General features: G+C 46.5%; 2 protein-coding genes, 4 long non-coding RNA genes and 2 other non-coding genes across 9 annotated transcripts; 5 read left to right on the top strand and 3 right to left on the bottom strand.

Moving 5' to 3' along the window:
- Positions 1-17,659: 17,659 nt before the first annotated feature.
- On the bottom strand, positions 17,660-18,158 carry LOC109777353 (16.6 kDa heat shock protein-like). The gene has a single exon (XM_020335995.2). The coding sequence runs from the start codon at positions 18,129-18,131 to the stop codon at positions 17,664-17,666; it is 468 nt and encodes a 155-aa protein (XP_020191584.1). The 5' UTR covers positions 18,132-18,158; the 3' UTR covers positions 17,660-17,663.
- A 2,563-nt stretch (positions 18,159-20,721) lies between these two features.
- LOC120975278 (uncharacterized) lies at positions 20,722-21,252 on the top strand. The gene is made up of 2 exons (XR_005771061.1): positions 20,722-20,798; positions 20,934-21,252. It is a non-coding gene; the product is annotated as an uncharacterized lncRNA (long non-coding RNA).
- Positions 21,253-34,800: 13,548 nt separating this feature from the next.
- Positions 34,801-39,655, bottom strand: LOC109756869 (uncharacterized). Of its 2 annotated transcripts, none has more exons than XR_005771687.3 (3): positions 39,314-39,655; positions 39,025-39,201; positions 34,801-35,117 (listed from the first exon to the last, which is right to left on the bottom strand). It is a non-coding gene; the product is annotated as an uncharacterized lncRNA (long non-coding RNA). The 2 variants fall into 2 exon arrangements; XR_005771688.3 differs by having other exon boundaries at positions 39,025-39,194; positions 39,314-39,654.
- Positions 39,656-40,098: 443 nt separating this feature from the next.
- On the top strand, positions 40,099-42,520 carry LOC109756867 (uncharacterized). Its single transcript, XR_005771685.2, has 2 exons — positions 40,099-40,353; positions 40,454-42,520. It is a non-coding gene; the product is annotated as an uncharacterized lncRNA (long non-coding RNA).
- A 2,988-nt stretch (positions 42,521-45,508) lies between these two features.
- LOC120976365 (uncharacterized) lies at positions 45,509-46,334 on the top strand. The gene is made up of 2 exons (XR_005771684.2): positions 45,509-45,913; positions 46,050-46,334. It is a non-coding gene; the product is annotated as an uncharacterized lncRNA (long non-coding RNA).
- A 945-nt stretch (positions 46,335-47,279) lies between these two features.
- LOC109756868 (uncharacterized) lies at positions 47,280-48,475 on the bottom strand. The gene has a single exon (XM_020315708.4). The coding sequence runs from the start codon at positions 48,166-48,168 to the stop codon at positions 47,407-47,409; it is 762 nt and encodes a 253-aa protein (XP_020171297.1). The 5' UTR covers positions 48,169-48,475; the 3' UTR covers positions 47,280-47,406.
- Positions 48,476-52,885: 4,410 nt separating this feature from the next.
- On the top strand, positions 52,886-52,959 carry TRNAT-AGU (transfer RNA threonine (anticodon AGU)). The gene has a single exon. It is a non-coding gene; the product is annotated as a tRNA-Thr (tRNA).
- Positions 52,960-56,115: 3,156 nt separating this feature from the next.
- TRNAT-AGU (transfer RNA threonine (anticodon AGU)) lies at positions 56,116-56,189 on the top strand. Its single transcript has one exon. It is a non-coding gene; the product is annotated as a tRNA-Thr (tRNA).
- Positions 56,190-71,920: the final 15,731 nt, after the last annotated feature.

Raw genomic sequence — 71,920 nt, 5'->3', positions numbered from 1 at the left:
AAGGCCTTTCTCAAGTTGCTCCTTCAACTTAGCATTTTCCTCAACAAGATGCACATGCTCACAACAAGGATTAGTAGCACTTGCATTATCAACTAACACCATATGAGGAAAGGTGGCTTTCTCCTTAGTTAGCTTCACTTGGAGTTGATCATGAGACTCCTTGAGGCTAGCATGAACACCCTTCAAGACTTTGTGAGCCTTGTCAAGAATGTCAAACTCCTCTTTGAGTCTAGCAAGATCAACCCCAAGCTTTGCCTTCTCGGAGTTTAGCACACGAGACACAACAAGAGCATGATCGAGATCTTTCTTTAACTTAGCATGATCATCGTTGTATGACTCCTCAAGAGCCAAACGAAGACCACGCTCTTCGTCAAGAGCCTTGGAAAGATCCGAAATCTCATCGGCATAGTCACGACTATGCCCCTCCATCTTAGAGATGGTGTCTTCATGAGCCTCGATCATGTCATTGGCTTCACCAAGTTGTTCCAAGAGAGCAACGAAGTGCTTCTTGGATTTATCATTGAGTTTACCCATAAAGGTCTCAAACTCATTTTCCTCCACATTTGTCCCCTCATGTTCATCAATGCTACCCGTCGAACAAGGATGATTAATGATGGTAGTTTTGATGTTGGGGGTTACCTTGTTGGTGGCTTTAGCCATGAGGCACTTGGCGGCGATGTTATCATTGGGTGAGTTGAAGAGAGACATCCGTGGAGTCATCGCAATGGCCACAGAGGCCATGGCAATCGACTCACCATCTTCATCATCGTCATCATCCTCGTTGTACTCTTCTTGTATGACTAATGCCTTGGGAGGAGTCTTCTTGGTGAAGTTGCTCTTGTTGGGGAACGACTTGGCCTTGTCCTTTCGGATGAGCTTGCCACCATTGTCTTCCCTCTTCTCGTAAGGGCACTCCGCAACAAAGTGGCTCACATTGCCACAATTGAAGCAAGTCCTCACCCGTTGCTTGCCCTTTGCGCCACTTGAATTGTTCTTGTTGAAGTTTGGCCTCGAGTTCTTCTTGCTCCAAAATTGCCTTGAAGCAAGAGCCATTTGTTCATGATAGGCATACTTCGTATCTTCGAGGTTGCCCTCCTCTTCTTCCTCTTCATCCTCTTCCTCCATACTAACCTTGGCCTTTAGAGCAAGGTTGGACTTCTTTACTCTTTTAGAGCGAAGAACCGCATTGTCGGCGGTCTTGTCCAAGATGCTCATAGCAACGAACTCATCCAACACTTCACTTGAGGACAAGGTGTCGAAGTCCGGCCTTTGACAAATGACGGAGGACATGGCTTTGTGGTAGGGCATCATTGCCTTGAGGAATTTGCGCTTGATCCAATTGTCATCCGTGTCTTTACTTCCATGATCTCGGAGAGAGACCGCGAGTTTGGTTACTCTCCGAAAAAGCTCACGAGGTTCTTCATCTTATTTCATTGCAAAATCATCGGCTTCATCTTGCACCACTTCATAGTTGGAGCGTTGAATGCTTGCGCTTCCCCGATAGAGGGAAACAACTTGGAGCCAAGCATCTTTGGCCATGGTGTAGGGCCGGAGATGAGGAAGATCTTCGGGTGGGATTGCTTCTTGGATGATGAAGAGAGCATTCTCATTGAATTGATGATCCACAACTTCTCTAGGAGTGAAGTTACTTCGGTCATGCAGATAAAAACCTTATTCAATGATTCTCCAAAGGTTAGTGTTCACATGATTTAAATGACGCTCAAAACGATAGACCCAAGAATCAAAATATACATTCTTCTCAATCTTAGGGGCCGGGCCGGCATGATTCAAATGAGTGGAAGGGAGCGGTCCACCATAGACAGGTGGAGGTTCCACATGGGCAAAGATGCCGGTCCCATTTTTACCACTAGAAGGAGCTTTCTCGCTAGTAGCTTCCCCCTTGTCGGAGGTAGCATCCGTCACCTTGTTAGCGGGATCACACACTTTCAACGGTGCGGTGGAAAGTTTAAGCCCTTCTAAGAATTTATTAAACATGCTTTCGACCACGGTCGTCACGGAGGTTTTCAATGTGTCCAACGCCACATTGAATTCCTCACGAGAGACCGCGGTACCCCCATCTCCCGTAGACGAGACCGGATTCACACCGGAGTGCTCCTCCACACCGTCTACGACGTCAACCATATTCTTAGGACGGTAAAGTCCTTAATAAAGAGACGAGGCTCTGATACCAATTGAAAGGATTGATATAGTTGACTAGAGGGGGGGTGAATAGGCAACTAACAATTTTTAGCTTTTCTTTACCAATTTAAACTTTACATCAAAGTAGGTTGTCTAGATATGCAACTAGGTGAGCAACCTATATGATGCAACAACAACAAGCGCACAAGCAAGAAAGGGATACAACACAATATAAGCGTGCACAAGTAAAGGTAAGAAATAACCAAGAGTGGAGCCGGTGGAGACAAGGATGTGTTACCGAAGTTCCTTCCTTTTGAGGGGAAGTACGTCTCCGTTAGAGCTGTGCAGAGGCACAATGCTCCCCAAGAAGCCACTAGGGCCACCGTATTCTCCTCACGCCCTCACACAATGCGAGATGCCGTGATTCCACTATTGGTGCCCTTGAAGGCGGCGACCGAACCTTTACAAACAAGGTTGGGGCAATCTCCACAACTTAATTGGAGGCTCCCAACAACACCATGAAGCTTCACCACAATGGACTATGGCTCCGCGGTGACCTCAACCGTCTAGGGTGCTCACACACCCAAGAGTAACAAGATCCGCTAGGGATTAGTGGGGGGGAATCAAATTTCTCTTGGTGGAAGTGTAGATCGGGGCCTTCTCAACCAATTCCGAGCAAATCAACAAGTTTGATTGGCTAGGGAGAGAGATCGGGCGAAAATGGAGCTTGGAGCAACAATGGAGCTTTTTGGGGGAAGAGGTAGGTCAACTTTGGGGAAGAAGACCCCCTTTTATAGTGGGGGGAGCAATCCAACCGTTACCCCCCACTTCAGCCCTGCAGAGAGTGGTACTACCGCTTGGCCAGCGGTACTACCGCTCCCCCTCGCGGTACTGCTGCTGGGCCCAGAGCGGTACTACCGCGGTGGTCAGGGCGGTACTACCACACACGAGTGGTACTACCGCCCCCACTGCCGCGGCTAGTACTGTAAAACCCGACACGGAAAAAGACCCCTTAAATCGAGGCGGTACTAGCACGAAGCCACAGCGGTACTACGGCTGGGGGCTACAGCGGTACTACCGCTGTGGAGCGGTACTGCCGCTTGTAGCACCCAAGCGGTACTACCGCTCCGGCCCGCGGTACTACCGCTGGGACCAGAGAGGGCACACTGAGAGAGGGGAACGAGCTCATCAACGAAGCGGAAAGGCTTGGAGGGTGTGCAAAGGAAGTGTACGTGATGATTCCACCCTAGCCTTTCCAAAGCGGACCTCCTCTTGATAGTACAGTGATCCCTACGAAACTAGTCCACCAAACTAATTCGAAAGTACTACACCGTCTTCGCTTCAAACTCTGAGGGGAGGGAATCGTCTCGTGCCAAAGGATGAATCTCTGAAAAACTCAATGCACACGATTAGTCCGCAAAAGCATTGTCATCAATCACCAAAACATCTAAGGGATACAAATGCCCTTACAGCAGTGCCCGAAGGTGGATCCCCAACCATCCGGGATTCTGGGCCCAATAATAAAGGCCTCAGACTGTCTGGTTTGCCGCCGCCGACGATTCCGGAGACGGGTGAACGAATTCCTTCAAAGGATGACTGTGCTCCTAGAGCGGCTTCCGGAGACCCAGCGGCTCCGGACATATTACGGGACATGTTGCGAAACGCATCTGTCTCGGGGGAACATCGTACCTTGATGGGTACAATGGTTGAGAAGATTTTGTCCGCGAAGAGCGGATTAAATGAAGCCTTCATGAGCCTGCTAAAAGGCTTCGAGGTTTGTGATATAATGTTTTCAACTATGTTTTATTTGCAAAGATGCACCTGCGTATAGGTAGTAGCCCCTGAGACTCGGGTTGGCTTCCAATGGGAAGCGAACGGAGGATCGAAAAGAATTACTCAAGGACTGATATGATGAATTTGAACGCAGGCTGTTTCCCCCTTAGCTACTTCCCAGACTATGGATATTGCCGAGCTGCAGCGGAAGCTTGATGTAGCAGGGGATGACCTTGCGTTAATCAATATGCATCTTGACGAGTCGCAAGGTATGTATTCGGGGCAATCCCCATACATTTTTGTGGTATAAGCATGATGCTAAAATCTATATGCTGTAATATGCATGGCTGTAGATGGTGCTGCCGCTGTTGAAGTTCTCCGAGAGGAGCTGGCCCGGGCCAAGGAGCAGGCCCGGTGTAGCAATGTGGCTGCCGAAAAGGCATCGGCTAAGTTAAAAGCTGAACAAGCTGCACGGCGCCAAGACGAGGAGAAGATATCCATGATGGCGCTTGAACTGAAAAATGCTACTGGCCGCTGTGAATTTCTGGAGAAGGAGAATGAAGCCAAAACGGCTGAACTTGACAAGGCATTACAAGAGGCGAGAGAAGCGCGGTCGGAATCCAGAGCCCTTTCTCCTACAGACTAAGTTCGGCGATCCGAACTATGCTCAGCTTGACCGAGTGTGGAGTTCTTCGGATGAGTTTTTAGACTTGTCAAAGAGTTCTTCCGATGCGGCGCAGTATTATCAAGCGCGAGAGGGGTACGCAACGGAGAAGCTTTTCTGGTCACAGTTTGGCGCTTCAAAGCGCCCTCTGTTGCTGAATGAACAAATGTCCCAATGGGCCGAGCTTCATAGGATATCCGGCGCTGCCATGAAGAACGGCATAATCCGGTTGTGGCCAACCGAGCCTGTTCCGAATAGCTACTTCGGTTTGGTGCAAAGGCTTGTTGACGCGGTGCCGCGTATCAACGCTGTGAAGCGGTCGACGTGCATTGAGGGTGCACGGATGGCCTTTGCCCGAGTCAAGACATTCTGGGAGAAGATGAAGGCCATCGATGTTGCAGCGAAGAGTCCACCCAAGGGCAAGGACTGTCCTGAACCGGAGCATTATTTTGAAGATGTCCTAGAGGCTGCCCGCTTGATAGAGGGTTAGTGCTCGAAAGACATAATGTTCGAGTGAGGTGTATGAGAATTGTAAAAGACAATATTATAGTTAATCTATTTTTATGTTTTGCTCGAAAGCTTGTATTCCTCCTGTGCGGCCGTTTTAGTATAATCTGAAAGTTTTCCAGTCGTCGGCTTCAGCCCCCTCGTAGGAAGTACGGGGGTGTTCGGAAAAACATTTAATCACTCTTTATCCAACGTCTTGGTCCATGAAGGAGGTGATAATGCGGCGAACCAGACAATAGGACTATAGGGTGTTAACACTTTCACTTAGCCTTAGGAGTTTTATGGTGGGGCTACGACATAGCCCCTGGTATATATGCGGCGTATTATAATATGATGCCTTACATATTTGATCTAAAAAAGATCCCTCGTGTGACACGGAGAATTGCTAAAGATTCCAATAAGTGGTCAAGTGGTTGACCAGCTCTCGCCGCATCATGACAGTCAGTTTTCGGCTTTCTCTACTGAGGTACTTGACCAGATGAACCGGAAGCACAATCGTAGTAGTTCTCCCTTTACTACCCTAGCCGATGGAGCGGAACGTAGGGTAGCAAGCATAGGAGCCGGGCAACCCAACTATTGACCCAAGACAATGATTCGGAGCTGATGCATATAAGGCCAAACTTGCGACGCCGAAGTACGCTATAGAGTTGTTCGGGCTTTTTGCTGGCAACTCATTTGTTCCCATACCGAGCCCCTGGCCAAGGTATATCTGTGAAACAACCATAGGGGCCATATTCATTGGCGAAACAACACGAATGATTAATTCGGATACTGTTTACTGGGAACTAAGCGATATGCCAGTGATTACTTTATATATATAAAGGCCACAATCCCGGCTATTTGACATGCTCGGGGTCGCACGCGGAGGAAGAGGCATATTACAGGCTCGAAATAACGAGTGCGGTCTACAAAAGTTACTTTGGACCTCCTTTCGCACGTCTGCGCCGCCTGTCCTCGGCGAGGGGAATCCTTGATGGAAGTAGCCCCTTAGGTGAGTGTACGGATCCGAACTCCGATAGAGTCAGTTTTAGATATTTTGCCCTGTTCGTCACCTATTTTTAAGAGATGGTGAAGGAAGAAATAAAAAGAAAATAGATAAAAAGTGTTACGGGAATGCTTGCAGGCTTGTCCGTAGTGTGCTTCCACCAATGCCCATGGTATCTTGAGTGCGTAGTGATGTATGCGTGGTACAAATTTTGCAGGTGTACGAGGTGGGCGGCGGAAGCCGGACTGCTATTTTCGCTCTGGCAGTAATCGATCCTCGGGTGGAGATTGCTTCTGACTCCCGGTATTTCGTTGGTGAACCTCTCCGTCGTCCCTGTCGCCTGGCGGCGTCCTCCCCTTGTGTTCGGCGTTGAGCTTGCCGGGCTGCTTAAAGACCCAGCAGTTTCTGTTAGTATGATTAGCTGGTTTATCAGGGTGGCCGTGAATCTGGCAGGATCGGTCCAATATCCTGTCTAGGTTGGATGGTTCGTCTCGGTTCGCTTTGAATGGCTTCTTCCGTTGACCGGGCTTGGGATTGCTGAATCCGGCGTTGACCGCTGTGTCGCGTGATCTTTCATTATCATTGCGACTGTTGTGTTTGCTTCGTCGTGGCTTGCCGTTGCCGTCTCGGATTTCGGAAGTGCCCGGGTCGCTGGCGCTGTTGCTTCTACGAGCGAGCCAGCTGTATTCTCCCGCGCAAAAGCGGGTCATTAGAGCAGTGAGGGCTGTCATGGATTTAGGTCCTTCTTGGCCGAGGTGGCGTGCAAGCCATTCGTCCCGGACGCTGTGTCTGAAGGCTGCGAGGGCTTCCGCGTCCGGATAGTCGACGATTTGGTTCTTTTTCACTAAGAACCGAGTCCAGAGCTTCCTGGCTGACTCTCCGGGCTGCTGGACAATGTGACTTAAGTCATCGGCATCCGGTGGCCGGACATATGTTCCTTGGAAGTTGTCAAGGAAGGCTTCTTCCAAGTCTTCCCAGCTGCTTATGAAATTTTCAGGCAGGCTGTTTAACCAGTGCCGAGCTGGCCCTTTTAGGTTTAGTGGGAGGTATTTAATGGCGTGGAGGTCATCTCCACGGGCCATGTGGATGTGGAGGATAAAATCCTCTATCCATACCACGGGATCGGTTGTGTCGTCGTATGATTCAATATTGACGGGTTTGAATCCTTCGGGGAACTCATGATCCATTACTTCATTAGTGAAGCAAAGAGGGTGTGCGGCGCCTCTATGTAGGGCCACACTGCTACGGCCTTAGCGGCCCAGCCAAAAGCTACCCGAAGCGTAGATTGCTACCTCAGTTTGATGACGAGGCGTTGGAGCCCGTACCATCATCACACAATGTGGCAAGTCGTCGACAACCCTGTCCGGATAGAGAGGCAACTCAAGCCGAACACCAGACCGCCCCACCTCGCCGTAAAGGCAAGAATAACACAACTCATGGTTGTACAGACGACCTTCGACGGGACTTGGATAGTAGGGCAGGACATGCAAGATCGATCTAGCCTCGACACGCGACGATGGCTACCTATTCAGACGTGACAAACCTAGCCACGCCCGAGCCGAAAACCGCAAATGGACTCCTTCGGAGTTACGTCTTCTTCGGCGGCCAGGACTTCGGTCCATCTATCGTTAAGTAGGTCTTGGTCAGCTTGAAGCTGCTGCTGCTTCTTTTTCAGGCTCCTTGCAGTGGCTATTAGCCTGCGCTTGAAGCGCTCCTGCTCGAGGGGTTCTTCGGGTACGATGAAGTCTTCGTCGCCAAGGCTTACCTCATCTTCGGAGAGCGGAAGGTAGTTGTCGTCCTCCAAATTGTCGCTGGGCAGGGCCTGTTCATCGGGGCTGGCTTGCCCGTTTTCTTGTTCATTCTGTTCGGATCTTGCTCCAACAGGGTCTTCATTGTTTTCGGCGTCGTCCGGAGTACTATTTTCTCTGGTGCCAGCGTTGCTGCGATGTGACTTAGAGCGGCGTTTAGGGCGCCGGTACTTAAACTGTGTCTCAGGAGGTTTATTCTCAACTGGATCTTCTTTGTCATCATCGCTAGCTTTTTTAGGTGTATCAACCATGTACACGTCATACGAAGAGGTGGCCGTCCCACGTCCCGTGAATGGCGGGTCTTGGCCTTGCTCCTTGTCGGCATCGTCGTCTATACCGTCGATGTCTTCGAAGCCATAATCAAGCGTGTCGGTTGAGTCCTCGATAGTGGCTATGAAGTGGGTGGCGGGTGGGAAGCGAAATTCTCCATTATCAGCCCCTAGCTCGAACCGGACATAGTTCGGCTGTGAGTCCCCCGCCAAGGACATGCCTTTAATGAATTTAGCACATTGCCCAGGGGCGGGTGTTGGAAGATGTCTGCGGCACCGAATTCGAAAATCGATAACCGATCCAGCTCGGTGTCTGCAGACGTACGTGGCTCGGCACTTATAGCCGGAGACTAGTCCGGAGTTCCGTTGACGCGAATATTGCAAAGTGTCGAGTCTGTGGCCTCAGATGGCGCAATCCAACCGATCAAGTACCGAACGCACGACACCTCCGCGATCTGCACACGTTCAGCTCAGTGATGTCCCTCGAACTCTAGATCCAGCTGAGGCCGAGGGAGAGTTCCGTCAGCACGATGGCGTCGTGACGGTGATGATGAAGTTACCGGCGCAGGGCTTCACATAAGCACTACGACGTATGGCCGAGGTGTTAACTGTGGAGGGGGGCACCGCACACGGCTAGGAACAATTGATGTGTGTTCTAGGGGTGCCCTCCCCACGTATATATAAAGGAGGGAGAGGGAGGGAGGCAGCCTAGGGCGCGCCCAAGTAGGAGGAATCCTACTTGGGCCCCTAGTCCAATCCCCCCCCCCCCCTTACCATATTTGGACAAGGGGGAAAGGAAGGAGGGGGGAGGGGAAGGAAGTAGGAGTCCTACTTCATACTTTCCTTTTCCTCCTCTCCTTTCCCTTTCTCCCCACGTGGCTGGCCCTATAGGGGGTGCACCAGCCCCTTGTGGGCTGGTGTGGTCCCTTACTTGGCCCATAAAGCCCATATCTTTGCTGGGGGTTGCCTGGAACCCCTTCCGGTGACCCGGTATCACCCGGAACACTTCCGGTGTCCGAATATAGCCTTCCAATATATGAATCTTTACCTCTCAACCATTTCGAGACTCCTCGTCATGTCCGTGATCTCATCCGAGACTCCGAACAAACTTCGGTCATCAAATCACATAACTCATAATACAAATCGTCATCGAACGTTAAGCGTGTGGACCCTACGGGTTCGAGAACTATGTAGACATGACCGAGACACATCTCTGGTCAATAACCAATAGCAGAACCTAGATGCTCATATTGGCTCCTACATATTTTACAAAGATCTTTATCGGTCAAACCGCACAACAACATACGTTGTTCCCATTGTCATTGGTATGTTACTTGCCCGAGATTCGATCGTCGGTATCCTCATACCTAGTTCAATCTCGTTACTGGCAAGTCTCTTTATTCGTTCCGTAATGCATCATCCCGTAACTAACTCATTAGTCACATTGCTTGCAAGGCTTATAGTGATGTGCATTACTGAGAGGGCCCAGAGATACCTCTCCGATACACAGAGTGACAAATCCTAATCTCGATCTATGCCAACCCAACAAACACCTTCTGAGACACCTGTAGAACATCTTTATAATCACCCAGTTACGTTGTGATGTTTGATAGCACACAAGGTGTTCCTCCGATATTCGGGAGTTGCATAATCTCATAGTCAGAGGAACATGTATAAGTCATGAAGAAAGCAATAGCAATAAAACTTAACGATCATAACGCTAAGCTAACAGATGGGTATTGTCCTAATGATGTGACCCCGTTCATCAAATGACAACACATGTCTATGGTTAGGAAACATAACCATCTTTGATAAACGAGCTAGTCAAGTAGAGGCATACTAGGGACACTTATGTTTTGTCTATGTATTCACACATGTACTAAGTTTCCGGTTAATACAATTCTAGCATGAATAATAAACATTTATCATGAAATAAGGAAATAAATAATAACTTTATTATTGCCTCTAGGGCATATTTCCTTCACAGGGGAGGGAAGACAGAGGTAGTGCGAGTCTCCGCTGCTACAGCGGACCGGCCAACGGTAGCGGCAAGGGAGGAGATCGGAGGAGGTGGTTGAGTTGGCGGCATAGGTCGCCCCGTGAGCCGTAGGAGCAACGCACAAGACATGTTTTTCATCCCACTGCCACGTATTTAGTCAACTGCAACATGCACAAGACTTTCTGTCCGACATGATCACAATCGAGCCAACCAGGATTATAATCAACTCATGGGTGGGTTCAGAGTTGAAGAGTTCATCATATTTTTTGAACTCATCGTAAAACAAATCCTTCGTACACCAGAAACTCAATAAGTCTATGAAACTACTCCCTGTGCCACTCCTTCCTAGAAAGCCTAGCGAGCCGCCGCGTCTCACTTTCCACTCTTCCCGGTCATGGCTTCCAAAGGCGTCCCCTGGCAAGCCACACAGTGTCAATCAGAGGACGCCGAAAATCCGGGCGGCAGCCCAGGGTAGAGATGGCGGCGCCAGCTCTAAGCTGCTTAGAACAGTGGCGAGTGGCGTGATAGCGCGACAACAAGCCCTAATCTGCTCCCACCGACGCCACTTGGGAAAACAACGAAAGTAGGTGAGTCACGTTGGGATCCAGATGGTGAGTCATCGACTCATCATGGGTTAGTAGCATGCTCTTAGGCAGTTTCAATGCCAATTTGCATATTTTGGGTGAAAATCCATGATCTCGACTCTCTAGATTGATCAAGCAATGTCCACATGCATGTGTCGTGCCTTTGTTAAAGGTATAGACTGATCTAAGAGCATCTCCAACCACGGTTGGCTAATTGGCCCCCTGTATGTCTACAGACGCCTCTGCGGACAGCATGGGTCATCCCTCATTTGGCCTTGTCTGCAGCCGTCCCCTCATTTCTCAACCCTAAAATCCATGCAACGTCGATCACATACAAACGGAAATCATACACAAATTTAGAGGAGTTTGTCATACATTGCGTCGGACAACCAAAAGGGACGACCATTTAATCACATAGTTCACCACTAGATTCATCTACTACAAACATATACTACAAATTTTACTAGGAAAGGAGAAGACTCACTGCTTTACCTTGCCCTTCCCCATGTCGTCTCCGGTCGGTGGTAGACCATGGCGAAGATCTCGTAGGGGTCATCGTCCAGGGGGGGGGGGGTCGTCGGAGGAGCTGGTGACAGACAAGGATGAGAAGGAGCAAGTGAGCTAGGCGAGGCGGCGGGCGGTGTAGGCCTACTCTACGGTCAGGTGATGAGCAATGGTGGCGGCTTGTTGTCCCCGGCCTTTTGCTTGGCGCTCTGAGCAGCCCGCTCCTCGAACCCTGGGAGCCTCCACGGGCTTGGAGGACACGGCACAAGCACCCAGCACCGCCCAGGAGTGCGGGCTTGCAGTGAGACACCGAAGTTGCACAAGGGTCGTCAGGGGCGGAGGGCAAGACAAAGGGAAAGCTCCTTATCTGATGGTGCACAGCTCGAACCTCTGCCGCGAGAGCATCCCAATCAATGGGGTCGGGTTCAGATCCTGATCCACTGCAGGAGCCATCCATGGTGGTGCGGGACAGCGGGGACTAGACATGACTGGAGCGAAGGAGATGGGACTGCACTGGAAGGGAGCGTAGCAGTTTAGATTGAGGGCTAGGGTTTGCTCCGGGTAGGGATGATGTGGGGTTGGGGTTAAGTGGGCCATCCTTGGTCGGTCCAACGTGCCGGACGCATCCGGGTGTGCCCGAACTGCACCAAATCCGCTCCGTGTATTGGCTGCGTTTGTGGGGTGTCGGGCAGCTCGAACATTTGGGCTCGGTTTGACGGTCTGATTGGGTGTGGTTTTTCGGATCGGGCACTGCCCGGACTGTCCGCCTAGACGAATGGGGGACAATAGTGGGGGTTGGTTGGTTAGAGATGCTCTTAATCCCCTATCATCTCCTTCCAGCCATCAAACTTATGAATTGTAGGTTTGGCGGCTTCAACTTTTGAACAAGTTTACTCCGGAATGTTCATGTTTAGAGAAATAAAACTCCCTCCATCCATATATATATGGCGTAATGTGTTTTTTGCGGCTAACTTTGAATACATGTTAGAGGAATAATATATGACATGCAAGTTACAGAAAGCACACTGTCAAAGGAGCTTCTAATGATATATTTTCACATTATACATCTCATATATTATTAATCTTATGAACAGTTAAAGCCAACCTCGAAAAATGTATAGGCCATATATATATATATATGGAGGGAGGGAGTATAAAAAGTGTAAATAAATAAAAAGAGTGAACATAAGAAAGAACCATGAAAACGGAAACAAGAAAGGTAAAGAAAAGAGGAAGGAGAAAATACACACATCAACGAATTAAAACCAGCAGACACTTGAAGAAAGACGACGAAATCCACTCATACCTTTACAGACTGCCCTAATAGGCCAGCCCATCACCGTGCGCACGGGGTCCTATTTCGTGAGATCTATATCTCGCTTATAGCAAGGCTACCTTGGACCTCCTAACGATCGCTTTTAGCGCACCCTAACCTTCATAGCGCCCGCGTCTGTCACTTGTGGGCTGCGGGCTAGCAGTCGTGCACCGTTGCCAGGCTGGCTCACTCGCTAGCTCGCGCGTCTATTTTTTTTCCAGATTTCTCTTCAACTGTGTTGTTCATTGAAAAACCGGTGGCCTTTTTTTTTTTGAATAAAAATCTTTCAAAGACTTTTGAAAACGTTCATGGATTTGAAAAACAGCATTGATTTCAAAAAATATATATTTAAGAAAAGTTCAACAATTTTGAGAAGAAGTTCACAAATTTTGAGAAATACATCAAGGATTTGAATAAAGTTCATCAAATTATGATAACACAAGTTCATGAATTCAAAAATGGTTTGCCGGATTTTAAAAAAACAAGGCTTACGAATTCGAAAAAAATTCATCAATCTTATATCTTATATTTACTAATTGGAGGCACCATACGAGCCTCCACGTTAATCCTCAAAAACAACTTATAACTAACCATTAGATCTTAATCCTGTGTCTAGAATTAAATGAGATATAGAAACTATTGTCATCTTTAGCAATCTGTACATTTAAAAGTAAGATGCGACCAGCCAAGAGTCCATACGTACTACAGTTGGAAGGAAACGTGCCATATATATACCCTGCCTTATTATTAAAAAGTAAATCAGGTAAAAAAAAGGAGTCCTCATGCCATAAAAATCACCATGTTCACCTATGTATGTAAAGATTTAAACCTATATGTACAAAAAGGATAGATCTTGCCTTATTATAAAAAGTTAAATCAGGTAAAAAAAAAAGGAGTCCTCGCGTTATTAAAATCACGCCAAGTTCAACTACGTCGAAGTTCCAATAAACCAGGTGCCTTCACCATTTTTTAAAGAAAGGAACAAAAGGTACGTACGAATCATGTGCCTTTTCCTCACTCTAAAAAAAATGAGCGCACACCCCAGTTTCCAACTATATGGAACCCACATGCATGCCTGCTTGAAGAAAGAAAAAAAATATACGAAGTCCAGATGCCTCACGTCAGAACCAAAAGCCTATGTCTGATTGAATTTTTTTCAATCCTCACGTACAAAAAAAAGACCCGTTTTTTCCTTTAGCGGAAACAAATAAGACGGGTGTGCATAAGTCTCTCCATATTGACTCCTACATGTCATCATCGCCAAGGTTATTGGTTAAATGTATAAAATCACCTATTTGTGACGCAAGAAATAAAATATGAATAGTTGTCACGCATCAAAAAGTGTCAATGAACTTAAACCCGTAAGGAAAATAATTGAACGAATATTAATGACTTTTGTATGGTGGTTGGAACATCACTCTTTCTGTGCTAGGGGTTGGAAAAGAAGATCGTCAAGTATTTCAGACAGGGACATCAACAGGATTCATTAAGCTTTGAATTTTTAGAGGGTAAAATATATTTAAGTATTGTATGAGATACTCTATCGTTTAATTTGATGTTAGATAGATATATTATAAATTACAGACTGAAATAAATCATATTTTCTACCACTCTTCATATGTCACATGTTGGAACTTTACCTCAAACAAATAATGCTTTATGAGTATCCAGTGCGAAGGGAGAAAGAAAAATTTCTTGAATAAGGTTTATACATATATATGTGTGATTATGATTATGCTCGCAAATCTAAAGTGCCCAACAAGAACACAATTGGAATATCAGAAATAAATTTGTAACCATTGAAGATCACAGCCGCAAATAGTCCACTCAAGTACCAATTGAAGAAATATGGTCATCTCACCCTACTTATTGTAAAAAATATTGGATTTTCTTAACAATAATCATTCAGTAAAGTACACATTTACCATTTAATTTCATGAACAGAACTCGCATAAAATGCTTTTCAAATATATGATTCAAGTATTCGAAATAGCTAGCCCGTGCAGGTGCACGGGTTGATGAGTAGTTTTGATAATAGAAAGTGCACAAAACTGAAATTTTTTATTGATTTTGGAAAAAAAATCACGGATTTTCTAGAAAAGTTCGCGAATCCGAAAAAACTTCATCACTTTTGAAAAAACGTTCACCGGATATTATAAAAACTTCATGAATTTGAAAAAGTTTATCGATTTTGATAAAAAAAACATCACGAATTTGAACGGAAGAAAAAGAAAACATGAATAGAGAAAAAAGAAAAAGGAAAAACAAAAGGAGGAAAGAGGAAAGAGGAAAGAAAAAAAGATGTAAGCAATCATACAAGTTGTGGTGTCTAGTTGGTTGTTACGGCTTACACTGATCGAGCAGGTTGCGGTTTTGAATCACACAACGGGTTGACATTTTTGCAGTGCAGAAAAGAAAAAGGGTAAGCGGGCCGTTTTCTTCAGTTTTCCATTTTTCTTTGCTTTCTTAACAGGTTTTCTTCATTACGCTTTGGTTTTCTTAAAAAAAAATTGGTTTTCATCGTTTTCTATATGTTTCTTTCTCGGTTTTCATCATTTTTTATTTCCACAAATGTCTAATGTTTCTTTAGGTTTTCATTATACCTTTTTCGTATACGTCAGGAACGTTTTTCTAATACTTGTTTATCATTTTTAAAATACAAGTTTAATATTTTTTAGTACACAGTCAATATTTTCTATTCACATTGTCAACACTTTTCAAATACAAGATTAACTTTTTAATAGAGTTTCAACTTTTTCTATACACATTTTAAACAGTTTTCAAATGCTTTGATTAACATCTATAAAATACAAGTTTACCATTTTTTTTATTACTTTGTCAACATTTTTCCTATACACATTTAACATTCTTTTGCAAATGCTTGATTTACATTTTTGAAATACAAGATCAACATTTTATTAATACATGGTGAACTTTTTGTCTAACCACATTTACCATTCTTCAAATGCTTGATTTTTCTTCCAAATGCAAGGTTAACATTTTTCAAATGCAAGATTAATATTTTGTAAACATGTTCAACCTTTTTCCTATACATATTTAATATTTTCAAATGCTTGCTAATTTTGTTAAATACTTTATTAATATTTTATAAATACATGATCAAAATTTTCACACATTGTATATTGTTTTGTATACATTTTTCGTATACACGAGAAAGATTTTCTGTATACACATGTACCAATTACTAAATGCTTGGTTAACATTTTTATTCAATTTTTAAAATAAAGTTCTTTATGTAATATATTTTATTTATAACATTTCTAAATATAAATACAATAAAATAATAAAGCGAAAAACAAACGAGCAAACAAAACGAGGCTGTGGCCTCCAGCGAACCTGGCCCAGCGGCCAGCCCATGTTGTCTCTCTCTATTATCGTTTTATAGGGTTTTTCAGCCGGTTTTTTATGTAATTGTTCTTTTTTCTTATTTTCTCGTCACTTTATTTTTTTCAGAAAAATTGTCAACATTTTTTAACCCATATTTGTTTTCAAATTCATGATTTTTGTTAGATTCAGAAGATTTGTCAAATTCGTGATTTTTTTCAATTCATGAACATTTTTCAACTTCAGGAATTTTTTCGAAATCATGGACATTTATTGAAGTCGGAACGCTTTAAAATCATGATCCTTTTAAAAATTATGAACATTTTTTATCTTGTGCTCTTTCCAAATTCTTGAGTTTTATATCTTCAAATACTATTTTAAAATCGTTATTAAATTATCAAAGGTTCTTTCAATACACGAGCATTTTTTTTTATTTGTGAACTTTTTATGAATTCACGGCCATCATTTATATTGCTGAACTTTTTTTTTGATTTCGTGAATATTTTTTGTGTTCAGTGATTTTGTTTAAATGTGAAAACATGTTTTGGTCTCACAAACATTTTATCAAATTCGCAAACATTTTTAAATCTGTGTACACTTTTATAGTTCTAAAAAATTGGATGCAAGTATTTTTCATGGATAGGGGAGCAACAATAGGAAAAGGCATTGCAAATGACTAATTAGGGCGTAACATTAGCGCTCGGCGAACATTTAGCTGATTTTAGTTTATTTTACCATATACTTTTGTCTCCTTAAGGTCTTGCATAATGGGAGGTGCTTAGGGGAGGTGCTTAGAGAAATAAACCAGGCTTTCTTAAGCACCGATGCTTATTTATACAGGATAGACGCTTAACTAAGCGTCTCTCCTGTAGAAATAGGCACCGGTGCTTCAGAAAAACCCGGTTTATTTTTCTAAGCATCTCTCTAAGCACCTCCCATTATACAAGGCCTAAACGTGTGCGCAGGCGCCGTACAATGGAGGGTATCTACAACGTCGGACGCTTAGGGAGGCGCCAGGATAGATTTCCTATCAAATTTCCCACTGAGTGGCAGTTAGGCCCAGTAATCCCGGCATCGGACGCCGCTGCATCGGCGCAAAGGCAGGCATCGAACGCCCAGCCCTTCTCTCCCGCAAGAGGCGCACATGCTGTTTAAAATAACATTTATTTTTTTCGTCCATAAGCGCCTAGTTAGGTATGTACCGTGGTAGATGCCCTAAGACGCTACTCCTAAGTGAAGGTGCATAAATGGATCAAAAATAGGCTGTCATTGTGGGATAATATTTTATCTAGAGATGGGGTGGCCTAAAATAAAAGATGATAAGCATATTGCCATTTGTGGTCGATTTTAATTTTGGGAATGGTACTATCCTCTACTCACTCTGTTCAAAAATATAAGATGGTTTAACTTTTTTTAAATGAAATGTATATTGACACGTTTTAGCGTGTTTCTCCACTCATTTCAGTCTTTATGTAATTCATATTAAGATATCCCCAACATCGCATATTTGTGAATGGAGGGAGTATTTGTTTGCCAGAAAAACCAAAGGGTGACAACCCATACATGTTACAAAACATAGAGTACAACATGTTGCTCGAATTTATTGTAATCGCATCATGATACGGTATCAGCATCCCACACAAGCGCTGAGCACGCTCACCTAGCAAACAACAAAACATACGAGTAGTTGGAACAGCACGTACGTAGGTCGTACGTACCATATGCATATATAGTTCAACCATGTATATCCTTATTACATATTCTTGTGGTCTCAGCCTTCGATCTCCACGGCCTTGACCTGCGGTTTCTTGGCCACTTCCTCCTTAGGCACGGTGACCGTCAGCACGCCGTCCTCCATGGACGCGCTCACCCCGTCCACCCTCACGCCCCCCGGCAGACGGAACCTCCTCTCGAACCCGCCGCTGCTGCGCTCCACCAGGTGCCACCGCTCGTCCTTGCCACCACCCTCCTCCTCCTCCTTCTCCTTGGCGCGCTGGCCGCTGATGACCAGCACGTCGCCGTCCACGACCTCCACCTTGGCGTCGCCCTTGCGGACGCCGGGGAGGTCGGCCGTGAAGACGTGCGCGGCGGGCGTCTCCTTCCAGTCGACGCGGACGTTGGTGAGCACGGGGCAGCGCTCCGCGAGGGCGCGGACGGCGCCGCCGAAAGGGTCCGCGTCCGCCCAGAAGTCCACCGAGAGCGGGTTGCCGAGCACGCCGCTGCTCCGCGCCAGAGCCATTCGCTGAATCGCTAGTTCGTTGAGTGATCGCTGTTGCTCTCTCCTTCAAACTTGTAGGGTTCTTTCTTGCAATCGCTAGCAGTAGCCGTATGTATGTGTTGGAATGTGCGAGGCGACGGAGGACGTGCATGTATGTATGTACGCATTTGTAGAAGAAATGGACGATGAAGAGGCGGATGTGACGTGATTTCTGGATGTGTCAACGAGCCCTCTAGACTTGATAGAGAGTTCAAGAGTGGCCTGCGGTGGGTGGCGCGAATGTGCTGGGCGTTGAGAGAATCGTCTTCGTCTAAACCCTGCTCATATCCACACCAAAAACGCCTGGCGGCCAAGACACATGATGGAGGCGGCGGCGGCAGAGGTCGAGGAGAAGGAGAGGTACGTCCGTGCTAGGTAGCGTATGGATGCTGATCGCCGACAGAATTCTGTATACTCCATCGGCACCATCGCTGCCATGCTCTGTGTCTTTTCATGCCCAACTATGCAGGTCGCCACCACCACAATCACCGTCCCAATAGCTGGGCGAAGACTGACGGATCTGGGGCGATGGATGGAGAAGCTGGACATACATGGTGGCAACAACATCGTCTCCCATGCAGGAGTGAAAAGCAGGTGATAAGGTAATTGGTCATCGTGCTCATGTGACTTCTTCCCATGTGATCCCTGCTCCTCGCTGATTTGTTTCTGGTCGTGCAAGGGTCGGCGGCTGCGGAGAGTGGTGGGAATCACAACAACGCCGTCGAGGTGGAGAAACTAGGAGAGCAAGACACGGCTCGGCATTCGATGTGAGGTCCAGGTATACGAGCGTTGATTTTCTTGGTACGTATGACAAAGAAGCATTTTTTTTCTCACTTTCGTCAAGATCCAAAGCTATAGTAGTCTATAATATGTTACTATGTTTCTAAGTATCTTGAACTTCTCGCAGCGGATGCATTGGATATTTCATACTTAATTAGTGCACCTAATTAAGTTTTGGGCATGTCTTAATTTTTCTCAAGCAGCCTATTCTACTACTCCAAGAACTGCAACATGTGTCAGCCCGTTTTCTTTCGTTCTTTAGATTAAGCAATTTTAATTAACCCTTTGCATTCAAGAAAAAGGTCACTGAGTTGTTATCTAAAGCTATGTTAGATTAATAGGTTGTCTTGTCGCCACAACTTTGAATTTTGAGGAATGCAAAGCAACTTTGGATCTTGCCGCCGATGCATGTTGGGTTGTCGTTCTTCCAGAGCGGGGATGAGCAGTTCATTACCTTCGCTGGGAGGTACGTGCACATGAACACTTCAGTTCATCCCCCATTTGGATATTCCGCTCTTCAGTTCCACGGACCTCACAAGATTAATAGCGATTAAGTGGGAGTTCTCTCAGGTGCAAAACTAACTGTGCAACTAATTTTACCCCTATTAAGTATATGTAGATGGTATGTTTCTGCATGCAATTACAGCTGAGGAAAACAATAAATATGAATATAGTTTGATAGTACTCAGCAGCCATACCAAGCAGTTAAAAAATTCAGGATTATACTAATAAAAATGACAAAATGTTACTGCAGAATACCTTTTGCACTATGATGTAAAGGACATGGACTAACAAGTCCCTGATCTGCACTGCCGTTTCTGTTGCAGATGGGCAAAGTTATTAGTTTCCAACCAAATTGGATAGCGAAAATCAAAGCATGTGCCCAAGATTTTTATCCAAACTCCAAGCCCTTCCACAATGAGATCACTAGACATAATAAACCAACTGTGCATTGATTATAGAATGAAACAGCGAAAACAATCCCCAAAAGGTTTTCCCTTCTCATCCATATGTCGCCCTGTTCATATTTCTCTCAATAAGTGGTTGGTTCCTTTCATATAAAATAATGTAGGCCTGACACTCGAGTGCCTATTTTAGCGACACTTACATTTTGCACCAAGCCATGAGGGAGTTCCACAGCTCTCCTGGCATCCAATTTGGCTTGCTCTTATGTGCCAATTCTTAGTATTTTTACCTCTTTAACTAACAGAACCGCGCTATGTTTGTTGGGAATGTACATTGTGGGCACACCAATTCTCAGTTCTTGGGGTGCTTGTATCAGAGATATATCATTACAAAAGATATGGAGGGAGCATGCCAGTCTAAAGCACAAGGTCCATTCATATTTTCGTGATTGTTCACCGTACATTCTTGTCTTTGTTATATCTCTTGTAAAAAAAATCTACCTAAGGCCTAGGGTCGGGCCTGCTTTTACATTATTTAACACTAACTAATTCTGGCAGCCAAACATTAGAAGAAAATAACAATCCACCTTTTTGAGCAAATACCAACTATCTAAAGATACATTTTAATGTGATATTTATATCATTTTAGAATTCTAATTTGTTTCAAAAATTAGAACCAATCAATAACAAGTTATCCACAAGATATGCTTTTGTTTATTTAGATACTAATAAATTCCATCAAAAAATAGAAAGGTGAGGACTGATACTCCATGGTCCGATCGTGCTTATATAAACACCAACACATAAAGCGTAGGTTGACAATATAAACTGCAAGGACAATCATACGTAGGAGGAAGGAATTAGCAAGCCACTCCTCATGGGACTTACCAAGATGAACACACGAGCTCTATGCTTGGTGGCTCTCTTATAATGGTGTCTAGCATTCTACTATCATGCCATGCAGGTACAACAATTTTCTATCATTTTCCTGATCATTTGTGGATTAACATATGTGCACACCTTTGCGTGTGTAATTTAAACCAACTCATGAACTTATGTAATTTATGTATTCTAATGTTGATATATTTGTTGTGGGTAGGTCCAAAACCAACCCCAATTCCCAACTTATGTATGAAGTTCAAAGCCTGCGAGGGAGACTATGTGTCTGACGAACCATGCATGGGACATTGCGCATTTTTTGAATTCAAGCATGGCCACTGCCATTCAGATCATGGTGGTATTTGTTGCTGCTCGAACATCTAAGAAATGATGGATACATGTTATTATCTTATGCTACAAAAGTATTGCGTGTAAGATAGCATAAACATACGTGTGCACCAAAAATTCCAATAAAGTATCATTCAACTTGACTATGAACAATTCTTCTTAATAGTGGAATCAATGGTTTCTATCTTCTATGACAGTACGTGCAAACAATCTACAATTGATGTTGTCATCTTCCGGCTGCTGACCTGCGCGTACTCCTTCACGGTAGCGCGGAGGTTCTCCCCCTCGCTCCAGGAATGCTTCGAATGCGAGCCCATCACCTTCTTCCCCACGGCAATGGCCGATTTCATCATTTTTTACACACAACAAAATTAACAACATAAAAATGTAATTTTTATGTGGGGATCGAGTTCTAATACTACCAAAGATCGATCCTAACCAAATACTGAATCCTAACGTCCAAATCGAATGGGAAAAATGAAAATTATTGCATCTCATCTGGATAAGAACAAGGATGAAATCACCGTGAAAACTTGCAACTGAACCATGTATCTGTGGAGAAACTCACCGAGGATGAAGATGGACGGATCAAACGAACGAAATCCGCGAAGAAACAGGAGATTTTGAGGATTTTGTTAGGGTTTGAGAGAGAGAGAGAGAGGGAGAGAGATGAGAGTTGGAGGCGCAAGTGGGAGGAGGAAGAAGATTCCCTTGCGTTGGCGGCTGCATATATGAAATTTCACTCCATACGACCATCCATACGAGCGGGGCCGCTCGTATGGAACGTCGTCTCACATTCAAATCAGACGATCTAGGGTTTGCGTACCTGAGAAGACCACCCATATGAGCGCCAACACCCGTATGAAATGCCGTCATTCTCTCTGGAGGTGATAAACGTTTGAGGCAGAACTCCATATGGGTGAGGGTGTTTGTACAGAAGACCGCCTTTCGCTCTTTTCAACTTGGTCGTTCTGGTCGTGGCGTCATATGACCGCCCATGCAAGCGGTTGTCGTCACATGGAACACCATATTCTGCTCTGGGTTCGTTTCATGATTTTCGGCAAGGGTTCCATACGACCATGCATACGAGCGGTTGCGATCGTATGGAACACCATCGATCTCTCTGGTCTTCTTGACATTTACCCCATATTTCCATGTGAGCGCCTAAAACGATCGTGGCTCCTTGCATATTACGTCGTCTTTCTCATTTCTCTTCCTTTCTCTTGAACTTCCTCCTCCTATCTTCTTTCTTCGATCTTTATCCTATGACACAAAGTCAAAAATAAACTTTTTCGAGAGTTTTTCATCAGATCCTTTATGAGAGTAATGTAACAAAGAAAAAAATTGACTAAATGATGGGTTGCCTCGCATTAAGCGCTAGTTTTTAGGTTCCTAAGCTCAACCTCATACTTTAATAGTGTTTCAGGTCTCTGGTGGCCTGAGATTCTCTTTACTTACCGCACATACTCGCTTAGGTGGTGGAATATACTTCTCTTTCGATGTTGGCTTCTTCGAAAAGTACCTTAGTATTTCTTGATCGTAAATTCTGAGGTTACTTTTCCTTCTGCACTATCCAATGCTGCACCTACGGTATTCAAAAATGGCCTACCGAGAATAATAGATAATTTTCATCTTTGGGCATATCAGATGACAAAGTCAGTAGGTATAATATGCCCATCTAATTTTAATAGCACATTTTCAGCCACTCCAATTGGCTTCTTTGTAGATTTATCTGCCATCTGCAAGGTTATACCTGTAGGCACACATTCTGCCAAGTTCAACTTGTGATAGAGAGCGAGGCATTACACTCACTCCTGCTCCAACATCACATAGAGCATTATTTATATCAAGATTACCAATTGAACAAGATATAGTAGGTATACCTGGGTCTCCTACCTTCTCCGGTATTTTATCTCGAAAGGGATATTTCGTTATCGTAGCCACTTGTTCTTTAAAATTCAAACTCTTCCTGTTGTTAACGATATCTCGCATAAACTTAGCAAAGATAGGAATTTTTAATATATCAATCACATGCAAAGAAACCTTGAGATCAGCTATAGCTTGTAGGAAGGAAGAGTAGAGTGCATCATTTGAAGGCGGTTTTACCGCTTTAGTATAAGGAAAGTGTTTTCTTGGTTTTACTTTTATCTTTTTCCTTCTTCTTACCTTTTTCTTTGTTCTTTGATGTCTGGCTACTTTCTCCCCTAGTTGGATAAAGGTGGTCTGGAATTCTTATACACCCTTGGTTCTTCCAGCTTCTGGTGTTGCTTCTTCCTCGTTATCGTCCTCGTCCACCATTTCTGCATCGGGGTCAACTTCTTTATCAGCTTCATTATCTAGTGCATCTTGATGGACCTATTCTTCCAGTTCTTCCTCTCCAGAGAGAAGCTCTCTGTGTTCTAGGGTTTGTCTTTGACTCCCTCTTCTTCTTTGTTCTTATTCCTTCTCGTACCACTCTGGACCTTTAGGGTCATGTGTTCTTTTACCACTGCGAGTTTCAATTTCATTAGCAGAAACAATGTTATCCTTATCTAGCTGAGCAAGGATCAAAGATTGTGTTTCAAAAATTTGAGAACATTGGGTTTCTATCAGACGAGAGTGTTTATCAAGATTCGTTACCACATGACTTAACCCTTCTACCTCATCGGAAAGGTAGGCTATAACCTTTTCGTTATGATGGATACATATTCAAAAATCTCTGTTGAAGTTGTCTTGGTGTAATTTGAACTTATTCATTGTTTCTTGTAGTTCGTCCTCCTGCTGGTAAATACTAAATATATCCACTTTTTCGTTAATAACTTGTTCAACAGGTTTACCTTTTTCCTGAGTAACCTTTTAAAATTCTTCCATACATTCAATATGATATATTTTTCCAGTGGGCTTTACTAGCTCCTCAATATTCCACTTCTCTTTAGCAATCATGATCTTGTCTATAAATGCTCTTCCTTCTTCAAGAGTTAGAGACCTAAAACGTCCTCCTGCACTTAAATCAAGAATAGATTTTGATTCGTCGTTAATCCCATGATAAAACATATGAAGTATAACATATTCAGCATAACCATGGTTGTGCAGAGAACATATCCAGACTGAACCCAAAAATAAACGACGACACGTGTTGTGCAGAGAAGAGCCATCGCCCAACAATGGGATTGCATGGGAGGAGCTCTTTCTTGTTTAATTATTTTATATATACAGACGTATGTAATTTCATTTGTACTTGATCCACATTATTGTAGATTTATGAGAAGGGAGGAAAGAAAGAAATTATTATGTGCACTGTCCACTACCTGAACACGTGTTTAACACTTGAAGGCTAAAAAATTCAAAAAGAAGAAACCGGGTGCGATGCATAAGCTAGAAGAAAAGATAATACTTTGTGAAGAGGTGTTGTTCTACCGTAATTCACTCGGGGGGGGGGGGGGGGGGGGGGGTGGGGGGGGAGGAAAAATATTTTTGAGCTCTGATTTTATTTATTTATTTTGCACCCAGCTTCTCAGACGTCATTTCAGCGTGAAAATTTACACAAACCAAGTACAAGTGTCTCCACGTGTTGTTTTGCCATAAATCACTCAGGGGAAATGGGAAAAAAAAAGAGGAAGCTAATTTGAGCTCTGGATTTTTTATCATTTTTGTACCGAGCTTTTCGGATGTCATCTCAATGTGAAAATTTGCACAAACCTAGTAGAAGTGTCGCTTGTCTTTAATGTGTAAAAAAACTCAGTTTTTTTTAAGAAATTGTTTGTATTTTTATTTCTGAAAATACTGTTCACATGAAAAATATTGTTTGCACATGTATCTACCATTTGTACCATTTTTATGTGTCTTTGCATTATTTTCAGAAATATTGTTTGCATTGTTTACGATCAGGTACTGTTCACCCTCATGCACTGTTCACAGGCACTATTATGTGAATGTACTATTCACAAACACTGTTGTTTACTGCTACGTGTCAGGCAGGAAAGAGCCCTCTTCCGCAATTGCGGATGCATGGAAGGAGCCCCTGCTTAGCCGCTTTAAATATAGGACGCGTCTACTAGCTGGCAATCGAGTGCCCCGTATGGACTCCTGGCAACCTGCCCTATTAGGAAAGTTTTGGTCCCCCATGCAAAAGTGGAAAGTGATAGCCCCGTGCGTTCCACCAGTGGTTCCATCCGGATTCTACTGCTCCACCCGTGGTTCCATCTGCTCTAACTCCTTCCTGCAATAGCATGCGGCAAACAAGTTAGAAATATGTCACGTGCATTTAATTTCATGACAAAACAAATTCAAAAAGCTGCAGCTTTTAAACCGAGCGTCAAAATTAATTTTCATTTTCACCATTAGGTTTCTCGTAGCAATATCTTCAAAACAAGATCTCATATGGGTATGTTTCGATGAACTTTTTTTTCAAGCAACTTTGCAGCCGTACGAGGCAACTTCGGTGACCCAGAAAGCAACTTTGCAGTAGATTGCCTATTGCGATTACATATTTATCCCATTTCTTCTAAGTTGGCTACCGGTTCTATAGGAAGCAAATCAATTGCTATATGGGGCAACTTTGGTGCTACATGAAAAAACTTAGAAGTAGATTGCCTATCACGATTACATATCTACCCCAAAGTACTCCTAAATTGGCTGCCACAACTAGAAGAATCAACTTTAGCGTTATATGGTGCAACTTTTCTATCGCCTAATATCACCTACGCTTCCCTCTAAAAGTTGGAGACCATGACTGCCAAGTTGCCTAACGTCATTTCTCAAGTTGCATAATATCATCTCTAAAGTTGCCTAACATGACTAGAAGTATCATAACATTATCCTAACTTGCCTAGAAGTACTTTCTAGTACTATAAGCAACTTAGCTTTAGAGGTAGACAAAACTTAGAAACATTGTTGGGCAAGTTTCATAGTATGGTAGGCAACTAATTAGTGATGTCACACAACTAAGCGTCATTGGTAGGCAACTAGTTGGCAATGTCAAGCAACTTACCAGTCATAAAATAGGCGACTAAAAATTGCAATGGGAGACTACTAAGGATCGACAGTAGGTACTTTGTACTATTGTAGACAAAGGTAGACAAATTCATTAGCACACACTATGTAATGAACTTGCTTATGTGTACCATTAAAGTTGCCTCCCTTAGCAAGAAAGTTGCTTTCAAAGTTTCGTAAAGTTGCCACACCCAGGCAGATTCGCCTCTTCCCCCAAACAACAAAAATGATGTGAAGTTGCCAATCCCCAGCAACTTACCACTTGTGGTAGACAACTAATGGTTTTTCATTTAGAGAACTTTGCTTCTATCCACCTAGACAACAAAACTGGTGTGAAGTTTGTCGCCCCCAAACAATAGGTCTTTTTGTCCTAGACAACTAGAGGGTTTTTTAGCGAAAGATTTTTATTTAGGCAACTTTGCCTTTGACCGTGACATCAGACTAGAGGCGATGGGGTGGAAGCCGAGGAGCAAGGAGTTGCTGAAGATGACAACGTAGACGGGTCTTGTACCAGACAATTAATAGCTGTCAATTATGTTACAATCAAAATGGTTTGCTTGTTTGGTGAACCAAAATGAAAAGCTATTTCAGTGTATCAATTTGATGAAAAAAACTATGAAACTTTGGTGATTTAGTCAAGTAATGTTTATATGTAGTCAACATATCCTATTGTAAATAGTAATTGGTTCCAATTATAAATCAATTTGCCTCTAAAATGTATATCTGGGCAACTCACGCCAGCCTCTCTAGCAACTAACTTGTATGGTTTGGGCAAGTTTTGGGCAAAATAAACTGTGACGCCCCCGATTCAATCGTACACTAATCATACACGCAAACGTGTACGATCAAGATCAGGGACTCACGGAAAGATATCACAACACAACTCTAAAAATAAAATAAGTCATACAAGCATCATAATACAAGCCAGGGGCCTCGAGGGCTCGAATACATGTGCTCGATCATAGACGAGTCAGCGGAAGCAACAATATCTGAGTACAGACAGAAGTTAAACAAGTTGCCATAAGATGGCTAGCACAAACTGGGATACAGATCGAAAGAGGCGCAGGCCTCCTGCCTGGGATCCTCCTAAACTACTCCTGGTCGTCGTCAGCGGCCTGCACGTAGTAGTAGGCACCTCCGGTGTAGTAGGAGTCGTCGAAGGTGGCGTCTGGCTCCTGGGCTCCGGCATCTGGTTGCGACAACCAGGTAGAAGGGAAGGGGGAAAACAGGGAGAAAAACAACCGTGAGTACTCATCCAAAGTACTCGCAAGCAAGGAGCTACACTACATATGCATGGGTATATGTGTAAAGGGCCATATCGGTGGACTGAACTGCAGAATGCCAGAATAAGAGGGGGATAGCTAATCCTGTCGAAGACTACGCTTCAGGCCACCTCCATCTTGCAGCATGTAGAAGAGAGTAGATGGTAAGTTCACCAAGTAGCATCGTATAGCATAATCTTACCCGGCGATCCCCTCCTCGTCGCCCTGCTAGAGAGCGATCGCCGGGATATATCTGGCACTTGGAAGGGTGTGTTTTATTAAGTATCCAGTTCTAGTTATCATAAGGTCAAGGTACAACTCCGGGTCGTCCTTTTACCGAGGGACACGGCTATTCGAATAGATAAACTTCCCTGCAGGGGTGCACCACATAACCCAACACGCTCGATCCCATTTGGCCGGACACACTTTTCTGGGTCATGCACGGCCGCGGAAGATCAACACGTCGCAGCCCTACCTAGGCACAACAGAGAGGTCAGCACGCCGGTCTAAATCCTATGCGCGCAGGGGTCTGGGCCCATCGCTCATTGCACACCTGCACGTTGCGTACGCGGCCGGAGAGCAGACCTAGCAACCTCCATTTCAAAGGAAGTCACGTTACGCGGTCCAACCCGGCGCGCGCCGCTCAGTCGCTGACGTCGCGAAGGCTTCGGCTGATACCACGACGTCGAGTGCCCATAACTGTTCCCGCGTAGTTGGTTAGTGCGTATAGACCAAATGGCCAGACTCAGATCAAATACCAAGATCTCGTTAAGCGTGTTAATTGATGTAACCACGGACACCGACCAGGGCCAGGCCCACCTCTCACCTAGGCGGTCTCAACCTGCCCTGTCGCTCCGCCACAAAGATCCACCCAGAGGGCCGTCGGGACAAAGGTCCTTTCAGCCCCCAATCCGTGAATCACTCGCGGGTGCTCCACGAGCCGACCCGACTTTAATCACCACATGTATAATGTATAAAGTATATAGTATAAATCCGTGATCACCTCCCAAGTGATCACAGCCCGATAGTATAGCACAGTAGACGGACAAGAATGTAGGGCCACTGATGGAAAACTAGCATCCTATACTAAGCATGTAGGATTACAGGTAAAGATAACAACAGTAGTGGCAAAGATAGGCTATGCAGCAGAATAGGATTAACGAAAAGCAGTAACATGCTACACTACTCTAATGCAAGAGTATAGAGAAGAATAGGCGATATCTGGTGATCAAGGGGGGCTTGCCTGGTTGCTCTGGCAAGAAGGAGGGGTCGTCAACAGCGTAGTCGGTCGGGGCACCAGCAGCGGTGTCGGTCTCGTAGTCTACCGGAGAGAAGAGGGGGAGGAAACAATGAATACAATGCAAACAAATGCATAACGATGCATGACAAAGCAAACAGCGGTGTTAGGTGTGCCCTAACGCGGTAAGAGGTGATATCGGCGAAGGGGGGAAACATCCGGGAAAGTATCCTCGGTGTTTCACGTTTTCGGACAGATGAACCGGAGGGGGAAAGTTGCGAGTTTGATATGTTAGGGATGTGTGGCGGACGAACGGGCTGCGTATCCGGATTCGTCTCGTCGTTCTGAGCAACTTTCATGTAGAAAGTATTTTCATCCGAGTTACGGTTTATTTTATATGATTTTCTAAAGTTTTTAAATCATTTTCAGAATTTATTTATTTAATTTTAATTCAACATTATCCAAAATAGTGTTTGCTCACATCATCATGACGTCAGCAGTCAACAGAGGTGTTGACTGGTCAAACTGACGTGTGGGTCCACTGGGACCCACCTGTCATACACTGTTTAGGTTAATTAAGGTTTAGCTAAACTAATTACTGTTTAATTAAACTAACAAGTTAATTAGATTAATTAAATAGAATTAATTAACTTAATTAATTAATTAATTAATTAATTAATTATAAATTTTATTAATTCGTTTTTATTTTTCATTTTTCTTAAAACGTTCTGGGGCTGGGCCCCGTTTGTCATAGGCCCCAGGGGGCCTAGCGGGTTCGGCGGGTTCGAGCGCTGGAGTGGGCAGCCCGCCAGGGCGACAGGCAGCCCGCCCAGAAGGGCGCGGCCATACTGGCGAGTGCCGGGCGCGTCGGCGGGCCAGCCGCGGGGGGAGCGCGAGGGGGGGCGGAGGCCACAGCGGGGCATCGCGGGCGCAGGTGAGCAGCGCGGGGAAGGTGGCTGGAGGCGGCTGCGGCAAAGCGCAGCAGCAGAGACGAGCGGGAGGAGCGGTTCAGCGGGAGGTAGGCTGCGGGAGCGCGCGCGCAGACGGGGACGCGGCGGAGGCAGGCAAGGCAATGGGCGACGGGGACCAGCGCGCGGACGGGGGCACGGTGAGCGCGCATCGGGCGCGGGCATGCACGACGGTGGGGACCGGGGCGCGCAGTGACGAGGCGAGCCGAGGAAGGCGAGTGCGCGGCCGACGCGGGGAAAGGAGGAGGGAAAAGGCGGCGGCTCACGGCGGGGAGTAGGGTCCAGGGCAGCGGGCTCGATGGAGATTGATGCGGCGGGGTCCAGCGACGGCGGGGACGAGGTCGAGGATGGAGAGGACGGTGATGTGACGATGTCGGCGGTTGCCGGGGTCGGGTGCCGGCGGGGACGACGGGCGTCGATGGGCGACGAGGCCTGGGGAGGCCGGCGGGGATGAGGCGAGGCGACGGGGCGGCGCAGGTGGGGGACCGGCAAGTGCCTGGCGACGGCGGAGCGCCGGGGAAGCAGAGGGCGCCGGGCGCTGAGGTGGTTGCCTCGATCCAGATCGCATCGGGGGAAGGGGAGAGAGCGAGCAAGTGGGGGAAGTGGGGGGTGTCGGTGGGTTAGGGTTTGGTTGCCAGGGGGTTATGGGGAGTGGGGTGGGCCGGCCGGCTAGGCCAGTTAGCCCAGTGGGGGTGGGGCGGCCTGGCTGGGCCGCTTGGCCTAGTTAGGCCAGGGGGATTTTTCTTTTATTCTGTTTTGTCTTTTTATTTTAGTTAGGTTCTGCTTTTCTTTTTATTTAATTGTTATGTTGTTTCCATCCACTATAAAATATCTAGGCATTTTATAAAAATGTGTTTATTACACCATATTTATATGTGCAAAATATGGCACCTCCCGAACATTTTTGTTTTAACTTTTGAAAACTTTTATTGTTGACATTAATTTGAATTTAAATTTTAAAACGGTTTCGAATCATCACGAGGTTAACAACAGTAACCGTGGTGATGTGGCATCATTAGCGTGGGATTACTGTAGCTTAATTATCCGGGCTTCACAAATCTCCCCCACTACAAGAAATCTCGTCCCGAGATTTAAGAGGTAGGGTAAGGGGGAAACGTCTGGTTACGAAATCCTAACGGATCTTCTCGATCTTGGCTGATCTTCTCGAAGAGATTGACCCATTACATTGATGTCTTCATTCCACTGCTTCAGGTCATCGTGATGATGTCATCATCCTGCCTTCGGGAACTCCATCGTACTTACGAAAGAATAAAGGGGGGTGTATTCTGGGTGAACGGAGCTCTGCAAGGTTAACTATCTGGTCGATAACATCTGGGAAGGTGGCGGAACGTAACTCTTGATCTGCAACTTAAGAAAATATCGAGAGCAAAATAAGGAGGTATCTTGTGAAGCTTCGAGTGGGTAGGCAATCGTTCGATGCCTGAAACAAAGTGTGAAAGGGGTCTAGAGCAACGAGATTAAGTATTGCGTCTATTACCAAAATAGATCACCAGGAAGGTGGCCCGTGAATTACATACGAGGCCACGTGCGAGGAACAACCTTGGGAACAGGGGGTGTATAGGAGAGTCAGGTTTCGATCCTGTGAAACTGTGGGTTATGGGCCCACCATGTGGGTTAAAAGTAGGAAGAGGGGCGACGTCTTGCACGATCATGTAAGCAAGGCATGTCAGAGAATAGCCAGTCAGTTATGTTGGCAGCATCGTTGGTACCAAAGGCGAGGGACGAAGAGAACCATTTTCCTGCTCGTTGAAACGAGGCGGACCAATAGGCAAAGTTCTCGTCCATCGGTGGATACCAAAATGTCATCAACAATAGTAACACGGTCTTACTGACAGAGTTGTACATCGAGGTGTTTACATAAGCAGTAAATTATTACTGCTTAGATCATATAGATCACAAGAAAGATTAAACAAAACAATGGAAAGGAAAATGTATTTAAACACATATTTCAGGGGTATATCCTTCCCAAGGACAAGCAGAGCATGATATCCATGACAGGATATAATGTAGAAAACCCTTTAGGCAGGGGAGAGAAATTTCATGACATTACCCAAGCAACGGTGTTTGGATAATTTAGCAAGAAACATTTAGCATTGGGCTTCAAATGTTCCTGTTGAAAATCGGAGTACCACAGACATGCTTCGAGATAGCATTGACATGGTCTTCAAGCAAAGGTTGGACTTGGATATACAAAGGATTCATCAGGAACAACTTATAAAATAAGTCTTACAATTTCCTCATGGAAGAATGGCTAACCTTGCTAAAAAGGAAACTATTACGATACGTCCTCCGACCAGGTTTGCTAGGCATGACATCACCTTATTGGGAGATATAAAGACCAATGTTATATCTCATGGAAATATGTTCCAACCGTCATATCTGACCGAGATTCAGATCATTGGTGTCAGGATACCTCAGAGTCAGGATGCCTGAGAAGAAAAAGGTGCGACACAAATTGACGAGATGGCATTGTAAGATTATCGGGAAATAAACTATGGAAGCGAGTTCCGAAACAAAAGTTGATCATTAAACCAAGGAGAGAATGAGGAGGTGGCTGATGAACTCAGCAACAACTCATCGAGACTTCCAACAGATAAATTTCCACAATTATGCGATCAAGGAGATAACGTTTGTCAGATCAAATGATATAATGAGGTATGCTCGAGGAAAACATACGCAATTAAACATTGGTTGAAAGGTGCGCCCGAAATATGGCATTAGGTAGCATGATCAATGTTAGAATGGTGATTCAATAATCAATAGTCTAAGAATGAACGGTCGACCATTAACTTCAAAGCAATAGGGTTGCTAGAAGGGCAGAATCCAAACATCACCGTTCACCTGTTGGTATCCCGGTTAGAACCAACACGGGGACCAAGAAAAGAATGGTGATGGTGAGAAGTATTACTATATCAAGAATTAATAGTTGAGGTAATTCCCTCAACATTCTTGACATAACAGATGGTAATACTCCAAGATAGAATCATAATATAAGTTGGATAGAAAGGAAACTACACAAAACATGACCAAGTTTGTGTCGCAGGGAATGCGAGAATGTTGTCGATGTTAATACAAATCATCTAGGGGGCAAGGGTGGTATTACTCTTCCAGAATTCGGCACACAACTTGGAAGAAGTCAAATTGTTGACAATTATCACGACAAATTTGTCGAGAGGTTTCAAGAAGATGTAATCGATTGGTGATGACATCAAGTCAAAAGAATGATGAAGCGAAAGGTTATTGCAACCATGGGTACGTCAGAAACTCGAAATCAAGTTTGTTGTTCAAGGCAATACGATATGACAAGGAAGATCGATGTAAGCTTAGCTCATCATCGAAAATTGTGCTCCAGGAATAAAGACCAGGTAGCACAGTTAAAATCACCACGACAATGACATAGCCAAACAGGCTATGAATGACGTGATCGGGTACAAACTCGTATGTAAAGAAGATTACTAAGAGTTGTTGAACCGTAGTGCGGAATCGGTTCAGTTATCGGTGTCTTTGAGTGTTTAATAACTCAGAGCCCGTGAAAAATTGGAATAAGTGAGAATGTAGTACTTGATGAAGAGCTCATAAGAAGTTATGCAGTTCCATGATAATCTCGAGATACGAAGGGGTAATACTCGACGACAGATCAAAGTAGAGGTTGGACTGGGGTATTGCTCTATAGAAGACAAGTGCTTACACTTGCACCGGAAATGGTATTTAAAGGAGAACATGGTCGGAACCATGATTGCAAAAGGCCAGATCCCAGATATAAGATGAACTTATACCAAGGAAATAATTAATTTTAAAAGAAGCTTCGATGAGAAGATGTACATCGTGTCCATGGGCATGAACACAAAGTTCAAGGTCGACTCCCACTTCTCCAATGCACAACCTTTCATTCACTTCTCGCGTTCGATGAAGTTGTAGTGTTGAAATTTTATCTGGCAAAATACCAGAAGAGTACGGCTCGTGAAACTTTCGAGTTCACACATATAAAGGAAGGCATAGGTTCAACCCACCGGGGCATTGTGGAAACATATACCACAAGCTTCAATAGTATATATCACCAGCTCGAAAATAGAGCATGGTTGGCCAAATCCGGGAATAGGATTTACCAATGGCATTATGTATCAGGGAAAGAACTTCTCGAGATTTTCGTATACAAAGGACACTGTCGAATGATAATTCAACAAAGGATCCGATGGTCCATAACGGAGCTGATGTGAGCATCGACGCACGATCAGAGGAAGAAACAATGCAAGGGCATTGGATTATAGAAACAACTGACTAATTCAAAGCTCAAAGGTAAAGGAATTATGATTTCAAATTCACGGGATCAGAAGCAAACGCTCTGATTAAGGATGGATAAGTTGAATAGACTTAGGGGTACAATCGATAGCAATTTAATTGGTTGAGAACCAGCTCATGTTCAAACTGACGTCTGAGCCGAAAGGATGAATTATAGGATATGATTGAGGATTGCGAGCATTCGCAACTTATTGAATCGACGGACTCAAAATGATAATGACAAAGGATGCCAAAAAGATTACTAGACTTATGGGGTTAACCATAATGCAAGCAAGTAAGAATTCAAGAGCAATAGGCTCCTGAGGATCTTCGGAAGATTGAATGGTATTTCGAAGATTGGTGACATACATGAATCAACTGGGGATGAGTGGATACTCGATAAGTGCGAGAAATTATCCGTAGGGATATTCATGTGGCAAGAACTGCAAGGCAGTGGGCACAAAGTATTCTCGGAACATTAGAGAGAATTTCGGGGTATCTTGGAATAACAAGATCAACTGGGAATAAAAGTAAGAACGACAGGTGTAAGTATTTATCCATAGGGATGTTTCGGTGGTAGGGAATTGCAAAAGCAACAGGCTCAAAGTCTCGAGAGAACATCGGAGAGTATCTTCGAAATCCTTCGGTGGACCAAGTAATCATCTGGAGTAAGGGGCTCTCCGGGTGGAAGTAGTTACGAGAACCTAGAGTCGGCGTAGTAAAATCATTTAACCCGAATAGAAGAGAGATCAGAGTCCCAGAGTATAGATCAAGGAATAAAAGATCCTAATACCATCCAATGGCGACGTGGGCCCGTAAGCCGCACAGCCATGTTAGTAAAAACTTTTTCAATGACTAGACTCAACTTCGGCCAAGGAGTTGGAAAGGCGGATTCCTTCAGGCAGTCGGCTTTGATACCAACTTGTGACGCCCCCGATTCAATCGTACACTAATCATACACGCAAACGTGTACGATCAAGATCAGGGACTCACGGGAAGATATCACAACACAACTCTAAAAATAAAATAAGTCATACAAGCATCATAATACAAGCCAGGGGCCTCGAGGGCTCGAATACAAGTGCTCGATTATAGACGAGTCAGCGGAAGCAACAATATCTGAGTACAGACATAAGTTAAACAAGTTGCCATAAGATGGCTAGCACAAACTGGGATACAGATCGAAAGAGGCGCAGGCCTCCTGCCTGGGATCCTCCTAAACTACTCCTGGTCGTCGTGAGCGGCCTGCACGTAGTAGTAGGCACCTCCGGTGTAGTAGGAGTCGTCGAAGGTGGCGTCTGGCTCCTGGGCTCCGGCATCTGGTTGCGACAACCAGGTAGAAGGGAAGGGGGAAAAGAGGGAGAAAAGCAACCGTGAGTACTCATCCAAAGTACTCGCAAGCAAGGAGCTACACTACATATGCATGGGTATATGTGTAAAGGGCCATATCGGTGGACTGAACTGCAGAATGCCAGAATAAGAGGGGGATAGCTAATCCTGTCGAAGACTACGCTTCAGGCCACCTCTATCTTGCAGCATGTAGAAGAGAGTAGATGGTAAGTTCACCAAGTAGCATCGTATAGCATAATCCTACCCGGCGATCCCCTCCTCGTCGCCCTGTTAGAGAGCGATCGCCGGGATATATCTGGCACTTGGAAGGGTGTGTTTTATTAAGTATCCAGTTCTAGTTATCATAAGGTCAAGGTACAACTCCGGGTCGTCCTTTTACCGAGGGACACGGCTATTCGAATAGATAAACTTCCCTGCAGGGGTGCACCACATAACCCAACACGCTCGATCCCATTTGGCCGGACACACTTTTCTGGGTCATGCACGGCCACGGAAGATCAACACGTCGCAGCCCTACCTAGGCACAACAGAGAGGTCAGCACGCCGGTCTAAATCCTATGCGCGCAGGGGTCTGGGCCCATCGCCCATTGCACACCTGCACGTTGCGTACGCGGCTGGAGAGCAGACCTAGCAACCTCCATTTCAAAGGAAGTCACGTTACGCGGTCCAACCCGGCGCGCGCCGCTCAGTCGCTGACGTCGCGAAGGCTTCGGCTGATACCACGACGTCGAGTGCCCATAACTGTTCCCGCGTAGTTGGTTAGTGCGTATAGACCAAATGGCCAGACTCAGATCAAATACCAAGATCTCGTTAAGCGTGTTAATTGATGTAACCACGGACACCGACCAGGGCCAGGCCCACCTCTCACCTAGGCGGTCTCAACCTGCCCTGTCGCTCCGCCACAAAGATCCACCCAGAGGGCCGTCGGGACAAAGGTCCTTTCAGCCCCAAATCCGTGAATCACTCGCGGGTGCTCCACGAGCCGACCCGACTTTAGTCACCACATGTATAATGTATAAAGTATATAGTATAAATCCGTGATCACCTCCCAAGTGATCACAGCCCGATAGTATAGCACAGCAGACGGACAAGAATGTAGGGCCACTGATGGAAAACTAGCATCCTATACTAAGCATGTAGGATTGCAGGTAAAGATAACAACAGTAGTGGCAAAGACAGGCTATGCAGCAGAATAGGATTAACGGAAAGCAGTAACATGCTACACTACTCTAATGCAAGAGTATAGAGAAGAATAGGCGATATCTGGTGATCAAGGGGGGGCTTGCCTAGTTGCTCTGGCAAGAAGGAGGGGTCGTCAACAGCGTAGTCGGTCGGGGCACCAGCAGCAGCGTCGGTCTCGTAGTCTACCGGAAAGAAGAGGGGGAGGAAACAATGAATACAATGCAAACTAATGCATAACGATGCATGACAAAGCAAACAGCGGTGTTAGGTGTGCCCTAACGCGGTAAGAGGTGATACCGGCGAAGGGGGAACATCCGGGAAAGTATCCCCGGTGTTTCGCGTTTTTAGACAGATGAACCGGAGGGGGAAAGTTGCGAGTTCGATATGTTAGGGATGTGTGGCGGACGAACGGGCTGCGTATCTGGATTCGTCTCGTCGTTCTGAGCAACTTTCATGTAGAAAGTATTTTCATCCGAGTTACGGTTTATTTTATATGATTTTCTAAATTTTTAAATCATTTTTAAAATTTATTTAATTAATTTTAATTCAACATTATTCAGAATAGTGTTTGCTGACATCATCATGACGTCAGCAGTCAACAGAGGTGTTGACTGGTCAAACTGACGTGTGGGTCCAGCGGGACCCACCTATTATACACTGTTTAGGTTAATTAAGGTTTAGCTAAACTAATTACTGTTTAATTAAACTAACAAGTTAATTAGATTAATTAAATAGGATTAATTAACTTAATTAATTCACTAATTAATTAATTAATTATAAATTTTATTAATTCATTTTTATTTTTTATTTTTCTTAAAACCTTCTGGGGCTGGGCCCCGTTTGTCATAGGCCCCCGGGCGCTGGAGCGGGCAGCCCGCCAGGGCGACAGGCAGCCCGCCCAGAAGGGTGCGGCCGTACTGGCGAGTGCCGGGCGCGTCGGCGGGCGCCAGCTGCGGGGGAGCGCGAGGGGGGGCAGAGGCCACAGCGAGGCATCGCGGTCGCAGGCGAGCGGTGCGGGGGAGGTGGCTGGAGGCGGCTGCGGCAAAGCGCGGCAGCAGGGACGAGCGGGAGGTAGGCGGCGGGAGCGCGCGCGCAGACGGGGACGTGGCGGAGGCAGGCAAGGCAATGGGCGTCGGGGACCTGCGCGCGGACGGGGGCACGGTGAGCGCGCATCGGGCGCGGCCGGAGATGGCGCGGGCGTGCATGGCGGTGGGGACCGGGGCGCGCAGTGACGAGGCGAGCCGGGGAAGGCGAGTGCGCGGCCGACGCGGGGAAAGGAGGAGGGAAAAGGCGGCAGCTCACGGCGGGGAGTAGGGTCCAGGGCAGCGGGCTCGATGGAGGTTGATGCGGCGGGGTCCAGCGACGGCGGGGACGAGGTCAAGGATGGAGAAGACGGTGATGTGACGATGTCGGCGGTTGCCGGGGTCGGGTGCCGGCGGGGACGACGGGCGTCGATGGGCGACGAGGCCTGGGGAGGCCGGCGGGGATGAGGCGAGGCGACGGGGCGGCGCAGGTGGGGGACCGGCGAGTGCCTGGCGATGGCGGAGCGCCGAGAAAGCAGAGGGCGCCGGGTGCTGAGGTGGTTGCCTCGATCCAGATCAGATCGGGGGATGGGGAGAGAGCGAGCAAGTGGGGGAAGTGGGGGTGTCGGTGGGTTAGGGTTTGGTTGCGAGGGGGTTATGGGGAGTGGGGTGGGCCGGCCGGCTGGGCCAATTAGCCCAGTGGGGGTGGGGCGGCCTGGCTGGGCCGCTTGGCCTAGTTGGGCCGGGGGATTTTTCTTTTATTCTGTTTTGTCTTTTAATTTTAGTTAGGTTCTGCTTTTCTTTTTATTTAATTATTATGTTGTTTCATCCACTATAAAATATCTAGGCATTTTATAAAAATGTGTTTATTACACCACATTTATATATGCAAAATATGGCACCTCCCGAACATTTTTGTTTTAACTTTTGAAAATTTTTATTGTTGACATTAATTTGAATTTAAATTTTGAAACGGTTTCGAATCAAACAACAGTAACCGTGGTGACGTGGCATCATTAGCGTGGGATTACTGTAGCTTAATTATCCGGGCGTCACATAAACCAAGTACTCTCAGAAGAGGATCTTTGGGCAACTTACGTCAGTATCTCTAGCAACTAATCATCATGCGTTGGGCAAGTTTTGAACACTTTTTGCTCAAATTGTCCACGATTCTAGCCCCCGCACCCCCACATCGCAAACCTCCCCCGCATTCAAAAATCATCGATTCGCCCAAAAAATCTAAGACCCCAGACACCCCTCTTCAACCTCCCTATCCCTACCTCTATCGCATAGAATCCTAGATTTGGGTAAAAACACATGCTTAGGGGGTCAATTTCGAGAAACTTGCCAACGATTTTCGGCCCAATTCCTCGACCGTTGGCGACAACACTTTCCTGGCTCTAGATCTTCTCCGCTAGGTGATCACGGCGCACAGACAGCACTGCCCCCTCGAATGTCGTCCTACTTCGCTTGGGCCAGGCAACTCGTATGCTAACTTATGGCAACTGTCGGCCCCCCAGGATCCCATCTCTAGTCTCTACGCGCATGATCCCCTCCCTCCCGGCGCCCATGAAAAATCCCCACCCCCCTCCCTAGGATGCAACGAGCTAGAGGAACCTCGTCGGAGAAGAAACGGGAACGCAAAAAACGGCAGGAGGAACGAAATCTGTACCTCGGGATTTCTGCAGCGAGTCCGCTCCTTGCTCGCCGGAAACGCAGCGTCGCCACGACCTTCACCCGCCTCCTTGAGATGGAGATAGAGCGCACCCAACTACGCTCCCGCGCGCACTCCATCGCATCATCTCGCGCCTCCGTCATAGAACCGCCGCCAGCACCCACGGCCTGTGAGCTTCGGCAATAAGCCGCCAATCCCCGCAATAGCCAACGTCAGCCTTCGTGCGAAGCAAAAATGGAGCGGGAGGAAAAAAAACATGTGTGCGCGGAGGGAGTGCTTCGCTTACCTCGCGATTTTAACCAGCGAACAGCCTCCTCGCTTGCCGGAACTCGTAGTGTCGCTAGCGACCTTCACCCCGATCCTTCGCCCCTCTTGTGGTGCTCTGTCGCCGCGCGCGTGCTCCTCCAGCACCACGAGCACCACCGAACTCCGGCAGCCCGCGCCCCTTCAATTTCCGCCATGGATTGGATTTGGGCGTGGTGATGGACCTGGTGGATTTGGGCAGCGACGACTTGCAGTGGATTTGGGTGGAGTTAGCCTGCGCTGGATTGGGGGAATTCAGCGGTGCCTTTGGCTTCCAGAACTGTGTAATGGGCAGCGAGAGACATGGGTAGTGGTGGGGCCTCCCGGCTGTAATGCGGTCGGACTTTTTTTTGAACGTTTAATGCCCAGCGACTCGCACGAGTGGTTCCCTCCCAATAAAAAAATCTCCTGCAGTTGCGATCGTGCGTGCAGGGTTCGATCCGACGGCTGTCGCGGTGAGTGCTCGATCACGTCAACGAGCACGCATGCACTTTTTAGCATTTGGGTTAAATATATTATTATATTTTATGTGTGTTTGCATTATTTTCAAAAATATTATTTGCATTGTTTACAGAGTACATATCTGGTGGAAACCATATATTCAATGGAAGCATGAAAACTTGATCGCGTGCCGTTGGATAAGGAGTGTACGTTGTGAGATGAAAAGATGGACGAATTGCAAAAGGACCCCCGTAATCTTTTTGTACCTCGGTACAACATACCTGATGGAAGATGAGCCATCACGTGCCTTTCCCCTTGGAAGCTACCCCGATTCAACTTTTCCCCATCAACAACTAGGGTTAGGAGAGCACGCCGGGGGCCGGCGGCCGCAGCTAATTCCCTCTCTCCTCTCCGGCGGCTGGCCCACCGCGCCAACCCAGCACAACACCCTTGTTCCGCGCAGGGCCGGCGACTGGCGCGACTAATTCTTCCTCAACCTTCTCTCCTCTCCGGCAGCTGGCCCAACGAGCCAATCGTCCTCTGGGCATTCCCCATCGGATTGTACTGGATCTAGGTCTGAAGGTATGGACCTTTCTATTACATTGTTCATCTTCTATGTTATGTTTTGCCACGTTTTTCTTATCGTGGCTCAACTAGTAGTTTTTTCTCTCGGTTGGGCTAGGTTTGCAAAGCAAATAGAGATGACAAGGTCGTGGGTTCTGGTTGTCTCCTCCAAGATTAGCACTTCTAATTGGGCTAGGTATGCAAAGCAAAGCAAATAGAGTAGGGGAGGGAATTAGGTAGTAGTATCTTGGCTGGAACTGCAGATTGCCCCTAACTCTACTGTCCAGATTTTGGTCTTCAAGAAGTTGGTAAAGACTAATTCATTGGGTAAGTAAGTTTTATATTAATGCAGCAAGAGGGAGATCCCATCATGCTAATTTGACAATACTGTATATCATAATGGTGGTTCTAGGCATATTTGTTACTGTATAGTTGTTAAATGAAGGAAACTATCAGGCTTAGTTTGGCAGCACAATTTTTAGAAAACTGTGGTAATCCTAAACCGAAGTATTCCAATGCCTAGGCAAGAAATACTACAGGTTCTTGAAATTGTAGTTTTTCTCAGTTTTACCAAAACTATCGAGGTGTTTGGATGTTGTTTTACCATGGTTTTGACCAGCACAGCTGGCATGAAATTGCTTAATTAATCTAACCTGGAGGTACATGATTGATCAAGGTTCACCAATCAACTAGATCAAAAGTAATTGTGACGACAGCTGGAAGAAAATGGATCCGAGAGCACAATTTAATCAACCCAAAATGCCTAATAAGCAAGAGATATATTACAACTAATTTACCATATAACAGAATGAGGAGAAATCGAAGGTAGAGATCACATCTATTCTTATTTCGTCGTGGATAGGGACATAAACAGCTCTCTCCCTGACGTTTCGTCTCATTTGGTTTAGAAAAAATGGGCCGGGACCTCTTTTCTAGACACAACAAAAAAACCACGGTTTTGGGAATACTACAGGTTCTAAAACTTCAGCCTTACTTCTTGTAGACTTGTGTGTAGTACGTTGGGCATAAGAAAGGAGTTGAAACTGGTTGAGCATAGAAAAAATGTAGAAATGATTTTAGCTGTCAGTTTTAATTTATATTGCAATTGATTGGTGAAGTGAGCTGATATTAGGTACTTCTAACACTTGAATGTTCTTTCTAGCAGTTTATTTTATTCTATGCTATTCCGGAAAGCACATATTGGCTGGCTCCTATGAGGGTGTGCTTTCGACTTACAAACTGTATTTCTTCTCTTTGTGAAGTAATTATGAAATGCCACAGTGAAGTGAGCAAGGCTCCACCTTTGGCTATTTGCAACTCCCAGTTTGATGCAGAATAAGCCATCCACACTAGACCAAGTCCGAAAATTGTATTTGCCACACCACAAAAATTGTATAGTGCACCTTTCTGTGTAAGTACTTGTCTAACTAATGTGTGCATGCTTATAATTTCTTGTATTCCAGCATGTTAAACCATTGTGCTTTTCGTCCACATTTCACGGCTCATCTTGTACTCCGGAGTGTGATGATGACATCAGGCCAGCCATAGGGATGACTTTTACAGATTTGAGCGCAGCCAAGGATTTCTATGAAGCTTATGCACATCATGAGGTAGAATAAAAGGACTAAAGGGATATAAGGATAAGGGTGGAAAGTGAAGACAGAAAGAGAAGAACAAGAACAAGGAAGTGCAGCAAACATGATCACTGTACATTCCTCTGGACTTAGTTTTGAGAATAGTTCTAAAATTTTGCTTGCTAATAAATACAACATGCACTGGATATATCTATATTCATAGATTAGAATTAAAAATTAGGTATAAATTCTTGCGAGTTTTCCTACTGCTTGACCAATTAATTTTTTTTGTTTTAGGTTGCTTGTTGGCCCTACCGACCTCTGCAAGTTTTTAGGACTAATAGTATTGCATTAGTATGTTCTTGGCTAGTGTAGTGGAGCTATTAGCTATTGGCGCCGGACTTTTTCAAGTTGTTAGCTAGTGTACTGGAGGTATTATCTGTTGGGGCCGGGCATCTGCAAGTTGTTAGCTAGTGTACTGGAGCTATGTGCTCAATGACTGATGTATAAAGGTGTAGATTTACCATCACTGTTAATGATGCATCTATTTTGTAACCGTGTATTGGAGTGTGGCATTATTTAAGTGACTCAATCACATTCTTGCTGCATAATCACACTATGTGCAACTGTGCTGTTTTGCTTTACTTAAATATATTCTAGGAAATTTTTTCAATTGCTGGAAATGTGCTACGTGAGGTGCAGGAGTTCTTCAACTGGGCAATGGTTTTGGTTGTGGTTTCGTCATTGATCTGGGCAATGGTTTTAGCTGTTGTATTTAACTATTTGTTCTACTTAAATTTACAAGGAACTGGGTACCCATCGTTCAATTTTTGTCTTCGTTCAGTTTCACGCAATCAACACAAATAGGTGGAGACATGTGACGAAGCCCCACATGTGACGAGGTAGCTAGCTGTAATACTTGTATGTGTCAGGGGGTCATGTGCAGAACAGCATTGCTGGGGCGGGCGTTTTTCTACAAAACTGCATGTAGCAGTTATGGATGGATCTAGTCCATACATACAAGATCCAACAGCCTGTGGTAAAGTTTTCAACCTTTCACCGAAGATGTGGTTTTCACCTGATATTGTCTCTTGTTTACGATCAGGTACTGTTCACCCTCATGCACTGTTCACAGGCACTATTATGTGAATGTACGATTCACAAACACTGTTGTTTACTGCTACGTGTCAGGCAGGGAAGAGCATCTTCCACAATTGCGGATGCATGGAAGGAGCCCTTGCTTAGCCGCTTTAAATATATTATTATATATACATGACATAGGGAAAATAGTTTTTAGGCTGGTCATAGTGGGAGTAACTTAATGAGTAACATAGCTCATTTCAACACTAATTTGCTTATGTGGCATGTAGTTAATAAGGAGAGAGGTGTTTAGAGTAATATAATATGTTACTATAACATAACGCAACCCAAAACAAAAAGTCTACAATTTAATAAATGCAATCATCTATGATACTACTTCTTATTTACTTTGCACTATGAAGATAGTAACATATACTTCTGTCATATGCATGACACTAGTCTAAGTTACTTCCTACTATGACTAGCCTTATAAACATCCTAAAGCATTTAGCAACACAAGTTGTCTCTCCTTCAATGATTACTTCATTCCTGTGATTCCAAAATAAACTGGCAGCTTATGATCATCATCTCATAGAAGCAATTTTCATGTACCCTTCTTTTTCCATCGGTAAGCATGTCTGCCTTGTAACGTATCAAATGTTTGTTGTGCTTGGTTTGCTTTGGCATTAGTACGATCCTGTATAAATATTATTCTGTGCTGGCAAATGGGACTGGCCCTCTTTTTTGGTTTCTAGACGATTCTTCAGTTCTATGGTTTCACAATATTATTTCCTATCTAGTCAAAATGCATTTTCAAACTCTTTATCGAAATATGTTCTTATGAAAAAGATAATCATATGTGTAACTGGAAGAAATAGTCTAACAAATGAAACAAAACAACGACATAACAAATACATCGAAAGAAGCCCATTGACCAACAAACCAAATTCCAGTAGCGTCGAGAGCGAGGGTTGATTAGTGCATTTTGTACTCATATTTTCTTGAGTTTAATCATGATATTCTAGAGACTCATGTCGGATTATCCCACTAATGGTGTCCTTTTGATTTATTTGGTTTCTTTCTATGCTTTGTAGGGTTTTAGTGAATTTTATCCCTCATGGACTTTCGTCGGTAAACAGAGCCAGTTTTAGAGCAAGATGGAGAACCAACAACTTTATTTGGTGGATCAAAATGAGCGCCCTCAAGATGACCTTGAATTTAACTTTTCACTCAAAATGAAAGTTTTCCATCTTTTCAAGTCGAACAACTTTACTTTTTGGATCATCTCAATCCAATGTTGTATGCATAATCTACAACCAAAGCACTAAATCAACAAGCCGGGGAAAAGGACAGAGGTTAAGGAGAGCATTGGTATGACCATACACTGTCCTACCTAGGCTAGTACCGCATGTGAATGACCGTAAAAGCATCTGGAACTTCTCTATCTGGTCACCGTTTTGGGTGTCATTTGACATGTTCGATCCGCGGGATGACAAGTAGGAACGTATTGAAGACCTCAAGACCACCTAATAGCACTTGGTTCCAAAGGATATGAGGAGGATACACAAATGAGGAGGTTGGTTTGACCATGTATATGCTTCATCAAGAGGGGAGCGAGCCCTAGCCACCATTAGATGTCATCAAGCAATTCCATTCAGATCCATGGGCATTTGAGGGTTGTGCCTAGCCTCTATCTCAAGATCTGTTACAACCTTTTTGGAGGAAGACAATGAGGGGATTGTCATCCACATCGGGCATGATACTATGGGCCAAGGCCACCACCTCGGTTGGAGCCGCCACATCCATCTCTCCTTAGGTGCTCGTCATCATGACCTGATTCGCGATCGATTATAATCATACATGAACCCCTTGTCATGCAAGTTTTAATTGAGTAATTGTTTTTTAGGGTATCGTGCTCTAGTACACAAAAGTAGATTGTGTTATTTCTTTTATTGTTTTGTGTTTTGAATCTTGGCGACCGAAGACATTCAACCCAGCGGTTTGGTTAGAGACATGTAACCTTATAGGCCACACCCTAGTAGTGTTGCTGATTTTCTCTCTGTGTTGTGGTATCTTGTAGCCTAAAAAATAAATACTGTCAGGCATGTGCGTTGGTTGCAGTATTGAATTTACTGAATTGCTCGAAACTAAATTGGGCTGCTACACACTGATAAAGTGTATATCCACGAGCGTTGGGGACATATCTTAACATGCGGAGTGCTTGGTCTGCTTTGGCATTTGACCTAGCAGGCTCCACATAGATTAATAATTAGTATACCTTTGTTCTATTCGAATAACATACTATTAATATTATCACTTAGCCTAAAAAATTATTCTCTTTGTCATTTTAAATATGTCAAATATCACGATCAATACTAAAAAAACTGAGGAATATCCTATTAGTAACAAGAGATTCTAGATCATATACTTTAAGAGTACCTAACATTAACTAAATACATTCACCGATATTCAGAGCAAATAATAATCCACCTTTTTAAGAAGATAACAAGCTATGTCGAAGATAATTTTTACTGTGTGATATGTATGTCATTTTAAAGTACCAAATAATTTCAAATATCATAACTTAAGAACCAATTAATAACAACTTATCCACAAGATATACTTTGGTAGTGTTCAAAAAAAGATATACTTTGGTATACATCTATTTAGTTTTATAGGTACTAATCAACTCCAGCCAAAAGTAGAAGGGCAAGAACTGATCCTTCCAGGTCTGATCATGCCTATATAAACACCAACACAAAAGGCATAGGTTGACAAGTGCAAACTACAAAGGATACTTGCACATACGTAGAAATAAAGAAACAAGAAACCATTCCTCATGGAACTTATCAAGAACAACACAAGAGCCCTACTCTTGGTAGCTCTTGTGATGATGTCTACCACCCTATTATCATGCCATGCAGGTACTACAATCGTTTGTGTATATATTTTCATATTCATTTTTAAGCGTGCGCACACCTTTGCCTATGTAATTCAAACTAACCCATGTAACTTAAGTAATCTATATATGCTGACGCTGCTATACTTTTTCATGCACAGGTTCAACAAAACCAATCCCCCTGAACTTGTGTGTGCGTCTTGCAAGCTGTGAGAAAGGCCATGAATCCGAAGAGGCGTGCAGGAACCACTGCTCATTTTTCGAATTCAAAAAGAGCCACTGTGAACCAGTCAATGGTGGTTCTTGCTGCTGCTCTAATTAAACGCCGTAGAAACAATGGATGGGCCGTGCTAATAAATCGATGCGTGTAAGATAGGCTCAAGATACATGCGGACCATGAATCTGTCTAGTTCATGAGAAATTTTCAATGAAGTATTTATCAGAAATTTGACTGTGATGAGTTCTTCAGAACAGAGGAACCAAATGTTGTTGTTTTTAAGCAAGGTATAAAGATTAATCTATTTTTCACAGTAAAAATAATTGTTTGTTACCGAGGATACGAAGACTGCGAGTGAGCCCATATCGATCTGCCTAGCCCTCGATCGGGCCTGAGTCAGGCACGAAGGCCTGACGAGACGCGCACGAGCCTCACTCCAGCCCTCCAGATTCTTGTAAAGGGAAATTCCAGCCCTCCAAGAGTTTGAGCCGATAGTCAGCATGGGCAGCATGGGGCCAGGTCCGCCGCCCACCAAGTGGCCGGTCGGTGATCCCGGCCCTCCAGCCTCCTCACCACCCGTAGTTAAGGCTCGCCGCCTTCCACGTCGCGCTGCCGGCCGGTGAGACATGCAGGCGGAGCGCCGTTGCCGATGTCCTACCTGGAACGCGCCGCGAAGAATGGTGTACGAGGAAACCATGCGGATCGCTTGCAAAATGTTACCCCGGCGCGGATGTACTCCCTCCGTTTTTAAAATACTTGTCGTGGTTTTCACTCAAATTCTGCGCACAAAACAAGTAGTACTACACGATCTCGTACATTATATACTTGATTAACTCATGATAAAGTATGATTGGAGTAATAAAAGTGTGTGTTCCGTGCGTGCCAGAGACAGAGAGAGACATGCTGCGACGCCAAGCAAGCCCAGCCCCGCAGGAAACCCGGGCGGGGACACCGAGTCCCCATGCACTCCATCGGTCTCTCATGCCGGATCAATCCATGCCTTGCCACCCACTAACCAACGACACAACCAGATGCACATCCCCCGCTCTATCCATGCCTTGCCACCCACTAACCAACGACACAACCAGAAGGACCCCCTCCCATCCCATGCATGCACAAAGCAATAAGCCTACTGTAGTACTCATACTCTGTCCGTCCCGTCACATAGACGCACTGAATCGATCAATCGGTCTCGATTCACATGGACTTTCGATCTTACTTACTTACAAGCAACCATGGCGACAAGTGGACAATCAATCAGTAATTAACGAGTGCGCTTAGCTTGTGTACTACGGCTGGTACTATCTGGTTACCCAGCAGCGCACCCCGAAGCCCCTGCTCTGCTGCTTGCTGGCCTTCTCGCCGCAGTCGCACAGCAGGTGGCTCAGCATGTTCACCATGCTGGTGCCGATGGACGTCACGTTCAGCACCGGGCTCACCCGGACCCCGCCGCCACCATGGACGTCGCTGACGTTCCTGCCACCGCCGTATCCATAGTAGTAAACCGATCTCGCACCGCCACCGCTGTTGCCGTTGTGAACACCACCCGACGCGGCCGTCGTCGTCGTCGTCGGAGCGACTTTCTTGCAATGCGGCCGCTGGTGGGCGCCGACCGTGGCCGCGGCCGCCGCAGAGCCGGTCGAGCGGCTCCGCATGAGCGGGAACGCGGGGCAGGTGAACCTCCCGGACGCCGCCGCCCTGGCGGAGTTGACGCTGCTGCTGCGCGCGAACGGGGACGCCCACGACCGCGGCGCCGGCCTCGTCGCCTTGGCGCAGCGCGCGTGCGGGGCGGTGGGCGGCAGCGGCGGCACGGGGAGCAGCTTGCCGTCGGCGAAGAGGCGGTCGGCCGGCGAGACGTCGGCGGCCGCCGCGTTGGCGAAGTCGAACTCCGGCTCCGGCGCGCGCCGCCGCCTCCGCCGCGGCATGAGGGACGCGTCCGACCGCCTTGGCTCGGGCTGCGTCGTCGCCGGACACGCAGCGGCCGCCGCGAAGGTGGCGAGGTCGTGCGAGAAGGAGATCCTGGGGCTGATCAGCTCCGCCGAAGCCTCCTCCTCCTCCACCATCGTACCACTGGATCAGCAGGGGAAGCAAGTTGTTGTCAGAGATTCAGAATGCGATGTGAGAGCTGCTGCTAGTAGAAGAAGGGTGAGAGGAACGTGGATATAAATAGGTGGCATGGTGAGTATGGTGCGGCTCGGGTCCCGGCCAGGACGGCAGGGCCCGTGCACCGTGCTGTACAAACCTCACATCCGATCGAATTCTGATTGCAAGTGAGAGGTGAGGTTGATTCGATCTCACTCGCGCGACCACATGGATCCTGGTCCCTGGTCGGTCGGGTCACCTACCTACGTGAATGAATGGCATAGGAGGAGTAGCTCCCTTTCTCCGTTCATTGTACGTGAATTTTTGGCAATCCAACTCGGCCAAGCATCAACCTACAAACAATTGATCCTAGTTTACTTCTCACCTTGCAGTAAACTTTTTATCTGAATCTCGTTGGAAGATTTCATGACACTGATTGATGAGTTTAATAATAAACCGCTTAGGTCACATCGTTTTCCCAATTAGTTGGGTACACATACAAATCGCGATGCCAGATTGCCACAGCACTGTACGTGCCGCATGGCTCGACATGGACAAGATAGGAACCCGAGCCAAGCAAGCAAGCAAGCTCAGAGCAGAATATCATGGCGAGGGGTCTATCCAGTCCCTGTCTCCATGAATGGAATGAAATGAAGCAGTAGGATCGAGCACAAACATGGCGGAATGGGCTTCCGTTTTCGTGCGCATTTCGATCGATCGATTGATCGATCAGAAACCTCCAAACGTGAACAGAAGAGGAAGGTTCGCTCCTGCCCGCGGAACAGGAAAACCCTACAGCGAGTAGGATTCTGGTGTCTGCTCTCTGCCCTGCCTCTAGAATCTAGTAGCCGCTAGAGGAGAGAAAAAGCGGGGGCGGGGACGCTGAAATCTTGTCCGTTCTGCCCGGAGTGGTGAAACATCCAATCGACCAAGGCGGAATGGGAAGGTGAATTCTTCCAGGATGTAATAACGTGTCGTGCGGTACACCGTGGTTGCGCTTGGCACTTGCACCCCTTTTGGACAGTGGGCACGCACGCACGCACTCTCAATTATTCGACACGCGCACACTCGCTTTGGCGCAACGCTGGCTTGGCTGGACCAGGACGCATATGGATCGATCGGGACGAATCATTGTGCATCCAAATGATCCCTGTCAACCAAAGGGAACTTTTGCCAACTTTTCGAACCAGCAAGCAAAGCGATTTCATCTCTCGCCGAGGATTATTAACAAGTTACAGGTGCACTGACTCGTCGGTGCCACCGAACGAAACAAAAATATTCTCGTGCTGGTGCCGGTGAAGACGAGAGCGCCTAGGATAGGATAGGGGGCATAGGTGTGGTGGTGGTCAAAGGCTATGGGGCCTCTGGAACAGAGCCGCCCACGTATTCAGGGAAGCATGCATATGCATGTGCATGCGTGGATGCACCACATCGGTACGTGCGACTATGCATGCACGAATGTTTGGACGTGCGGCGCACAGTCATTCTAGGTCCAGGTTTGCAGGGGGGAGCTGTTCCTCCTCGGCGCACACTGTGCTCGTGTCTTTGACCTGCATCCATCGACCGATATCTCCCATGTTCTACGGCGGACGGCGCTGCTCTGCTCTGCTGTGCATGGGTGTTACACCCTCTGACGGTGTCTGGTTGGCTGCTCGGGGTCCCGGCCACTCCTGGATCTATGGTGGTGGATCTTGTCATCTTGCAGCCACCCTCCGCTGTTTCACTCGGGAAGGATGAAAATGTGTGCGGAGAGCAATTCTAGCATACCCCTTAAAACGCGTAAAATTCTGGCGACAATAGGGCTTGGCCCGTTTTTTGGCCAGACCAAAGCCAAAGTCGCCCAGCCCATAAAAGTTTTTACGGTGGCCCCCAAACCGCCCCCCCCCCAACGCAATATATGTACGGGTTCGCGGCGCCGATACGGGTCGAAACCCTATCCCTCCGCCGTTGCGATTCCCCAATCCCCTCCCCCATTTCTTGCCGCCGGTGAGTCCAATCCGCCGCCAGAAGCCACCATGTGGCACGGGATGTGGAGCTCCGACGGTAGAGACGACCCCGAGCTCCTCATGCCGGTGAACAGGGAGCCGGATGAGCTCCCGGCCCTCCGGGCGGTGAAGCGGGAGCTCGAGGCGGAGCCGGTGCGGCCAGGCGGTGGCGTCATCGAGCCGGAGGACTTCCTCCTCCCGGCGGGGGCGGACATCTTCGAGCGCGACATCGTCGCGCGCAGTGCGCGGGAGGAGGAGGAAGTGGAGAAGCGTCGTCGTTGGGAAAGCGAGCTCGACGACGTACTCCTTGAGCAGGGGCTCGCAAAGGAGAAGGAGTTCGTCGACAACCAAGAAGCATGACTCCGGGAAGCCAAGGCGCAGGATGACATCTACGTCGACCTCGTCTTCGACTCCGACGACAACTGAAGTCCGCCGCCGTAGCGTCACCACCGCACCCGGATGGCTCCGGTGAGCCAATTTTTGGTTGTAGGGTTGCGGTGGCCGCCTCTCCTCCTAGCCATTAGTTCAATTTTAGTCTATGTATGAACTATCTATGATGATCAAGTCTGGAAGTCGTTCTATTTCTCCCGCGAAGTCCTTAATTCAAAACTTACAATTTTAGTTGCGATTTCTGTTCTTGTGGACGTTTTCGTCCCGTATCCGAGGCAACGAGCGAACTGTAAACCGCGTTTTCAGTCCACATCTTAAGGGGTCTGCTAGAGTTGCTCTTAGGGTATCTTCAACGGCAACCCACAAATTTTCTCCTGCATCCGTTTGCGAACACGGATGTGGAAGGCCGTCATCCAATATTATCCTATATATGTTCGCTAGTAAATTTAAATTCAAATGTAGGTTGATTCACGCAACGCGACGGATCGCATCCCCGATCACAACAAAAAAAGACAAATATGCTATGGGCTGCCCTAGGTCGACCTGACCGGCCCTAGGGCCTCGAGGTTCGCCGCCCTGCAAGAAGAAGAACGAGGAAGAAGAAGAACAAGGAAGAAGATGAAAGTAAAGGTAAAAGTGGTAGATGATTTGTTCGATTGTTTGTTGTTCAATCGACCGTCACCCCTTAGGTACATAAGAGGCGGATGGACTTCCCGCGCAAGGAAAGGTTAGAATTCACGTTCAAAACCCTATTTGGGTCCAACTCGGAATCCGAACTTTCCAAAACTGTTCGGTTTACAAACTGGCTGCACCTTGCGGGTCACTTTTGAGGCAGTAAACCTTCTCGGATGGAAACGAGCCCAAAAGCAATCTTGATCATTTCGACGAGACGAACAACTTTCATGTTGGACGTTTTTTGATCAGAGGCCATCTTGAGGGGGTTTCGGCTGTTTTCCAAAATCTGCAGCAGAGAAATCCAAAACCAGGACGAACATCCCCGGAGTGTCCAGCCATCCTCAGAGAAATTCAAAACCCGGATGATTATCCCCGGAGTGTCCGGCCATTCTGATGCAGCCGTGCATTTTCAGCTCTAACTTTTGCATACGACCTTGAATTGGGACGATCTTTATATCGAAATCGATCGTTTCGATGAGACCAAGACAATCCGTCTATAAACCTTTCTCATATGAGGCTGTCTTGGAGGCTTAATTGGCCGAACAATACTCTGAATACAAAACCTAGTACTTTGAGCATAGTTTCGGCTCTTGAGATGAGCTCGGATGGCCATGGCACAAACTTCAAAGATGTTCATATCGACAATACGGAACTCTTTCATGTAGATCACCTCTCCATTTCAGGCCATCTTAAATAAGTTCTTGACCGTGCCAAAATCTGGTGTCAACAACTGCAAAGACTCGGTAAAGAGGCTGCAATTTGACCGGAGCAAAGAGATGGGAAGCCTTGATCGATGAACGTATTTGGGCACCAAATGTTGTCACTCTTTCATCCGCACGGACATTACCAATAATGGTTTTTGAAAGCGCCTTGAGTCGCCCATGCAAAGAGATGGGAAGCCTTGATCGATGAACGTATTTGGGCCGGGGATGATCCCCTAGAAGTGCAGGCGTCGTCGAATCACTATATCTTCACCATGTTGTCGATGAAAGATTTCACCTTCACAAAGAATCAGACCAACAAAAAAGACTTGACACAACAACATAAACTCAGCAGATCTGAATAATCAAATCTGCGAGGACAGAAAACTCTCTAATCTCATGGCACTACCAAAAGAACGAGAAGAAATTTATTCTCACAAAACTACAGTGATCACTAGACGATGGCGAAGGACATAGAGGTCTTGAAGATCTGAGGTCCCCTCATCTCTCAGCGCCAAGATGGCAGCCGGAGGCGAGGGGGCCTTAATTTCTCAGATGATGGCAGTGGCGGCAGGAGAAACCCTAAGTGGAAGCAAGTCCGTGTCTCTCTGTGCAACTGTGCAAGGCTTCGGTCTCTATTTATGTGTCTGGGCCTGGACCTAGCCAATGGAAGGAAAAAATAAACAGAGATCTGGACCTAGTCGATGCTGGGCTTGGGCCAGGTTTTATTTCAGTTTTGTGGTCCTGGGCCAACTTGTAGTAGTACACCGCAATTTTCTCTGTGCAAAAGGGGAAGGACGAGAATTCTGTTTGACCATTCGATCATTTAGCAGCGTGAAGCACTGTCTGAGAGACTTATAGACCACATTTCTACCACCAGTAGTGAATTTGGCCCGTTTAGAGGACCTTTTTGTTCCTATATACCACATTTATTACCATCAACAGTTGCTTTCATAGCTCAGTTGGTTAGAGCACCCGTTTAGTAAGCGGGAGGTCTTGAGTTCAACTCTCAATGAAAGCATTTTACCTTTTTACTCTTTTCCTACCCATTCCATTATTTTTTTTCCTCCTCTCTTGGCGGGATTACTTTCTATACTTTCTCATAGAGATGAAAAGCCACAGTAGCAGATCGAGAAGCTAAGATTAAGTTTTGTTCAATGAAAGCAATTAATGAGGACATGGTTCAGAGGGTGAGTATGATGGCAAAACAAATGTACACTGCAGCAGAATTTTGCAACAACAACGTTCAGAGGGGAGAGTGATAGGAAAGACTTCAACACTCCCCTTTGTTTCAACTCTCAATGAAAGCATTTTACCTTTTTACTCTTTTCCTACCCATTCCATTATTTTTTTTCCTCCTCTCTTGGCGGGATTACTTTCTATACTTTCTCATAGAGATGAAAAGCCACAGTAGCAGATCGAGAAGCTAAGATTAAGTTTTGTTCAATGAAAGCAATTAATGAGGACATGGTTCAGAGGGTGAGTATGATGGCAAAACAAATGTACACTGCAGCAGAATTTTGCAACAACAACGTTCAAAGGGGAGAGTGATAGGAAAGACTTCAACACTCCCCTTTGTTTCAACTCTCAATGAAAGCATTTTACCTTTTTACTCTTTTCCTACCCATTCCATTATTTTTTTTCCTCCTCTCTTGGCGGGATTACTTTCTATACTTTCTCATAGAGATGAAAAGCCACAGTAGCAGATCGAGAAGCTAAGATTAAGTTTTGTTCAATGAAAGCAATTAATGAGGACATGGTTCAGAGGGTGAGTATGATGGCAAAACAAATGTACACTGCAGCAGAATTTTGCAACAACAACGTTCAGAGGGGAGAGTGATAGGAAAGACTTCAACACTCCCCTTTGTTTCATTGAACACAATAATAATTCACGAAAATGCAGGCCGAGATATTGGTCTCAGAGCTAGTGGGCGTGTCCTTTTATTCCCCTCCCCCTCCCCCTCGCGTCGCCTCCCCCCAGGCGGCGCCAGGGGCCCCGAAACCCTAGCGCCGCCAGCACCTTCTTGCCGCCCCTTCCTGCCGCCGGCGTGGGCCGCGGTGGCGGCGGGCCTGGTGCCGAAGGTTTCTGGGCGGGTGGATGCGGCGGATCCCATCTGAGGCGGCGGGGGCAACTCCTCTCGTGCGATCCAACGGCGGCGGCTAGGACGGCGAATCCGGGCTGTGCGGCGGGGGCCGGAGCACCATCGCCAGCGGAGCGGCGACCCTGCATGGACGGCGGCGGTGGCAGCGCCCCATCCGGCGGGGTGGGCTGTCCTGGTCATGATGGTGATGGCGGTCACTGCGGATCCAACACCCCGTTTGGATCCGTCGCGGGGAGGCCTTCCGCCGACTGGCGGCGCGTGGAGGGACCGGTGAGGAGATGCCGGATCTCCGCCGGAGTACCTACGGCGACATACGTCTTCGTGGCGAGGTTCCGCTCGGTTCCAGCCAGCCACGAGGTCGGGAAGACGTGGCTTCCGGTGAAAATCGCGCCTGACTGCGGTCTTGGCGGACGATGGCGGCGTCTCAGACGTCGTTCCCTTCTGGAGGCATCGTCGTTGCAGGTCACATCAACCTGATCGGGAAGTTCCTGGGGAAACCCTAGATCTGGGTATACCGGATCGGACGATGACGGTGCCTTCGGTATCGTTCTCCCTCATGGGGGTATCGTTTTGGAGCAAGTGCTGGTTGGAGGGGACAAGAGGAGGAGCGGTGTTTCCTCTGCTCCATTGATGACGGCGGATCTCGGCGGCGTGGCGCAGTGGAGACTCGGCGCCTGATGAGCGGAGAAGGACTCGCGCAGGAGGGTGACGCTGCCTGGCGTCGTGGTGGCGTCGGCGGCAGTTAGACCGGGCAAGGTTGATGCAGCAGTACAGCTCTGAAGATGGATTGGTGGCAGGTGGCTGCGGCGGCCTCATACCCGGCAGGACGTCCTGGTTGAGAAGCACGCCAGACTGATGGGTGCCCATACCCGGCAGGCGTCCTGGTTGGGACCTCAAGTCTTAGATGTTAGGTTTGGCTGCGAGGTCTGTTTGATATTAGGCCAAGACTTTCAGCGCCCCTACATCAACTGGATAGGGATAGCGACAGATGTTGCTTAGTTTGGTGGCTTTAGGTTTATTGTTGTATGACTCTGTAAAGTCTTGTGTCAATAATTAATAAAATGGCCGTATGCATCGTCCAGATGCTGAGGCCAGGGGTCGTCCTTCTTTTCCAAAAAAAAGTAGTACAAAGTAACCAACAGGACCAGCTAGCAATGTTATGTCTGGAGAGTCTGAAATCCAGTATTAAGAAACCGCCATTGTAGAAAGGATGGAATCTAGTGCTAACTCGTGTTCATTCAGAAGTTCAGTCACCTCGGCACCAGTCAGAAAGCAGCAACAACAGTATTTCGTTTTGAGGTATCGCTCTGCATCTGCTAACCATTGATTGCCTGATACGTCACTACTTATCCTGAAGAACTTTGTTGTTGTTGTTGCCTAAAAGAACCTGCGACTAGGGGTGGCTATCGAAAACTAAAATTACGACTAGGAAGGTGCTTTGCTTCATCTGAAATTTCCGTCTAAAACAATCATCTTGGACCCACGATCAAAAGTGACAACATTATTCAGAAACTTAATTCAGCACTCAGAAGCTGCAAGCATGGAATGGAACCTTATGCTAACTCGTATTCACCCTGAATTCGACCGACACACAATCAGCAATGTTCAGAGGCACAACACTACGATCTAACAGCGATTCGTCAAACAGACTAACTACAGGTGCCCTGTATGCTTCAGGGGGACACCAAATGTACTTTGCCCAACTATGTAGCTGTCTGAACCAAAGAACACCGCAATTTCCGCCTTCCTGACTGAGGTCTCCATGGAAAGGGAATGAACCCGGGCTGGCTCGAGAATTCTCCTGACTGACTCGGTCATTTTGTACACACTTATGCTAAAAAACAATATTAGTACACACTTTAGCATGAAGTTACTGCCTGCCAGATGATTCGGTCTTATTTTTATCCCGTTGGCGGGTACTGTTAGGTTATAATAAAGCTACTGTAAATTTTATCAACAGTTCCTTTCATAGCTCAGTTGGTTAGAGCTATGAACGGCCGGATGATTCTGGTCTTACTTTTACCCTGTTGGCCAATACTGTTAGAAGAAGCTACTGTAAAATTTTGTTAACAGTTGCTTTCATAGCTCAGTTGGTTAGAGCACCCGTTTAGTAAGCGGGAGGTCTTGAGTTCAACTCTCAATGAAAGCATTCTGTTTTTTCTTTTATCGACCAGTGTCATTATTTTTGAAAAAACCACGTCGCCAGATTGAAAAAGCTAAAGTTAAAGTTTTGTTCAACATAGTTCAATTATGTTGTGCAGTGACGACGCAGGAAAAATTAAGCAGAGCTCATAACGACAGCAGGGTTCAGATGGTGAGAGCGATAAGAAAAACACAGTAGTAATTCACAAAACTGCAGGCCTAGATATTGATTTCAGTGCTACTCCCTCCGTTCCGAATTACTTGTCGCACGTATGGATGTATCTACATGTATTTTAGTTCTAGATACATCCATTTCAGCGACGAGTAATTTTAGACGGAGGGAGTACAAGACAAGCAACCAAGAAGAAAACCATAGTACTAATTCACAAAACTACAGGCCTAGGAATTGATTCAGATGGTGATGGCAATGTGTTGCCAGAAGATACTGAAATTCAGTATTCAGAAACTGCCAGCGTACAAACGATTTAATCTAGTGCTAACTTTGGATTCATTATGAATTTTAGTCGCAAACAGTCACCTCGGAACCGTAAATCTTTCAAAAAGAAAAACCAGACGGTTTTAAGTTGAACAGATGCATGGATCTTGTGCATCAACTAACAACGATCCGATTGAACTAACACTATAAGAGCCAACATTTCTGCAAAAAAATAAATAAATTATATATATATATGAGCCAACCTTGCATTTTTTTTGCGGGATAACCTTGCATTTTGTGGCATGTTGAACAGAAGCATGGATTTCCGAACACTATAAGCGCCAACCTTGTGCTAGTTTCTGTTCACTCTGAATTCCACTCACACACAATCACCATAGTTCAGAGCCGCGACACTATGATCTAGCTGAAATTCGTCGACCAAAAACTAATTACAGGTGCCATGTATGCCTCAGCTTCAGCGGGGCACCAAATGTACTTTGCCATACTATGTAGCTATCCTTTGCTAAATCATACAGACAGCTAACTGTCCCCAAAGAAGAGAAGCGAGCCGAGACATTGGGTATAACATTCTGAAGTAGAGTTCAGAAAACTGCAGGTTGAGCCAATCTGGAGTCTCAAGGGACTAAATATTCAGTATTTGAGAAACTGCAACCTGAGTGCATCGCAGGCACTCACATGGTAGATTGGGTTCATTCTGAATTTCAGTCATACACAAGTCACCATGGCACATTATCTCTGATCTTAATATGTGGACAAACTGACTGCATGCAAGTGAACTCAAAGCTCCCCCCCCCCCCCCCCCCCCCTCCCTCCCTCAGTTTGGAAGTTAAAACAAAAAATCCGAGCACCAACCGTGAAGAAAACAACACCAAAATGTGCTAATCTAAAAAACAAGTGAGTCTGAAGAGACTAAACCGCAACCTGAGAGCATCGCAGGCACTGCTATGTTCTAACAGGGATGGGTCAAACAAAAGACAAAGTATATAGATAAGGTATTCCAAGGTCTTGTGTGACCCCCTAATGCACCGTGCCAGCACAGCTATCCTTTTGCTGAATCCTGAACCATTCAGATCGCTAACTGTCACTGAAGAACAGAAACAACACCAAATATTTGTCTGAAGAAACTGAAATTCAGTATTCAGAAACTGCCACCACAGAAAGGATGGATTCTAGTGCTAGTCGGAGTTCATTCTGAATTTCAGTTACAACACAGTCACCTTGATATACACTGCCTCGTGCCTTCAGTTTAACAACTAAAAGTACTCTGCATTCAGTATTCAGAAACTGCAAGCATAGAAGGGTTATGATAAACTTGAGTTAACTCTGGATTCCACCCGCACACAATCACCATAGTTCAAAGCCACACCAATTCGGACAAAAACTAGATACAGAATCACAGATAAGGGATTCCAAGGTATGTAAGCTTCAGAGAAGAGGAACACCAAATGATCCACTATGCAGCTATCCCCTTTGCTGAATCCTGAATCGCTCAGACCGCTCACTGTCAGTGAAGAACAGAAAGATCAACAAAAATTGCAGGTCAGAACGCATACACATGAGAAATTGAGAATTGAGAAGTAGGGCAATTACCTTGTCCTGGTTCTCCCCGGAGGGAGCAGCCTGGCTGCTCTGACCGACGAGGTAGAACAGCACGCAGGACACCACGCTGAGCGCCAGAGAAGCGCCGAGAACGGCGAGGATGCCGTACATCTTCCCGCTCCCCTCGGGCTGTCCCGGCGCCGCCGTTGATGGCGACGAACTGCCGCCGCACGAGGCTCCGAGGCGGCTGATCGCGACGCGTAGCCCGCAGGCACGGGCGGCGTGGCGGCTCGCGTCCCTGATCCTGAAGCTCTCGACGCCGCGCGGGCGCTTGGGCTGCCGACCCGCGTCCTTCGCCGTGACGTCCCTCGCCCAATCCGAAACCGAGGAGCCGCGGGCCATAGTAGACGAGAGGAACCTGTCGAGGACGATGTCGCCCCGGCGAGCTCTGGCGCCGGCCGTGGCTGCCGCTTCCTCCGGGATGAGCTGGGGCTGCTTCCTGCCTCGAGCAGGGGGAGCTGGGTCGCCTGCGGCCGGTGCGCCGGCCGAAGTTGACGCCCCCGCGGAGGCGAAGCGCATCGGGGAGTACTGCTTCCTGCTTCGCGACGGCAGGCGGCGATTGGAGTCCGGCGGCGAGGCGTGCGCGATCGCCACCGTGGCGCCGGGCGCTGACAGATTACTCCGTTCAGTGAGTACAGATGGATCATGATCAGGAACGTAACCAAGAACAGAATGCTTCGAATTGTTGATCGATCTTACCGGCCGTCGCAGAGAAGTCCTCGTGCGTGCCCGCCGCTCGCGCCGGCGCCGAAGACGACGACGCGCCAAGAACAGGCGCCTCGGAGCCGGCACCGTCGGGAGCTCCCACGGCGACGAACTTCGTCGGCCCGGCCTGCTTCCTTGACCGTGCGCGGAGGGAGGTGTACGTCGGCGTCGCATCGGCGGCCGCTGATCGGAACTCTGGCAAATTCGCGCCAAGTTGAATCAAGATTCAAGAACGGACGCGCCGCAGCCTTCAGTTCAGGGAATCGGTAAACACATGCCGGTGGCTGGAAATCTTACCGAAGTGAGTCTCCATAGGGTCCTCGAACGCCTCGCGGTCTTCGCTCTGGATGTTGGCAGACGCCGCCGCGACCTCGTCGGACTCCGGCGAAGGTTCCTGCGCCAAAGAAAGAACCAACAAGAACGTCAAGAAACAGAGCATTCCGCTCTTTCGGTCCCCCGCCGCTCTGAACCACCATCAATCAATTACCTCAAGATCCTGCTTCTTGGCGCCCTCCGACGCGGCGGCACCGACGGGATTGTGCGTCTCCGGGGCGCGCTCCTGGTCGCCCTCCTTGGCGCTGGCCACCTCGCCGGCGAGAACCGCCGCCGGAGCGGGATCCTCCCCGCCCTGCTCCGTCTGCCCCTCGAGCGGATCAACAGCCGCGCGCTCGTGTTGCTCCATGGGGATCGAGTTCTTGGCGTGGACGAAGAAGAGGGGGCGAGGGGGGAGGAGGAGGGAAGGCGGTTGTTCGAACTTTGAAAGAAGGCGGGGGAAGATGGTGGGGGCAAAGCCAAGGGCGCGAGCGGTTATGAGCCGAACCAGGTTCGTGAGACGGTTGCCGCTCCGGTGTTCAGGCCCGAGTGTTCACGGGATCGGATGGTGGGCCCTCCTCTTCGCTTTCCTTGAGATCCGTTCGAGTGCAAATGTTGCATACTAACAACGTTTTCTCACAAAAAAAAGTTTTAAACAAACAGAAGCTAACAACTTGATACCACTTTTCATATATTTTTTGCAAAACAGTACCGGTTTGGGATGCGACATTGCAAATTGCACTGATAGTCGTCTAATTTTTTTAGGGGTAAAGCCAACTTTATATTAATCAAAAACCGCAACTAGTAGGACACAATTTTGGTCATGTGGTTGCTCAAACCAAACATGATGACCCGGGGCTAGCGAAAGAGAAAATCTAGCTAAATTATGTGCGTCGAAATTGACCGCACGACTTTGATCTTGGTGATGATTGCTCCAATTCTTCCATGGCTGCCTTGCTTAATATCTATCACCACTTGCTTTGAGTCAGAAGCTACAATAATGTTTTGCCGGTGAAGATCTTGTGCTAATGATAGGGCTTTTCGACAAGCTATTGCCTCCAACGTCAAAGGGTCGCAAACTCCTCCAATGACCAGAGAGGAACTGCCAGGGTAGTTTCCAGCGTTATCTCTACAGATAGCCGATGCTGAGCTCCCTCTGCCTGGTCATCGACATGGATTTTAGCATGTCCCTGTGGGGGCACCTTTGGACGTTGAACTCTTGTACTCGCAGGTGCGGTACCTACTGCTGTACCCGTAGTCCTTTTCTCCCAAATAATTTCGAGCTCCGAAATGAACCGGTATACAAACACATGCAATGTTGCCAGTGTTTGGAAGATTCCTTCATGGATAGACTTGCGTCGAGACGACCATATGGCCCATAATGTGACCGCCATCTTCACAAACTTCTCATGTCATAATGCCTCAAGAAGAGAGAAGTGTTGGAAATATGCCCTAGAGGCAATAATAAATGGTTATTATTATATTTCTTTGTTCATGGTAATTGTCCATTATTCATGCTATAATTGTATTGTACGGAAATCGTAATACATGTGTGAATACATAGACAACACCATGTCCCTAGTGAGCCTCTAGTTGACTAGCTCGTTGATCAATAGATGGTTACGGTTTCCTGACCATGGACATTGGATGTCGTTGATAACGGGATCACATCATTAGGAGAATAATGTGATGGACAAGACCCAATCCTAAGCATAGCATAAAAGATCGTGTAGTTTCGTTTGCTAGAGCTTTTCCAATGTCAAGTATCTTTTCCTTAGACCATGAGATCGTGCAACTCCCGGATACCGTAGGAGTGCTTTGGGTGTGCCAAACGTCACAACGTAACTGGGTGACTATAAAGGTGCATTACGGGTATCTCCGAAAGTGTCTGTTGGGTTGGCACGGATCGAGACTGGGATTTGTCACTCCGTGTGACGGAGAGGTATCTCTGGGCCCACTCGGTAATGCATCATCATAATGAGCTCAATGTGACTAAGGCGTTAGTCACGGGATCATGCATTGCGGTACGAGTAAAGAGACTTGCCGGTAACGAGATTGAACTAGGTATTGGGATACCGACGATCGAATCTCGGGCAAGTAACATACCGATTGACAAAGGGAATTGCATACGGATTGATTGAATCCTCGACACCGTGGTTCATCCGATGAGATCATCGTGGAGCATGTGGGAGCCAACATGGGTATCCAGATCCCGCTGTTGTTTATTGACCGGAGAGGCGTCTCGGTCATGTCTGCATGTCTCCCGAACCCGTAGGGTCTACACACTTAAGGTCCGGTGACGCTAGGGTTGTAGAGATATATGTATGCGGAAACCCGAAAGTTGTTCGGAGTCCCGGATGAGATCCCGGACGTCACGAGAGGTTCCGGAATGGTCCGGAGGTAAAGATTTATATATGGGAAGTCTTATTTTGGTCGCCGGAAAAGTTTCGCACTTTATCGGTATTGTACCGGGAGTGCCGAAAGGGGTCCGGGGGTCCACCAAGGGGGCCCACCAGCCCCGGGGGGCCACATGGGCTGTAAGGGGTGCGCCTTGGCCTATATGGGCCAAGGGCACCAGCCCCAAGAGGCCCATGCGCAAGAGATAAGAAAAAAGGGAGAGTCCTAAAGGGGGAAGGCACCTCCGAGGTGCCTTGGGGGGGAAGGACTCCCCCCTGGCCACACCCTTCCTTGGAGGAAGGGGCAATGCTGCGCCCCCCCCCCTCTCCCTTGGCCCTATATATAGTGGGGGGAAGGGAGGGCAGCAAGATCTAAGCCTTGGGCACCTCCCTCCTCCCCTGCAACACCTCTCTCTCTCGCAGAAGCTTGGCGAAGCCCTGCCGGAGACCCGCTACATCCACCACCACGCCGTCGTGCTGTTGGATCTCCATCAACCTCTCCTCCCCCCCTTGCTGGATCAAGAAGGAGGAGACGTCACTGCACCGTACGTGTGTTGAACGCGGAGGTGCCGTCCGTTCGGCACTCGGTCATCGGTGATTTGGATCACGGCGAGTACGACTCCGTCATCCACGTTCATTGGAACGCTTCCGCTCGCGATCTACAAGGGTATGTAGATGCACTCCTTTCCCCTCGTTGCTAGTAGACTCCATAGATGCATCTTGGTGAGCGTAGGAAAATTTTAAATTATGCTACGATTCCCAACAGTGGCATCATGAGCCAGGTCTATGCGTAGTTACTATGCACGAGTAGAACACAAAGTAGTTGTGGGCGTTGAGTTTGCCAATTCTTCTTGCCGCTACTAGTCTTTTCTTGTTTCGGCGGCATTGTAGGATGAAGCGGCCCGGACCGACCTTACACGTACTCTTACGTGAGACAGGTTCCACCGATTGACATGCACTAGATGCATAAGGTGGCTAGCGGGTGTCTGTCTCTCCTACTTTAGTCGGAACGGATTCGATGAAAAGGGTCCTTATGAAGGGTAAATAGAAATTGGCAAATCACGTTGTGGTCGTACGTAGGTAAGAAACGTTCTTGCTAGAAACCTACAAACCACGTAAAAACTTGCAACAACAATTAGAGGACGTCTAACTTGTTTTTGCAGCAAGTGCTATGTGATGTGATATGGCCAGAAGATGTGATGAATGATATATGTGATGTACGAGATTGATCATATTCTTGTAATAGGAATCACGACTTGCATGTCGATGAGTATGACAACCGGCAGGAGCCATAGGAGTTGTCTTTATTATTTTGTATGACCTGCGAGTCATTGAATAACGCCATGTAAATTACTTTACTTTATTGCTAAACGCGTTAGCCATAGAAGTAGAAGTAATCGTTGGCGTGACGACTTCATGAAGACACAATGATGGAGATCATGATGATGGAGATCATGGTGTCATGCCGGTGACAAAGATGATCATGGTGCCCCGAAGATGGAGATCAAAGGAGCATGATGATATTGGCCATATCATGTCACTATTTGATTGCATGTGATGTTTATCATGTTTTTGCATCTTATTTGCTTAGAACGACGGTAGCAAGTAGGATGATCCCTTATAATAATTTCAAGAAAGTGTTCACCCTAACTGTGCACCGTTGCGAAGGTTCGTCGTTTCGAAGCACCACGTGATGATCGGGTGTGATAGATTCTTACGTTCGAATACAACGGGTGTTGACGAGCCTAGCATGTACAGACATGGCCTCGGAACACACGCAATACACTTAGGTTGACTTGACGAGCCTAGCATGTACAGACATGGCCTCGGAACACGGAGGACCGAAAGGTCGAGCATGAGTCGTATAGAAGATACGATCAACATGGAGATGTTCACCGATCTTGACTAGTACGTCTCACGTGATGATCGGACACGGCCTAGTTAAACTCGGATCATGTTTCACTTAGATGACTAGAGGGATGTCTATCTGAGTGGGAGTTCATAATCAGATGAACTTCATTATCATGAACATAGTCAAAAAGGTATTTGCAAATTATGTCATAGCTTGCGCTTTAGTTCTACTGGTTAAGATATGTTCCTAGAGAAAATTTAGTTGAAAGTTGGTAGTAGCAATTATGCGGACTGGGTCCGTAAACTGAGGATTGTCCTCATTGCTGCACAGAAGGCTTATGTCCTTGATGCACCGCTCGGTGTGCTGAACCTCAACGTCATCTGTAGATGTTACGAAACATCTGACATACACGTTTTGATGACTACGTGATAGTTCAGTGCGGTATAGAATTGAGGCACCAAAGACGTTCTTGAAACGTCGCAGAACATGTGAGATGTTCCGAAGACTGAAATTGGGATTTCAGACTAGTGCCCACGTCAAGAGGTACGAGACCTCTGACAAGTTTCTTAAGCCTGCAAACTAAGGGAGAAAAGCTCAATCGTTGAGCGTGTGCTCAGATTGTCTGAGTGCCACAATCGCTTGAATCGAGTGGGAGTTAATCTCCCAGATGAGATAGTGATAGTTCTCCATAGTCACTGCCACCAAGCTAGTAGAGCTTCGTGATGAACTATAACATATCAAGGATAGTTATGATGATCCTTGAGCTATTCGCGATGTTTGACACCGCGAGAGTAGAAATCAAGAAGGAGCATCAATTGTTGATGGTTAGTAAAACCACTAGTTTAAGAAGGGCAAGGGCAAAAGGGATACTTCATGAAACAGCAAGTCGTTTGCTGCTCTAGTGAAGAATCCCAAGGCTGAACCCAAACCCGAGACTAAGTGCTTCTGTAATGAGAGGAACGGTCACTGAAGCAGTACTACCCTAGATACTTGGTAGATGAGAAGGCAGGCAAGGTCGACAAAGTATATTGGATATACGTTATATGAATGTGTACTTTACTAGTACTCCTAGCAGCACCAGGGTATTAGATACTGGTTCGGTTGCTAAGTGTTAGTAACTCGAAATAAAAGCTGCGGAATAAATGGAGACTAGCTAAAGGTGAGATGACGATATGTGTTGGAAGTGTTTCCAAGGTTGATGTGATCAAGCATCGCATGCTCCCTCTACCATCGAGATTTGGTGGTTGCGCTGAACATGATTGGATTATGTTTACCGCAAAACGGTTATTCATTTAAGGAGAATAATGGTTACTCTGTTTATTTGAATAATACCTTCAATGGTCTTGCACCTAAAATGAATCTCGATCGTAGTGATACACATGTTCATGCCAAAAGATATAAGATAGTAATGATAGTACCACATACTTGTGGCACTGACACTTGAGTCATATTGGTGTAGAACGCATGAAGAAGCTCCATGTAGGTGGATCTTTGGACTCACTCATTTCTGAAAAGATTGTGACATGCGAACCATGTCTATTAGTATATATGCATGAAGAAACTCCATACAGATGGATCGTTTGGACTCACTTGATTTTGAATCACTTGAGACATGCAAATCATACCACATGGGCAAGATGACTGAAAGGCCTCGTTTTCAGTAAGATGGAACAAGAGAGCAACTTATTGGAAGTAATACATTTTGATGTATGCAGTCCAATGAGGGCTGAGGCATGCAGTGGATATCGTTGTGTTCTTACTTCACAGATGATTTGAGTAGATGCTGAGTGTATTTACTTGATGAAACACAAGTCTGAATTATTGAAATGTTCAAGTAATTTCAGAGTGAAGTTGAAGATCATCGTGACAAGAGGATAAAATGTCTGTGATATGATCATAGAGATGAGTATCCGAGTTACGAGTTTGGCACACAATTGAGACATTGTGGAAAGTGTTTCACAATTAATACCGCCTGGAACACCATAGTGTGATGGTGTGTCCGAACATCATAACTGCACCCTATTGGATATGGTGCATACCATGATGTTTCTTATCAAATTACCACTATCGTTTATGGGTTAGGCATTAGAGACAACCGCATTCACTTTAAAAGGGGCACCACGCAATTCCGTTGAGACGACACCGTTTATAGAAACCTAAGTTGTCGTTTCTTAAAAGTTTGGGGCTGCGATGCTTATGTGAAAAAGTTTCAGGTGATAAGCTCGAACCCAAAGCGGATAAATGCATCTTCATAGAATACCCAAAAACAGTTGGGTATACCTCCTATTTCAGATCTGGAAGCAAAAGTAATTGCTTCTAGAAACGAGTCCTTTCTCGAGGAAAAGTTTCTCTCGAAAGAATTGAGTGGGAGGATGGTGGAGACTTGATAAGTTTATTGAACCGTCGCTTCAACTGGTGTGTAGCAGGGCACAGGAAGTTGTTCCTGTGGCACCTACACCAATTGAAGTGGAAGCTTATGATAGTGATCATGAAACTTCGGATCAAGTCACTACCAAACCTCGTAGGATGACGAGGATGCGCACTACTTCAGAGTAATGCGTGATCCTGTCTTGGAGGTCATGTTGCTAGACAACAATGAACCTACGAGCTATGGAGAAGCGATGGTGGGCCCATATTCCGACGAATGGCTCGAGGCCATGAAATCCGAGATAGAATCCATGTATCAGAACAAAGCATGGACTTTGGTGAGCTTGCCCGATGATCGGCAAGCCATTGAGATAAATGGATCTTTAAGAAGAAGACGGACATGGACGGTAATGTTACCGTCTATGAAGCTCGACTTGTGGCAAAGAGTATTTTCACAAGTTCAAGGAGTTGACTACGATGAGTTTTTCTCATCCGTAGCGATGCTTAGGTCCGTCGGAATCATGTTAGCATTAGCTACATTTATGAAATCTGGCAGATGGATGTCAAAACAAGTTTCCTTACCAGTTTTCGTAAGGAAAGGTTGTATGTGATACAATCAGAAAGGTTTTGTCGATCCTAAGGATGCTAAAAGGTATGCTAGCTCCAGCGATCCTTCCATGGATCAGAGCAAGCATCTCGGAGTCAGAATATACGCTTTGATGGGGTGATCAAAGTTTTTGGGTTTATACAAAGTTTGTTAGAAACTTGTATTTACAATAAAGTGAGTGGGAGCGCTACAACATTTCTGATAAGTATATGTGAATGACATATTGATGATCCGAAATGATGTAAAATTTCTGGAAAGCATAAAGGGTTGTTTGAAAGGAGTTTTTCAAAGGAAGACCTGGATAAAGCTACTTACATATTGGGCATCAAGATCCATAGAGATAGATCAAGACGCCTGATGATACTTTCAAAAGACAGCACACCTTGACATGATTTTGAAAGAGTTCAAAATAGATCAGCAAAGAAGGAGTTCTTGGCTGTGTTACAAGGTGTGAGTATTGAGTGAGACTCAAGACCTGACCACAGCAGAAGATAGAGAAAGGACGAAGGTCGTCCCCTATGCTTTAGACATAGGCTCTATAGTATGCTATGCTGTGTACTGCACATGTAGTGTGCCTTGCCATGAGTTGGTCAAGAGGGTACAATGGTGATCCGGGAAAGGATCTCATGACAGCGGTCGAACTTATCCTTAGCACCTAGTGGATTAAGGAATTTTCTCGATTATGGAGGTGGAAAGGAGTTCGTCGTAAAGGGTTACGTCGATGCGAACTTTGACACTAATCCGGATGACTCTGAGTAGTAAACCGGATTCGTATAGTAGAGCAATTATTTGAAATGGCTCCAAATAGCGCGTGGTAGCATCCACAAGATGGCATAGATATTCGTAAAGTACACGGTTCTGAAAGGTTCAGACCCGTTGACTAATAACCTCTCTCACAAGCATAACATGACCAAACCAGAACACATTGAGTGATAATCACATGGTGATGTGAACTAGATTGTTGACTCTAGTAAACTCTTTAGATGTTGGTCACATGGTGATGTGACCAGTGAGTGTTAATCACATGGTGATGTGAACTAGATTATTGACTCTAGTGCAAGTGGGAGACTGTTGGAAATATGCCCTAGAGGCAATAATAAATGGTTATTATTATATTTCTTTGTTCATGGTAATTGTCCATTATTCATGCTATAATTGTATTGTCCGGAAATCGTAATACATGTGTGAATACATAGACAACACCATGTCCCTAGTGAGCCTCTAGTTGACTAGCTCGTTGATCAATAGATGGTTACGGTTTCCTGACCATGGACATTGGATGTCGTTGATAACGGGATCACATCATTAGGAGAATGATGTGATGGACAAGACCCAATCCTAAGCATAGCATAAAAGATCGTGTAGTTTCGTTTGCTAGAGCTTTTCCAATGTCAAGTATCTTTTCCTTAGACCATGAGATCGTGCAACTCCCGGATACCGTAGGAGTGCTTTGGGTGTGCCAAACGTCACAACGTAACTGGGTGACTATAAAGGTGCATTACGGGTATCTCCGAAAGTGTCTGTTGGGTTGGCACGGATCGAGACTGGGATTTGTCACTCCGTGTGACGGAGAGGTATCTCTGGGCCCACTCGGTAATGCATCATCATAATGAGCTCAATGTGACTAAGGCGTTAGTCACGGGATCATGCATTGCGGTACGAGTAAAGAGACTTGCCGGTAACGAGATTGAACTAGGTATTGGGATACCGACGATCGAATCTCGGGCAAGTAACATACCGATTGACAAAGGGAATTGCATCGGATTGATTGAATCCTCGACACCGTGGTTCATCCGATGAGATCATCGTGGAGCATGTGGGAGCCAACATGGGTATCCAGATCCCGCTGTTGGTTATTGACCGGAGAGGCGTCTCGGTCATGTCTGCATGTCTCCCGAACCCGTAGGGTCTACACACTTAAGGTCCGGTGACGCTAGGGTTGTAGAGATATATGTATGCGGAAACCCGAAAGTTGTTCGGAGTCCTGGATGAGATCCCGGACGTCACGAGAGGTTCCGGAATGGTCCGGAGGTAAAGATTTATATATGGGAAGTCTTATTTTGGTCGCCGGAAAAGTTTCGCACTTTATCGGTATTGTACCGGGAGTGCCGAAAGGGGTCCGGGGGTCCACCAAGGGGGCCCACCAGCCCCGGGGGGCCACATGGGCTGTAAAGGGTGCGCCTTGGCCTATATGGGCCAAGGGCACCAGCCCCAAGAGGCCCATGCGCAAGAGATAAGAAAAAAGGGAGAGTCCTAAAGGGGGAAGGCACCTCCGAGGTGCCTTGGGTGGGAAGGACTCCCCCCTGGCCGCACCCTTCCTTGGAGGAAGGGGCAATGCTGCGCCCCTCCCTCTCCCTTGGCCCTATATATAGTGGGGGGAAGGGAGGGCAGCAAGATCTAAGCCTTGGGCACCTCCCTCCTCCCCTGCAACACCTCTCTCTCTCTCGCAGAAGCTTGGCGAAGCCCTGCCGGAGACCCGCTACATCCACCACCACGCCGTCGTGCTGTTGGATCTCCATCAACCTCTCCTCCCCCCCTTGCTGGATCAATAAGGAGGAGACGTCACTGCACCGTACGTGTGTTGAACGCGGAGGTGCCGTCCGTTCGGCACTCGGTCATCGGTGATTTGGATCACGGCGAGTACGACTCCGTCATCCACGTTCATTGGAACGCTTCCGCTCGCGATCTACAAGGGTATGTAGATGCACTCCTTTCCCCTCGTTGCTAGTAGACTCCATAGATGCATCTTGGTGAGCGTAGGAAAATTTTAAATTATGCTACGATTCCCAACAAGAAGAGCCATTGTTTTGCATTAGGTTCCGTCGCAGCAACCAAACGTTGACCTAGTTCCTCATCGACCAGGGCCCATGAACATCTCGATGTCGTGCATTCCAGTAGCGAGTGCCGCCAAGAGTCCGGCGAACCACAGAGACCACATGAGCTCAACGATGACATGTGTCTATGAGCTCTCGCATCTTTTGTCGGGAGTGATTGTTTCGAAAGCCGCCATAAGGATTTCCATGCCCCATCTTCGTTCATTGTGCATAATGCAATGCCCATGATGACAAAAATATCAAATGAAAAAGAACCCTCCTGCAGTCGTTGTCTATCCCACGTAGCTGAGGTGGCATCAATTAATTCAGAAATATGTGTGGGTGGGTCTTGAATCAAACACCCATACGGTCGCATCAACTCATCTCGAGGAAGGCAATTATCATTCCAAATGTGTGCGTCCTCTCCATTGACTATCCTCTTGATCAACCCTTGTTTTAGAGTATCTCTACCGTCCAAAATAGCTCGCCAGATCTGACTTGGGTGGCTATCACGATTTGCATGCAACATCGATGACTCCGAGTAGTAGATACTTTTCAGAATAAGGGCACTTAGAGACTCAGGGTTCTGCAAAAGCCTCCATGTCTGTCTGACAAGAATGGCTAGATTTAAAAGTTCAAAATCTTTGAAGCCTAAACCCCCATACCTTTAGGTTGTGTCATAGCCTTCCAAGAGACCCAATGAGGTTTGCGATGTCCATCCTTACTTCCCCACCAGAACTTCCTGATCAACATTTTGAGATGTTCACACAATCCTCTAGGAAGTTTGAAAGATGACACAGAGTACACTGGAACTGTTGGGGAACGTAGCATGCAATTTCAAAAAAAATCCTACGATCACACAAGATCTATCTAGGAGATGCATAGCAACGAGAGGGGGAGAGTGTGTCCACGTACCCTCGTAGACTGAAAGCGGAAGCGTTAGGTTAACGCGGTTGATGTAGTCGAACGTCTTCACGATCCAACCGATCCAAGCACCGAACGTACGGCACCTCCGTGTTTAGCACACGTTCAGCTCGATGACGTCCCTCGAACTCTTGATCCAGCAGAGGGTAGAGGGAGAGTTCCGTCAGCACGACGGCGTGGTGACGGTGATGGTGATGTGATCCGCGCAGGGCTTCGCCTAAGCACTACGACGCTATTGACCGGAGGCGTAAACTGTGGAGGGGGGCACCACACACGGCTAAGAGAATAACTGTTGTGCCTTTGGGGTGCCCCCCCACTACAAAAAAATACACTTCCGTGATGATACGTGTTTGTCACAGTAGGTCACGTTTTCTGTCATGCATGTACATCCATGACAAATTTATGACAGAATCAAGATAGTCATACCTGTGCTGTCGTAGAAGTGTTCCATGACATTACCAAAATTATCATCACGGAAGTGTCCACTTCCATGATGATAAATCGCGCGTCACAGAAGTGCTTTCGTCAAGGGTGACCGACACGTGGCATCCACCGTAACGGAACGCCGTTAAGCTATCGGGTCCGGTTTTGGATTCGATAACCCGTTAACAGCCCGACCAATGGGGATTTTCCACGTGTAAAATCATCATTGGCTGGAGGGAACACGTGTCGGCTCGCCGTTGGGACAGATGTCATCCACTCATTGGACCCAAAGCGCATATGATACATCGACACGTGGCACGGCCCAACAGAGGCCCATTCCTGTGAAAAGGCCGGCCCGTTTGACTTGGTCAAAATGTGGCGGGCTGGCCCACGGCAAGCCTGTTAACGGCTTGTTCGCATATAGCCCATTTACAGCCCGCTAACCCAGGGCCCGTTTACGGCCTATCCGAATTAGGCCCGGTAGCGTCATCTGGGCCGTCTAATATAATTCCAGCCCGTTTTAACTTCCGGCCCATGTATGGCCCATGGCGTCTTTCGGCCCATATGAGGCCCTTATTACTCTCGGCCCATTAACGGCCCGTGGTAAAACTGGCCCGTAATGAACAGTGTATCACTTTATACCCATTAACGACCCGTGGTGAAACTGGACCGTAATGAACAGTGTATCACTTTATACCCATTAACGGCCCATTATTCCGTTGGGCCGTTTCCAGCCCATGTTATCTTTCGGCCTTCTCAGGGCCCATTTATTCTTGGGCTCATTTCCAGCATTCGTTTACTTTCGGCCCGTTACTGTCATTTTCTGCTTGTGGGCCAAATTCAGCCCGTGGTTACAGTCGGCCCTTTGTGGCCCATTAATATGTTGGGCCGTTTTCATAGCGTCATCAAATACGGCCGATTAACGATGGCCCGTTATGGTCGGCCCATGAACGGACGATTTCAACTCTAGCCCATTTACGGCCATAATGTGGTCTGTTATTGGCCCATGTTTGGCGCATTGATGATACGGCCCGTAGAAGGCCCATTGTGTCTATGGCCCGTATAAGGCCCATTGTTTTTACGCCCCGTAGAAGGCCCATTGTTTCTACGCCCCGTAGAAGGCCCATTGTTTCTACGGCCCGTAAGAGGCCCATGTTAACTACAGTAAATATGTAGCCCATGGTTAATGTGGCCTAGTTTTAAAAAATAGGCTATTGCGGCAACTAGCAAACCGCAGAAAAAGAACTGCACTGACTACAAGAAAACAAATAAACATGACAATA

The sequence above is a fragment of the Aegilops tauschii genome, chromosome 3, assembly GCF_002575655.3.
Source record: "Aegilops tauschii subsp. strangulata cultivar AL8/78 chromosome 3, Aet v6.0, whole genome shotgun sequence".
NCBI classification, from domain to species: domain Eukaryota; kingdom Viridiplantae; phylum Streptophyta; class Magnoliopsida; order Poales; family Poaceae; genus Aegilops; species Aegilops tauschii.
This window is presented reverse-complemented; position numbering and strand designations above follow the sequence as displayed.

Bases quoted from the DNA above. Each gene is read 5' to 3' on its own strand.
- LOC109777353 (XM_020335995.2), bottom strand. From the start codon at position 18,131: ATGGCTCTGGCGCGGAGCAGCGGCGTGCTCGGCAACCCGCTCTCGGTG.
- LOC109756868 (XM_020315708.4), bottom strand. From the start codon at position 48,168: ATGGTGGAGGAGGAGGAGGCTTCGGCGGAGCTGATCAGCCCCAGGATC.